This window comes from Somniosus microcephalus, chromosome 16, assembly GCF_052327205.1.
Source record: "Somniosus microcephalus isolate GS21.2 chromosome 16, FLI_Smic_1.0, whole genome shotgun sequence".
Lineage (NCBI taxonomy): Eukaryota > Metazoa > Chordata > Chondrichthyes > Squaliformes > Somniosidae > Somniosus > Somniosus microcephalus.
In genome coordinates, this window is record NC_141002.1 from 12,291,871 (window position 1) to 12,363,959 (window position 72,089).

The following is a 72,089-nucleotide window of genomic DNA, read 5'->3' on the forward strand; positions in this document are numbered from 1 at the left end:
CCTGCCCGCCCTGCAGCTCCTCCTCAATGGGAGCCCAGTGGCTGCAGCAAGGCTGGGGGAAGGCTGCTGAGGGGCAGATGGCGAGACGGCAGATGCCCTTGGGGGTCGGCCTGCACCAGCTCTGGCCTTGGAGTGGCCGGCTGCTGACTGCTCCAACTCTGGCTGGGCGGCAGCAGTCTGTCCAGCGGCTCGTGGCAGCTGCAATGGCAGAGTGGCAGTGTCGGCTGCAGGAATGGTGGCAACCTGGCAGATCGCAGGTGCTCGCTGGTCGCCTGAGACATTGGCACTCGCACGGGCCAGCACTGAAGAACAGACTGCTGGGCTGCTGCTGCGCGGCGAGTGCCCTGGCGATGCCTGGCTGATCCAACGAGGGTGGCAGCAGTTAGTGCCCGTGTGGCCCTGGTCTGTGTCCGTATGACACCAGCAAGTGAATGGACGGCACGACTGAGCACTTGGCTAGAAGCCGACTGTGCTGCTGCGAAGTCCTGCAGACTCCTGGCCTGTGCTGCACTGAATTGTTCCAAACTCCTGGCCTGTGCTGCACTGAATTGTTGCAGACTCCTGGCCTGTGTTGCTCCGAATTGCTGCACACTCCTTGACAGAGACTCTATGGAGTCAGGCATCCTTGCCACTGCAGCCATGAGCTCAGTGTGCCTGCGCTCAGCCTGGACGGCCATTTCCTCTAGGAGGCGCACCTCCTCTGCGCTCACCGTCGCAGGACTGGAGGCCGCACTCACCCTCTGGGGAGAAGTCCGCCGAGCTTCCCCACCCCTCCCGCGTTGCTGCAGGCCGCTGGGCCCCGGAGCTTCACTCTCCTCCGACCCTTCCCCCCTGGCTCCCCTCCAGGGAAGACGTGTCCCCTACATCGCCATGGGCTGGCGCGGCTGAGGGTGGCACTGATGGGCCGGCTTCCTCTTCCTCCTCCTCGTATTCCGAAGCGCTGACAGTTGCAGCTTGAGGGCCCGCCTCCTCACCTGGCGATTCACCATCTGAAAGCAGGAAGGCACAAGAGTAGCTTTAGAGTGAGGACAGGGCGGCAGCGAGGGAGGCATGAGTGCTGCCATTCACCGCATTGGTTGGACCGTGGCAAAGGATGCTGATCTCATGCACAAGTGGAACAAGAGAGGTCCAAAAGGTGATGCCCTTACCATTGGTGCCCAGAACAGGGTCGGCATCTCCACTGGCGACGGGGCCAATCAGCCGGCCTGCCATAATGCGCTCCACACGCTGGTCGAGGTCGGAGAGCTCTTTGAGGTCAGGACGGCCTCCCCCGGTCTCAGTTCGGTTGCGCCGGTTGTGCACCACCTTGGCCTGCAAGAGAAAGGACGGCCTCTAAGTACAGTGTGAAGCCCTGATCTTGTCTGCACTGCCTCCCATGGTCGAATAGCTTGTACAGTGTGTAGCCCTGATCTTGTCTGCACTGCCTCCCATGGTCGAATAGCTTGCACAGTGTGTAGCCCTGATCTTGTCTGCACTGCCTCCCATGGTCGAATAGCTTGTACAGTGTGTAAAGTGCTGAATGTGCAAGTGATTTTCATGCCAGTCCCATAGCTGCTGGATGAGGGCTGGCCATTAGGGCTTTCAGGTCCCTTTGCCCATGAAGTGAGGTGCACATGCAAGGATGAGGAGGACACTGGAAAGGGTACTCACCCTGACAACCCGAGTGAGGTCGTTGAACTTCTTCCGGCATTGCACAGGAGTCCTGGCAACCACGCTGTTGGAACAGACCCTGTTGGACACCTCCATCCAGGCTTTCCGGTAGGCGTTGGGCAGCGGCCTCTTGCCACCTTCTGGGAACAAAACATGGCGCCTGCGCTCCACTCCGCCAACCAGCAGCCTCAGGTCACCGTCACTGAAGCGCTGTGCTCTCTCCCTGGCCTTCTCCATAGCCCTGGGCGTTGTGCAGGTGAAGCTGAAGTGGTCAGGCCTAGGTTGAGGGCTGCAGTGTGCAGGGCGTGGCAGGCAAACAAATCGACCCTCCCCCTTTAAAAGCTGACCGGTGCCAGAGTGTCTGCCGTCAATCAAGAACTCGCCGCACCGGCGCTGCGCCCAGCCTCGGGGGTATCGCTCAGCACCGCCGGCTTAGCGCCTAAAGATAGTCGTGCATCGCCTGTTTTAGCGCAGCAGCAACCTCTTGGGGCGATGCGACTGAATATCGGCGAAGGGGGCGCGACTTTGCGCCGGGCGCAAACTTTAGCGGCCGCCCGACTTTAGCGCCCCAAAAGTGGCTATACTGAATTTCTAGGCCCCTGTGTTCTCTCTTAGTCTAACCCCACCTAATACCTTACTATTTCTTACTTTAGTGCTTTCTGTCTCTCCCTTTGTTTCTCCTTTCTAATGCTACATTGTGGTGTGCATCCCCCTGCCAACTTAGTTTAAACCCTCCCCAACAGCAGTAGCAACCCCCCCCACCCCCCGTGAGGATATTGGTCCCGGCTCTGTTGAGGTGCAACCCGTTCGGCCTGTACAGATCCCACCTCCACCAGAACCGGCCCCAATGCCTCAGGAATCTGAAGCCCTCCCTCCTGCACCATCTCTCCAGCCACGCAGTCATCTGCTCTATCCTCCTATTCCTGTACTCACTCACGCGTGGCACCGGGAGTAATCCAGAGATAACTATCTTTGAGGTCCTGCTTTTTAATCTCTTTCCTGGCTCCCTAAAATCTGCCTGCAGGACCTCATCCCTCTTTCTACCTATGTCGTTGGTACCAATATGAAACATGACCTCTGGCTGTTCACCCTCCTCCCTCAGAATGTTCTGCAGCCGCTCAGTGACATCCTTAACCCTGGCACCAGGGAGGCAACATACTATCCTGGAGTCATGTCTGCGGCCACAGAAACACCTGTCTGCTCCCCTAACTATCAAATCCCCTACCACTATTGGTTTCCCTATCTTCCTCCTCCCCACCTCTGTACAGCTGAGACACCCGTGGTGCCATGGACTTGGCTCTAGCTGAACTCCCCAGAGGAACCATCACCCTCACCAATACCCAGAACAGAATACAGGTAGGGGAGCGAGATGCATTCGGGGACTCCTGCACTACCTGCCTGGTCCTCCTCTTCTTTCTAGCCGTCACCCATTCTCTCTCTGCTGCGCACTCCTTAGTTGTGGGGTGACCACCTCCTGAAATGTGCTATCCTCGTGCACCACAGTGATGCCAGCTGCTACTCAAGCTCCGAAACCCGGAGCTCTAGCTCCTCCAGCTGATGACACCTCCTTCACACGTTGATGTCCAGGACACTGGAAGCGTCCTGGGGTTCCCACATGGCACAGGATGTGCATTCCACTGGACTGAGCTGCCCTGCATAGCGCTGAAAAGATGGACCAATGTCGGGGGCAGTTTAAACACAAGTAATGATTGCCACAGGTTTTTTTCACTACTTAAAGGGGAGGTTCATTGATGCTGCATCACCTCTTTCTCGGCATTGTTGGGTGTGCAGCTGCCTCAACAATCACATGGCGTGCGGCGCTGGATCTGGCATCAGCTGTCATTACAGCTGTCAATGGCATTTTAGCGCCATCTCGTGGTGTGTGGTACAAACCACACAATTCCCCCCCCCACCCCCCCACCCCGGCAAGGTATTTTGAAACTGTGAAACTTTGGTCACATTGGCCTAGAAATTGGATATGGCTACAAAAATGTCCAGTGTTAAGGCCCAACAATGTTAAGCTGTGACAGGTCAAAATGGTCCAGGTAGCACACAAAATTCATGCTCAGTCCTCAATAACATGATTGTAGTCTTGCTCTCAGCACTAAAACCACTACTCGTTGACTTTCCGCTCAACATGAGAGACTTCATGAGAGCAGCCTGCACTTTCGCTGCAGCACATAGATGTTGGGTCGTTTCCACCTGTGCTGCAATGGCAGCCGCGACATCGCCCATCAGACGCACCATCATGCCTAGGTCGACACGGTCTCTTCGGGAGTCTTCCATCATTTCCATTCTGGAAAATTTGGGCTCCAAGCTCTGTGCAGAGCCCCGTGCGATGTTGGAGGCGGACTCCTCCATGCTCCTTGACATTGCCAAGAGGCTCTCTTGGGGGAGTGGCAGTGGGTCAGTGGAGCAGGAGCCTGCTGTCCTCTCTCAGGATGACAGCATTCCTGTTCCCACCACAGCCACTCCGCCACTGCCCTTGCCACTGCCTGTCAGCCAGCCAGCCCAGACTGCTTGCCGCCTATGCCAAGGAGTGTGTCTACAGCTGGGCCTTTTAGGCCGAGAGCTGCTCGAGGTCATCCTGCAAGGCCATCTGAAGTCTCCCCCATGGAAACTCTGTAGCCTTCCACCAGCCATGCTGCAGCCACTGTGGGAGCACGTTGTAGGAGCACTAGGACTGGAAAGGGCTCTAATGGATTGCACAAGGGTGATTAGTTCATATTGTATGTGTGAAGTGATCTTTGATAAATTGATTCATTTTGTTTGGAATCTTGTGGTCGCCCTCATTTCAGTTTTGCATCCAGGAGGATGCTGTGATATTTTGTAACAGAGGGATGGTATGATGGGGATGTGGTGAGCAACGAGGATCTGGGGTTTCATTCATTGGACTTGGAGTCTGATGAGGCGTTCATGGACAGCCCGTCCGGAAGGAGGATTGGCTGCCTGCCTCCTCCCTTCCTCGTCGTCCTCTTCCTCTCCCTCATCTTCCTCCTGAGGTGGTCCCACAATCCCTGGTGACAAGGGCTGCGCCCTCATGATAGCCAAGTTGTGAAGCATGGAATGGGCCGCCCACTCCGGCGAGTACTGGAGGGCTCCTCCCGAGTGGTCAAGGCAGCAGAAATGTTGCTTCAGTAGCCCGATGGTCTGCTCGATGATGTTCTTGGTAGCAGCATGGCTCTCATTATATGAGTGCCTGGCACGAGTGGTGGGGTTGTGGAGGGGAGTCATCAGCCAGGTGCAGAGCAGATAGCCCTTGTCTCCGAGCAGCCACCCTCAAGTTTCATGTGGTGGCTGGAAGATTGCTGGCTGACACAGGATGATGGCATCATGGCTGCTGCCTGGATAGCAGGCATTGACCATCAGGAAGCGCTGGGCGTGGTCACACACCAACTGCGCATTGAGTGATAATATCCTTTGCGGTTATGGAAGATTTCAGGATTGTTATGCGGCGCCCGTAAAGCCACGTGTGTGCAGTCGATGGTGCCCTGCACCATGGAGAAGCCCGCTATCCTGGCAAAGCTGCATGCACACTCGTCCTGCTTCTCTCTGCTCAGACAGAAGAAAACATAGTCCCCTCTCCCGGTGTAGAGAGAATTTGTGACCTCTCGGATGCAGCGGTGAACGGCGAACTGTGAGATGTTAGCTATGTCTCCTGCTGCAGACTGCAAGGATTCGCTGCCGAAGAAATTGAGGGCCAGCGTGACCTTGACTGCCACTGGGAGAGCTGTGTTCACCCTGCTCACAGGCTGCAGGTCTGGTTGCAGGAGGTGGCAAAGTTCTGTGAACACTTCCTTGGTGAAGCAGAGCCTCCTCATACACTGCTCCTCGCTTAAGTGGATATAAGAGAAGTGCTCTTGGAAGACCCTAGGTGGGTAAGGCCTCCTGTTGAGTGCCCTCCTCCTTCTCCCTCTGCATGCATCTTCTCACCTTCTTCGCTGCCTCCGCACCCTCTCCCTAAGATACTCAAACGCGAGGTGGACTGCCAGTAGAGCCCCCATGACTATGAGCAAATGTTGTGAATAGAAGCCTTTAAATAAGAATGAAGGTGTTCTCCACTTGCAACAATGCTCCCTGTTACCTTAGATCCTTGAAAGAAGTTTATAAAGCTGTTGGAGTTGCAGAAAGATGCACAGAGCCAGTCAAACTGCAGAAACATGTCAGGTGCAAGTTGTTGCTGATGAGCCCTTTAAATGCCGCTGCTGGAGCCTCCTTCCTGCTTCTCAATGCTTGCTCAGCTCGCCGCACTTAAGGCATGTAGGGCTCGCAAAATTACACAGATTCCCCCAAAGTAAGAAAAGAAGAGATATTGGACTGTTTGAAATAATATTGGGTCAAAGGGGACCTAAAGTCAAAACCCCAGGTAGATTTGGCTGGTTTAAAAGGCATGTTCAGGCCTGTGGAAAAAGCTGCGACAAAAGGAGGTGGGATGGGCCCTCGAAACACAGACAGTTTGAGTATTGGAAAGGCCAGATTGTCTGGGAATGTTCTGGGCCATCCCAATCATTCTACATAAAGACAATAAGCCCACGGAAAGACTGTTCCTGCTGAAAATCCACAGGGCCATTAAGAACATGAATACTACAATACATGCCAACAGTCAACTAAAGAGAACCTGGCCCCAGCAGGAAAAGGACAATCAAACAACAGTTTAAAACCAATCAGAAAGATTTCCAAAACACTTTACACATTTTAAACTGATTTCAAGGCAATCCCATAACCAGTTAAAAGCCAATTAAAAATAGATGGGACCATCCCCGAAACTCGATGAGAATTTAAACATATTAAAAATAACGAGCCCGCCAAAATTAACAAAGGACCAGAGATTTGGTGGTCAGATAAGCCAGGCCTCAAAACAATATAATTGAGGCCTGCATGTTCAGTGAAACAGACAGTGAGACAGACGTTGGATCAGAGCACACAGTTGAGGACACAGCTCTAGAAGGTTCAAGTTCAGTACAGGAGAGAGAAAATACGGTTCAGAAAAGATATCATCATTACCGTATTGAGTCGAAGGATCAGAGACTTGAAGAAAGAAGAACGAAACAGAAGAAAAATAAATCGCGACAACCAAAAGCCTCAAGAAACCAACAACTAACAATATTACCACCAACCAGGTAATATTGGGCCACCGCGACCAACAAGAAACTAACCACTGAGAAATTGAAAAATCACAAACTTGTTTCCACTCTACAGGCTCGTCTGACTTACCCCTGGGTAAGATTTGACAGAAAAGACTCTAAAAACTATACCTAACCAAAGGAAATTGGGTACTCACCCGATAAATCCAACTACGCATCTAACCGCATCAGCGGACAGGCGAAGACTGAAAACCCAACGCAGGTGCAGTCTTCCACCACGTCCGGGGTATGGCAGGCCCCAACCGCCACAACTAAAGAGAACCCCGAAATTGGGAACCTCTACAATCTGTCAAGAAAGTCATTTGGTGAGCATTTCTTGGTCCTCTGGAATTCAACCTAGTTAGGATAGTGGGATTGGGAGGGTAAGGTATTTTGTCTGATAGCAAAATACTGCAGATGCTGGAAATCCAAAATAACAACAGAGAATGCTGGAAAAACTCAACAGGTCAGGCAACATCCGTGGAGAGAAATTTGAGTTGACGTTTCGGGTTGAAACCCTTCTTCAAAAGAAGGGTTTCAACCTGAAACATCAACTCAAATTTCTCTCTAAGGTATTTTGTCTATTGTAATTCTCCCTCGCGTATTCCAAAGTCTTCCCCCCTTTTAGAGTATAAGATTTTATTGTATTGTATATTTTCCTGTCTCAAAATAAAATCTCAATTCTTTTGACCAACTCAGGTGTCTGTTGCAATTTCATTACAACCACCAAATAAGTCCAAAGTCTAGAACCGAGGGAGTGGGAGCGATTCGAACTGCTCAGGGAGTCAGAGGTGAAGCTGACCACACACACCACCCCTTACAGGCATGCCGGTAAGTGGAGCAGCGAAATCCAAACTCGCAGATTGGACGTCAAGTGAGCATTGCACACTCACTGACATCATGAACTGCATCAGCTACCTAATTTTGCCGAGCTCCGGCCATCCGAAAATGGCAGCCGCCGCAGGACCCGCCGACAGCGGACGGGAGAGCGGTAGCCGCCATTTCTTTCCCTGAATCTGGCGGTAACAGGTGGTGCTAAAGCCCTGAATTTCTAGGCCTATACCTTCAAAGAATGTAGATGCATGATAGGGGTATAAAAGAGGAGCAAGGTTGAATCAAAAAGTTGAGTTATTTGAAGAGAGATTGACAAAACTGAAATTCACATTGAGAAAAGATTAGTTGTCAAATGTTCTGTTCTGTGTCTGAGGCTCTTAAAGAAGATAAAGATGCATGAAAATCGCAGTTGGTGACTGCATTGCGTTTTGTGGAACTGAACGGTACCAGGCAGGAGGATCCCAGATTTGATTCCTAATCTATGCTGCATTTGCTGATTTCGGCAGCGGTAATTTCCACTTGTGGGGGAGTTCAAAACTAGGAGCCATAAATCTAAGTCACTAATAAATCCAATATGGAATTCAAGAGAAACTTCCTTACCAGCGGTGCAAATGTGAAGCTTACTACCACAGGAAGTGCTGGAGGTGAATAGTATCGAGGCATTTAAGGGGAAGCTAGATAAACACATGAGGGAGAAAATAATAGAAGCATATGTTGATAGAATGAGATGAAGTAAGTTGGGAGGAGGCTCGCTTTGAGCATAAACATTGACACAGACCAGTTGGGCCAAATGGCCTGTTTCTGTGCCCTAATTTCTATGTAATTCTACGTGTAAGGGGCACTTCAGTTAACCTCAGTATTCCTGTGCAAAGGAAAGTTTTAAAAAATCAGCCAGGATTCCCACCTATGAACACTATAAAGCAACTCCAGTTGGAAAATGCATGTATAGTCGAGAGGGGACAAGAGGACTCCTCACCCCATCGTGAACACTCACTGTGAAGAACATCACACATGAAGAATGATCACTCAGACGAAGTACTGAGGGCAGCTGGTGTTAAAGGATCTGCACTCGGGTTGCAACAGTGGCCTGGATATTAACAGGGCGGGTTACATAGGCAGCGGCAGAGTTTCGGACTGGAAACCCGGACGTCTGGGTCTCCCTGCATACTGTGGGGTTTACGTGCGTCTTTTGGCCCAGAACACAGTCTGATTGACAGGCTTGGTTTCCAATTGTGTGGGGAGCACTCCGGAGGCCGCAGGACCAGGTAGGTCAGATCCACTATCCCGGGGGTGGGGAGTCCAATCTCGGGGCATGTTTTTTATGGGGGGTGGGGATGTGGCTGATGTGGAGTTCAAGCTTGGTGGGATGGGTGGGGAGGGTTAAGCAATCTCCTCCTGGGCCACCATTTCTCCCCAAATCTGTCCAAGCCTCAAATCAGCTGCCGGGTTTCCTGAGGCTTGGGAAACCCAACTGCCCACTATAAAACCTGGAAAGCAGATTAACTCAGAGGCTGCCAGCCTCATTAAAGTATTTAAATTGAAAACTCGCCTCCTGGGAGTGGGTTGGCTGCCCGCCCCCGTTAAACCCGGAAGTGGGCGGGTTGGAGGCATATTCCCGAATTTTGCCAGATTTAACTCCCCACCCACTCCCAATCCCACGCGCTCGCTCATGTTGACATTCCGCCAGTGTATTCAGGAGAGGAAGGAAGGAAATTGGAGGGGGAAATGTAGTGGTTGATATTAATGAATTGAAAATTGGCTGAGCAACAGAATTGAGAAGGTAATGTTCAATGGGTAAGACTCTGTTGTGGGTAATGGAGTTCTGCAGCAGAGCACATTAGGTCAGGGTTGAGTACTATTTAATTGATGTCCTGGAGACTTGTTTGCTTCATTGTTTAGTCATCTGGCAAGAATTTAAGTTTTCGCTTGGAAATTATACATGTAGTAATTCACTCCTGCCATGAGATCAAATAAATTGCAGGTGCCTGCGATCATAATACAGATTATCAATGTTTTTTGTTGGGAGGAGTTGGCTCAATCAGGTAAATGGCCTTTACCTAGTTTTTCTTGTGACCTTATGAAAGTATCTTTCTCAGCTGTTATCCTGAAGATTATGGAAGGAGGTGGTGAATCCATCGGGTTTCAGGCTTAGATGGGTCAGAGTGGCGAATCGTGCGATGTGCTGACTTCAGCAGGGTAGCAATGCAGCGAAGAGGATGTCGGATGCTTATTTTCAGCTAAGGGAGAAAAGTGAGGAAAGCTGAGTGGAGCACTGGCTATAGTAGTGCTGATAAAATGGAGTGAAGAAAGTTTGTGATGGAGTGAGAATTATAAATTATGCGTGAGTTATTCAAAAAATATTTTCAATGAATAATTGTCCTTGGACTCGTTTTATTGTTTAGTTTTTCTGTTTTGACATTAACATACATTTCCCCCCCACCTGGAAGAGTGTGATAATCTGGACCATAGATTGAATTAAACACACAAGGAATATATAAATATTCCATTGCATATAGTTTCAGTGTTGCTGCAGAGAGAGAGATTTGATGATGTATGAGTCTGGTACATGTACAAAAGATTGCAGTGTCAGCAATACCAGAAAATACAGCGCGTGTTATCACTGCAATCAATTCAAATCAGCTTTTATTAAATTAGGTCAGTGGGAAATCTGTTCAAATTGGATCACATCCTGCAGAGTGCAAACCCCAAAGGTCTCTTTATAGTTCAAGTTAATTTTTCTTGACGATTTAAATTCCTACAAATTAACTACCAGTAATTAAAGTGAGCTCAGGATAGAGCATGTTAGTAAAATTAAATGTCTTCAACATTATGGTCATGTTTGAGTAACATATTTAAGTGCAGTTTGGGGATGATGCTGCCTGGAAGGGGTTGTGGGGGCGTGGGGTGGGGCGGTGTTTCTACCGAACTGTACAGATATAGGGAATCGTCTGGTAAACTCAACTGACAACATCTACATCAAAACTGGAGCTCTATTAGTGCTAATGCTGAATGTGCTGAAGCATAATGTTTTCAGCTCTCTTTAGCAAATCGTTGGCTACTACTTGAATCTGCCACCAGCAATTAGGATGATTTTTGTCATTGGTGACTGTCACTTGACTCCAGCAATCATACTTAACATGAGTCCCATCATCTTCTGGATGGCCTGTTACTCAAGTTTTCCAACTTCACTCAGGGCAGGTTGCATGGCCTGCTGTAGCATTGCCCCATACCCCCGAGTAGTAAACTACCAAGGGAAGAAGATATGAGAACATCAAAGGCTACTGGCACTGATGACAACAACAGCAACAACTTGTATTTATATAGCACTTTTAACGTAGTAAAATGTCCCAAGACGCTGCACAGGAGTATTTTAAGACAAAAAATTTGACACTGAGCCACATTAGGATAAATTAGGGCAGGTGACCAAAAGCTTGGTCAAAGAGGTAGGTTTTAAGGAGCGTCTTAAAGGAGGAAAGAGAGGTGGCGAGGCGGAGAGGTTTAGGGAGGGAATTCCAGAGCTTAGACCCTAGGCAACAGAAGGCACGGCCACCAATGGTTGAGCGATTATAATCAGGATGCAGAATTAGAGGAGCGCAGATATCTCGGGGGGGTTGTGTGGCTGAAGGAGATTACAGAGATAGGAAGGAGCGAGGCCATGGAGGGATTTAAAAATAAGGATGAGAATGTTGAAATCGAGGCGCTGCTTAACCGGGAGCCAGTGTAGGTCTGCGAGCACAGGGGTGATGGGCAAACGGGACTTGGTGCGAGTTACGACATGGGCAGCCGAGTTTTGGATGACCTCAAGTTTATGTAGGGTGGAATGTGGGAAGCCAGCCAGGGGTGCATTGGAATAGTCAAGTCTAGAGATAACAAAGGCATGGATGAGGGTTTCAGCAGCGGATGAGGCGAGGCAAGGGCGGAGACGGGCGATGTTACGAAGGTGGAAGTAGGCGGTCTTAGTTATGCTGCGGATACGTGGTCAGAAGCTCATTTCAGGGTCAAATAGGACACCAAGGTTGCAATCAGTACGGTTCAGCCTCAGACAGATGTTAGGGAGAGGGATGGAGTCAGTGGCTAGGGAACGGAGTTTGTGGCAGGGACCGAAAACAATGGCTTCGGTCTTCCCAATATTTAATTGGAGAAGATTTTTGCTCACAAGCAGTCTGAAAATTTAGACACCGTGGAGGGGTCGAGAGAAGAGGTAGTGAGGTAGAGCTGGGTGTCGTCAGCATGCATGTGGAAACTGACGCTGTGTTTTTGGATGATGTCACCAAGGGGCAACATGTAGATGAGAAAAAGGAGGGGGCCAAGGATAGATCCTTGGGGGACACCAGAGGTAACGATGTGGGAGCGGGAAGAGAAGCCATTGCAGGTGATTCTCTGGTTATGATTATATAGATAAGAATGGAACCAGGCGAGTGCAGTCCCACCCAGCTGGACAACAGTGGAGAGGTGTTGGAGAAGGATGGAGTGATCAACCGTGTCAAAGAATCAAGAAGGACGAGGAGGTATAGTTTACCTTTGTCACAGTCACAAAGGATATAATTGTGACTTTGATGAGAGCCGTTTCGGTACCGTGGCAAGGGCGGAAACCTGATTGGAGGGATTCAAACATGGAATTGCGGGAAAAATGGGCACAGATTTGGGAGGCGACAACACATTCAAGGACTTTGGAGAGGAAAGGGAAGTTGGAGATGGGGTGGAATTTGCAAGGACGGAGGGATCAAGGGTTGGTTTTTTTGAGGAGAGGGCTGATGCCGGCAGATTTGAGGGAGAGGGGGACAGTACCTGAGGAGAGAGAACCGTTAACAATATCAGCTAACATGGGAGCCAGAAAAGGAAGTTGGGTGGTCAGTAGTTTAGTGGGAATAGGGTCGAGGGAGCAGGAGGTGGGTCTCATGGACAAGATGAGCATGGAGAGTTCATGAGGGGAGATCAGAGAGAAACTGGAGAAAGATGTGAGTTCAGGGCTAGGGCAGTGGGGCCCTTAGAGGAAGTTTGGCCCGGTGGGCTAGGGGAAGGAAGTAAGTGGCAGAGGCAGCTGAACGGATGGTCTCAATCTTAGAGAAAAAGAAGTCCATGAGCTCCTCACACTTGTTATCGGAGGTGAGGGTGGAGGAGACAGAGGAGAGGGGTTTAAGGAGACGGTTAGCAGTAGAGAATAGGAGCCGGGGTTTATCTTTGCATTCCAGAATGATACTGGAATAGTGAGCAATTTTGGCAGACGAGAGCAGGGCCCGATAATGCTTTATGTGACCCAGCCAGATCTGGCAGTGAATGGCTAAACCAGTGATCCGCCATATCCGTTCGAGTCTGTGTCCCTTGGACTTAAGGGAGCAAAGATGAGGGCTGTACCAGGGGGAACGGCCAGGGTGAGAGTGGGTAATTGTTTTAGTAGAGACTCGGGCATCAAAGGTGGTGGTTGAGCAGATCGGTTGCTGCAGAAATGTAATGGTGAATGGAGGGCCGAAGGCTGGAGAGTTGGGATTTCATAATGTTGGCACAACATCCTGGCTGTAGTGCTGAAGACCTGTGCACCAGAACTAGCCAAACTGTTGTAGTACAGGTATATCATTGCCATCTATCTGACAATTACCCAGGTATGTCCTATCACAAAAACATAGGACAATCTACCCAAGCGGTTATCACCCTATAAGCCTTCTCTCAGTCATTGATAAAGTGATGGAAGGAGCCATCAATCGTGCCATCAAGTGACTTCTACTTACTTACAATCTGCTCACCGATACTCAGTTTGGAACTTGCCAGAACCATTTGGCTCCAGAAGTCACATGGCTTTGATCCAAACATGGAAGCTAATGGAGAAGTGAGCACAGCTGACCTCGACATCACAGCAGCTTTTGATCATGTATGGCACAAAGATCCCGAACAAAACTGAAGTCAGTGGGGCCCAAAGGGAAAACTCTTCAAGTTGAAGACAACGGAAGCTGGCTGTGGTTGCCAAAAACTAACATCCCCCGGATATCAATGTAGGAATTGCTCAGGAAAGCAACCTTGGCATCTGCAACTGCTTCATCAATGACTTTCCGTCTCTCAGTAGGTCAGGAGTGGGGCTATATACTAACGATTCCACAGTGTACAGTGAGAGAATCTTCCAGAATTCTAAAAGTAAGAGAATTATGATGAAAAAATTAAGATCCCTTAAGTGTGCAAATGGAGTTGAATTTAAAGTTGAACCAAAACGAATTAATAGACTAAATTCCCTGAAAGTATTCACTAGAGAAGATATGAGTCGCATGTCACCCATCATATGATATTCTATGACTAACCTTAATAACTTGAAATCAGTTGTATGGACATCTTAGATAGGTTTGAAGAACTCAAAACCATGAGGATAGATGCTATACACCCGAGGGTGCGCATTGAGACTATGGACAAAGTCTACTAACTGCTGACAGTCATCATAAGAGAATCAATGAATGAAGAGGAGGTCCCACAGGATCAGAAGCAGTGCAATGTGGTATCTGTTTACAAGAAAGGCGGTGAAACAAACTTGGGTAATTATAGACACATTAATGTTCTATCAGGAGCTGGCAAAATAACAGAATTAATCATGAGGGACAAGACCGATGAGTACCTTTTTTCAATAATTTTTCAAGGATGTAGGCATTGCTGGTAAGGCCAGCATTTACTGCCCATCCCTGGTTGCTCTTGAGAAGGTGGTGGTGGAGCCCCCTTCTTGAACCGCTGCAGTCCGTGTGGTGAAGGTGCTCCCACAGTGCTGTTAGGGAGGGAGTTCCAGGATTTTGACCCAGCGACGATGAAGAAACAGTGATATCGGCTCAAATCAGGATGGTGTGTGATTTGGAGGACTGCTTGGAAGGGATGGTGTTCCCATGCATGCCCTAGTAAATGATGGCTAACCCAATTCCAGAAGGGGCTGATCCTGTCTGACAAACCCACTAAGTTTTTTGTAGAAGTGACATCCCAAGAGAATGTTGAAAAAACCTATGATGATACAGTTTGTAAAATGAGGCTCTTCCATATGGGTGCTCTGCATTGACTTCAGCGACTCATTATTGTTCTGTATGTATGTGTGTGTAAAAATATGATCAAAATTTGGAAAGCAGAATTGGTTGGAGCATAGGAGTTTCTCTGCAATACAGGCTGAGGAGCTGGGAGATGTCGAACGGGGATTCCGCAGTGCCACTACTGGCAGGAGGGTATAATTACAGCGTGATATGTTTACATAGGCAGTTTCTATTACAAATAGAAAGAAAGAACTTGCATTTATACAGCGCCTTTCACGACCTCAGGATGGTGCCAAAGCACTTTACAGCCAATGAAGTACTTTTTGACGTGTAGTCACTGTTGTAATGTTAAACGTGGCAGCAAATTTGCGCACAGCAAGGTCCCACAAACAGCAATGTGATAATAACCAAAGAATCTGTTTTTATAGGTATTGGTTAAAGGATAAATGTGGACATAGGAATTTATAATGGACAAAGTTGACAGGAAGTGTGCACAGATGTAAGATTGTTTTATATATAATACACAGATGCACAAGCATGGACAGGGTATAGTTAAAACAGGTGCTTTATTCAGCCACACAGATGATTTCATTGAGATCTACCAGGTGAAATATCAGATGGCAGACTGTCACATAAAAGATAACATTTTCAAAGATCTCAAATGTAAAAATCTGCATTTATCTGAGTGGTATTACACATGAATCATGTTGCACCACAGCTTTAACAAAACGTTTTTTCCAATTTCAAATACAGCTTTAGTTATCACCTTGCAGTTATTTCAACATTTGCTTGATAAGAACATAAGCAATAGGAGCAGGAGTAGGCCATTTGGCCCCTCGAGCCTGCTCTGCCATTCAATAAGATCATGGCTGATCTTCTACCTCATCTCCACTCTCCTGCACTATCCCCATATCCCTTGATTCCCTTAATATCCAAAAAGCTATCGATCTCTGTCTTAAATATACTCAATGACTGAGCCTCCACAGCCGTCTGGGGTAGAGAATTCCAAAGATTCACCACCTTCTGAGTGAAGAAATTTCTCCTCATCTCAGTTCTAAATGGCCAACCCCTTATTCTGAGACTGTGACCCCTGGTTCTAGACTCCCCAGCCAGGGGAAACATCCTCCCTGCATCTACCCTGTCAAGCCGTATAAGAATTTTGTATGTTTCAATGAGATCATCTCTCATTCTTCTAAACTCTAGAGAATATAGGCCTAGTCTACTCAATCTCTCCTCATAGGACAATCCCCCCATCCCAGGAATCAGTCTGGTGAACCTTTGTTGCACTCCCTCTATGGCAAGTATATCCTTCCTTAGGTAAGGAGACCAAAACTGTACACAATACTCCAGGTGTGGTCTCACCAGGGCCCTATCTAATTGTAATAAGATGTCTTTACTCTTAAAGTCAAATCCTCTTGTAATAAAGGCCAACATACCATTTGCTTTCCTAATTGCTTGCTGTACCTGCATGTTAACTTTCAGTGATTCGTGTACAAGGTCCCTCTGAACACCAACATTTCCCAATCTCTCACCATTTAAAAAATACTCTGCTTTTCTATTTTTCCTATCAAAGTGGATAACTTCACATTTCTCCGCATTATATTCCATTTGCCATGTTCTTGCCCACTCACATAGCTTGTCTATATCCCCTTGAAGCCTCTTTGCATCCTTCTCACAACTTACATTCCCACCCAGCTTTGAATCATCAGCAAACTTGGATATATTACATTTGGTCCCCTCATCCAAATCATTGATATAGATTGTGAATAGCTGAGGCCCAAGCACTGATCCTTGCGGTACTCCACTAGTTACAGCCTGCCAATCCGAAAATGACCTGTTTATTTCTACTCTCTGTTTTATCTCTGTTAACCAATCCTCAACCCATGCTAGTATATTACCCCTAATCCCATGAGCCCTAATTTTGTTTAATAACCACTTGTGTGGCACCGTATCGAATGCCTTCTGAATATCTAAATACATCACATCCACTGGTTCACCCTTATCTATTCTGCTAGTTACAATCTCAAAAAACTCTAACAGATTTGTCAAAAATGACTTCCCTTTCATAAATCCATAATAATAATTCTAAAAGGACTAAGAGTGTTAAAAAATCAAGCCTGAAGGCTTCATGTCTTAATGCAAGGAGCATTCGTAATAAGGTGGATGAAATAGCTGCGCAAATAGATGTAAACGGATTTGATATAATTGGGATTACGGAGACATGGCTCCAGGGTGACCAAGACTGGGAATTCAACATCCAGGGGTGTTCAATACTCAGGAGGACAGGAAAAAAGGAAAAGGTGGTGGGGTAGCATTGCTAGTTAAAGAGGAGATTAACACAATAGTAAGGAAGGATATTAGCTCTGATGATGTGGAATCTGTATGGGCAGAGCTGAGAAATACCAAGGGGCAGAAAACATTAGTGGGAGTTGTATACAGACCCCCAAACATTAATGCTGAGGTGGCAGATGGCATTAAACGGGAAATTAGAGATGCGTGCAATAAGGGCACAGCAGTTATCATGGGTGACTTTAATCTAGATATAGATTAGGCTAACCAAATTAGTAACAATACTGTGGAGGAGGAATTCCTAGAGTGTATACGGGATGGTTTCCTGGACCAATATGTCGAGGAACCAACTAGAGATCAGGGCATCTTAGATTGGGTATTATGTAATGAGAAAGGATTAATTAGCAATCTTGTTGTGCAAGGCCCCTTGGGGAGGAGCGATCATAATATGATAGAATTCTTCATTAAAATGGAGAGTCAAATAGTTGAATTTAAATAAAGGAAACTATGATGGTATGAGGCATGAGTTGGCTAGGATGGATTGGGGAATGTTACTTAAAAGGTTGACGGTGGATAGGCAATGGCAAACATTTAAAGATCGCATGGATGAACTACAGAATTTGTTCATCCCTGTTTGGCATAAAAATAAAACAAAAAAGGTGACTCAACCATGGCTAACAAGGGAAACTAAGGATAGCATAAAATCTAAGGAGAGGGCATATAATTTGGCCAGAAAAAGCAGCAAACCTGAGGATTGGGAATAGTTTAGAATTCAGCAAAGGAGGACAAAGGGATTAATTAAGAGGGCAAAAATAGAGTATGAGAGTAAGCTTGCAGGGAACATAAAAACTGACTGTAAAAGTTTCTATAGCTATGTGAAGAGAAAAAAATTGGTGAAATCAAGTGTAGGTACCTTGCAGTCAGAATCAGGGGAATTTATAATGGGGAACAAAGAAATGGCTGACCAGTTAAATACATACTGTGGTTCTGTCTTCACAAAGGAGGACACAAATAACCACTGAGAGATGTTGGGGAACATAGGTTCTGATGAGAGGGAGGAATTGCCTGAAATCAGTAGTTGTAGGGAAATGGTGTTAGGGAAATTGATGGGATTGAAGGCCAATAAATCCCCAGGGCCTGATAATCTACATCCTAGGGTACTTAAGGAAGTGGCCCTAGAAATAATAGATGCATTGCTGGTCATCTTCCAAAATTCTATAGACTCTGGAACAGTTCCCATGGATTGGAGGGTAGCTAATGTTACCCCACTATTTAAAAAAGGTGGTAGAGAGAAAACGGGGAATTATAGACCGGTAAGTCCGACATCAGTAGCAGGAAAAATGCTACAGTCCATTATAAAAGATGTAATAGCAGAGCACTTGGAAAACAGTGACAGGATCAGATAAAGTCAACATGGATTTACAAAAGGTAAATCATGCTTGACTAATCTACAGCAATTTTTTGAGGATGTAACTGGTAGAATAGATAAGGGAGAACCAGTGGATGCGGTGTATTTGGACTTTCAGAATGCTTTCGATAAGGTCCCGCATAAGAGATTAGTGTGCAAAGTTAAAGCACACGGGATTGGGGGTAAGGTACTGTCATGGATAGAGAACTGGTTGGCAGACAGGAAGCAAAGAGTTGGAAGAAATGGGTCTTTTTCCGAGTGGCAGGCAGTGACTAGTGGGGTACTGCAGGGATCGGTGCTAGGACCCCAGCTATTCACAATATATATAAATGTTCTAGACGGGGGAAGTAGATGTAATATCTCCAAGTTTGCAGACGACACAAAGCTGGGTGGGAGTGTGTGCTGTGAGGAGGATGCAGAGAAACTCCAGTATGATTTGGACAGGTTGGGTGATTGGGCAGATGCATGGCAAATGCAGTATAATGTGGATAAATGCGAGGTTATCCACTTCGGTGGCAAAAACAGGAAGACAGATTATTATCTGAACGGCAATAGATTGGGAGAAGGGGAAGTGCAACGAGACCTGGGTGTCCTTGTGCACCAGTCGCTGAAGGTAAGCATGCAAGTGCAGCAGGGGGTTAAGAAGACAAATGGTATGTTGGCTTTCATAGCAAGAGGATTCGAGTACAGGAGCAAAGATGTCTTGCTGCAGTTGTACAGGGCCTTGTTGAGACCACACCTTGAGTATTGTGTGCAGTTTTGGTCATCTTATCTGTGGAAGGATGTTCTTGCCATGGAGAGAGTGCAGTGAAGATTCACCAGACTGATACCTGGGATGGCAGGAATGACGTATGAGGAGAGATTGGGTAGATTAGCCTTATATTCGCTAGAGTTTAGAAGAATGAGAAGGGATCTCATTGAAACTTATAAAATTCTAACAGGACTAGACAGACTAGATGCAGGAAGGATGTTCCCGATGGCGGGGGAGTCCAGAACCAGGGGTCATAGTCTAAGGATAAGGGGTAAGCCATTTAGGACTGAGATGAGGAGGAATTTCTTCACCCAGAGGTTGGTGAACCTGTGGAATTCTCTACCACACAAGGCAGTTGAGGCCAATTCATTAAATATATTCAAGAAGGATTTAGATATATTTCTTAAGGCTAAAGGGATCAAGGGATATGGGAAGAAAGCAGGGACAGTGTACTGAATTTGGATGATCAGCCATGATCTCATTAAATGGCGGAACAGTCTAGAGGGGCCGAATGGCCTACTCCTGCTCCTATCTTCTATGTTTCTATGTTGTCTCTGCCCAATCCTATTTACATTTTCTAAGTGCCCTGTTACCACATCTGTAATAATAGATTCTAGCATTTTCTCTACTACTGATGTCAGACTAACTCGTTCGTAATTCCCTGTTTTCTCTCTTCCTCCTTTCCTACATAGTGGGGTTACATTTGCTATCTTCTAATCCACAGGGATCATTCTAGAATCTATGGAATTTTGGAAAATGACAACCAATGCATCCACTATCTCTATAGGCACTTCTTTCAAAACCCTAGGATGTAGGCCATCAGGTCATGGGGATTTATCGGCTTTCAGTCCCATTAATTTCTCCAGTACTATTTTTTTACCAATTTCTTTCAGTCCCTCATTCTTGCTAGACCCTTGGTTCTCCACTATTTCCGGGAAGTTTTTTGCATCTTCTTCCGTGAAGACAGACACAAAGACCGCAAATTTAATGGAGGAGGCGGGATGGTGGTGGGAGTGCTGGTGTCCGGGTTCCGGTCCCGCTCCCAGCTGCATCTGCTCTGCAGACATGATGTTCCCTTGATTGACTTTGTTAAGCCCGCCCTACATGCTTCCAGGCCAATTAACAGGAAGCAGGTCTGATGATGTCATTTGATGATGCATAGAGTTATACAACACAGAAAGAGGCCCTGCGACACATCGTGTCCATGCCGGCCATCAAGCCCTGTCTATTCTAATCCCATTTTCCATCACTTGGTCCGTAGCCTTGTATGTTATGGCGTTTCAGGTGCTCATCTAAAAACTTCTTGAATGTTGTGAGGGTTCCTGCCTCTACCCCCCTTTCAGGCAGTGAGTTCCAGATTCCAACCACCCTCTGGGTGAAAAAGTTTTTCCTCAAATCCCCTCTAAACCTCCTGCCCCTTATTTTGAAGCTATGCTCCTTAGTTATTGACCCCTCTACTAAGGGGAAAAGTTCCTTTCTATCTACCCCATCTATGCCCCTCATAATTTTGTACACCTCAATCAGGTCCCCCCTCAGCCTTCTCTGCTCTAAGGAAAACAACCCCAGCCTGTCCAGTCTCTCTTCATAGCTGAAGCGCTCCAGCCCAGGTAACATCCTGGTGAATCTCCTCTGCAACCTCTCCAATGAAATTACATCCTTCCTATAGTGTGGCGACCAGAATTGCAAACAGTATTCCAGCTGTGGCCTAACTAGCGTTTTATACAGCTCCATCATAACCTCCCTGCTCTTATATTCTATGCCTCGGCTAATGAAGGCAAGTATCGCATATGCCTTTTTAACCACCTTACCTACCTGCTCTGCTGCCTTCAGGGATCTATATACATGCACACCAAGGTCCCTCTGATCCTCTGTCCTTCCTAAGGTCCTACCATTCATTGTGTATTCCCTTGCCTTGTTAGTCCTCCCAAAATGCATCACCTCACACTTTTCAGGGTTAATTTCCATTTGCCACTCTTCTGCCCATCTAACCAACCCATCTATATCATCCTGTAGCCTGAGGCTTCCCTCCTCGCTATTTACCACTCCACCAATTTTCATGTCATCTGCGAACTTACTGATCATACCTCCTACATTCATATCTAAATCATTAATGTACACTACAAACAGCAAAGGGCCCAGCACCGATCCCTGCGGTACACCACTGGACACAGGCTACCAGTCACAAAAACTGGAAATAGTGGAGAACCAAGGGTCTAATGAGAATGAGGGACTGAAATAAATTAGTATTAGTAAAAAAATAGTACTGGAGAAATTAATGAGACTGAAAGCCGCTAAATCCCCATGACCTGATGGCCTACATCCTAGGGTTTTGAAAGAAGTGCCTATAGAGGGACCACGTCCACATGGAGTGAGACAGTTGTGCTGTCAGTGTTTGACAGCATTGAGGTGCTGCAAACACTGACAATCACTGCACAATGGTGAACGCTTGCAGTCAGGCTCCCCAATTACTCCCTCCTTATGCTTAAGGGGGGAGTCACAGCACGCAGAGAGGTTCTCTTCCCTCTCAAGGGCGGAAGAGACCTCCCCAGGACACCAACTTACCTTGCACCTCCACCCAACCCTCTCTATCTACATTATCACTTCCCCATCCCACTAGCCACCCCTCACACTCACCCTCATCCTACTGCAAGCATACCAACTAACAACACACAAGGGTAGGCAATGTCCATGGGAAGTTTCTGGTAATGTGTTGTCATACAGTGGAATCTCTTTTTCCAAAAGTGCCCCTTTTTGGTCAGATCTGAGCGCACCTTGGGAAGTATCTTATATGAGATCCCCCCCCCCCCACCCCCCGCTATAGCGATGAGTGTGCATGGAATGGAATGGCTTGAACATTAAAGGGATGCTTCATGGTGTTGGTGTGGGATGGTGTCAACCTGGCACATCATGTGGCAGCCAGGATTTACAGCATCAAGTGAAGAAAATCTGGCCATGATGATGCCATAGCTGGCCTCCCAGGCAGCAATTTTGCCAGGGGCTGATGCCCTGTGTCTAGTGCAGCATCAAGTGATGGCGTCGAAGGTTGGTGATGAGGTTGGTGATGTTGGTGTTGGAGCTGATCGTGGAAGGATTCGGAGGACCAAGGTTTGATTGTTTCATTGGCTCTGATGTTTCTGCAATAGATGGCAGCTGCAGGTGAGATGACAAGCGATCTGTCAATGGTGAGAGAGGTTCTCCCAATGAGGTGGCACTGGACATACAGTTGGATCTAAAAACTTGTAAGCTAAAGAAATCTCTATATGTAGTAACCAACATTTTCTGTGCTTTGAAATTCACCTTCTGCAACATGGCATCCTTGACACCACTTCTGCAGCTGTCAGCTTTTCACAAACATCAGAGCAGACTCAAAACACCTGAACAGCAGGTAACCCGTGGGGGAGAGCATTAAATTAGAAGTAAGCCTCAAAATAGTCTTAATTTGGCTCTTAACAAGCCATTTAACTAGCTGAATTGTATGCCCCGATGCATGGCGTTGAGTCAGTTCTGCGCTGACAGACCTGACACCTGGGGGACTCGCGTGGAGGCGGGTTGACAGCGGGTTTCCTACCCGGTGTCAATCTTTGCTATTTTGACAGCAGACCCGCCTCCAAACTTGCCACCTCAGTGCCATTAAATTAGTGTCCAAAGTATTTGTTTAATTTCTCTGCCATTTCCTTATTCCACATTATAATTTCTCCTGTCTCAGCCTGTAAGGGACCCACATTTACTTTCGCTAATCTTTTCCTTTTTACATACCTGTAGAAGCTTTGCTTAGAAGTCTGTTTTTATGTCTCTCGCTAGTTTAGTCATATTGTATTTTCCCTTTCTTTATCAATTTCTTGGACCTCCTTTGCTGAATTCTAAAATCCTCCCAATCCTCAGGCTCACTACTCCTTTTGGTAACATAATAATCATCTTCCTTTGATCTAATACTATCTTTAACTTCTCTTGTTAACCACGGTTGGACCACGTCTCCTGTGGGGTTTTTGTGCCTCAAAGGAATGTATATTTGTTGTAAATTATGTATTAATTCTTTAAATGCTAGCCATTGCTTGTCTACCATCATACCTTTTAATGCAGTTTCCCAATCTACCTTAGCCAACTTGCCCCTCATATCTATGTAGTTTGCTTTGTTTAGATTTAAGACCCTAGTTTCTGATTTAACGAAATCACTTTCAAACTCAGTAAAAAATTCTATCATATTATGGTCCCCACTGTCACAGAAGCCAGTCTACAGCCAATTCGATTCACTCCATGTGATAGCAAGAAACGGCTGAGCGCACTGGATACAGCAAAGTCTATAGGCCCCGACAACATCCCGGCTATCGTGCTGAAGACTTGTGCTCCAGAACTAGCCATGCCTCTAGCCAAGCTGTTCCAGTACAGCTACAACACTGGCATCTATCCGACAATGTGGAAAACTGCCCTGGGGTATGTCCTGTCCACAAAAAGGAAGACAAATCCAATCTGGCCAATTACCGCCCCATCAGTCTACTCTCAATCATCAGCAAAGTGATGGATGGTGTCATCGACAGTGCTATCAAGCGGCACTTACTCACCAATAACCTGCTCACTGATGCCCAGTTTAGGTTCCACCAAGACCACTCGGCTCCTGACCTCATTACAACCTTGGTCCAAACATGGACAAAGGAGCTGAATTCCAGAGGTGAGGTGAGAGTGACTGCCCTTGACAACAAGGCAGCATTTGACCGAGTGTGGCATCAAGGAGCCCTAATAAAACTGATGTCAATGGGAATCAGGGGGAAAACGCTCCACTGGCTGAAGTCATACCTAGCACAAAGGAAGATGGTTGTGGTGATTGAAGGTCAATCATCACAGCCCCAGGACATTGCTGCAGGAGTTCCTTAGGGCAGTGTCCTCAGCCCAACCATCTTCAGCTGCTTTATCAATGATCTTTCCTCCAACATAAGGTCAAAAATGGGGATGTTCGCTGATGACTGCACAGTGTTCAGCGCCATTCACAACTCCACAGATAATGAAGCAGTCCATGCCCGCAAGACCTGGATGACATTCAGGCTTGGGCTGATTAGTGGCAGGTAACATTCGCGCCACAGAAGTGCCAGGCAATGACTATCTCCAACAAGCGAGAGTCTAACCACCGCCCCTTGACATTCAATGACATTACCATCGCCGAATCCCCCACCATCAACATCCTGGGGGGGGCGTCACCATTGACCAGAAACTTAACTGGACCAGCCACATAAATACTGTGGCAACAAGAGCAGGTCAGAGGCTAGGTATTCTGCAGCAAGTGTCTCACCTCCTGACTCCCCAAAGCCTTTTCACCAGCTACAAGGCACAAGTAAGGAGTGTGATGGAATACTCTCCACTTGCCTGGATGAGTGCAGCTCCAACAACACTCAAGAAGTTCGAGACCATCCATGGCAAAGCGGCCCGATTGATTGGCACCCCATCCACCACCTTAAACATTCCCTCTCTCCACTACTGGCGTACCGTGGCTGCAGTGTGTACCATCTACAAGATGCACTGCAGCAACTTGCCAAGGCTTCTTCGGCAGCACCTTCCAAACCCGCAACCTCTTCCACCTAGAAGGACCTGGGCAGCAGGCGCATGGGAACACCACCACCTCCAAGTTACCTTCCAAGTCACACACCATACTGAATTAGAAGTATATCGCCGATCCTTCATCGTCGCTGGGTCAAAATCCTGGAACTCCCTACCTAACAGCACTGTGGGAGCACCTTCACCACATGGACTGCAGTGGTTCAAGAAGGTGGCTCACCACCACCTTCTCGAGGGCAACTAGGGATGGGCAATAAATGCTGGCCTTGCCAGCGACGCCCACATCCCATGAGCGAATACCTAAAACCACATCTCTGTAATGGCTATGAGATCAAACCTATTAATTCATCTATTTTGTTGCGAATGCTTCGCACATTCAGATATAGTGCCTTTAGCTTTGACTTCTTTCTATTTTTCCCTGATGTCACCTTAGTCACTGATGCCCTATTACCTTTGTTACTCTCTGTCCCTTCCTGACCCACTCTGCTTATTTTTACCCAAAACTCCGCTCTGCTCCAGAGCCTTAACATTTCTCTCGCTGCTTTTAAATTTACTCTTTCCTGAATCCTCCTCCCGCTTCATTAGTTTAAAGCTCTGTCTACTGCCCTAGTTATTTGGTTTGCCAGGACACTGGTTAAGTGGAGCCCATCCCAACAGAACAGCTCCCTCTTTCTCCAGTACTGGTGCCAGTGCCCCATTAATTGAAATTCCTTCCTCCCACACCACTCTTTGAGCCATGCATTTAAACCTCTAATCTGTTTGTCCCTATGCCAATTTGCGCATGGCTCAGGTAACAATCCAGAGATTATTACCTTTGAGGTTCTGCTTTTTAATTTGGACCCGAACTCCTCAAACTCCCTCAGCAGAACCTCATTCCTAGTTCTACCTATGCCGTTGGTTCCTACATGGACCACGACAACTGGATCCTTCTCATCCCACTCCAAGTTCTCCTCCAGCTGCGAGGAGATGTCTTTAACCCTGGCACTGGGCAGGCAACACAACCTTTGGACCTCTCGGTCACTGCTGCAGAGAACAGTATCTATCCCCCTGACTATATTGTCCCCTACCACAACTACATTCCCCTTCAGTCCCCCCACTTGAATGGCCTCCTGCATCATGGTGCCATGGTCAGCTTGCTCATCCATCCTGCAGGCTTTTCCCTCATCCATACAGGCAGCAAGAACTTCATACCTGTTGGACAAGGGCAAAGGCTGAGGCTCCTCCAGCACTGCACCTAGGGTCCCCTTACCTGCCTGAGTTGCAGTCACACCCTCCTGTCCATGACCACTAACCAGACCTGTACCACTACCTAACCTAAGGGGTGTGACTGCCTCCTGGATCAAAGTGTCCAGGTAACTCTCCCCATCCCTGATGCCCCACAATGTCTGCACCTCAAACTCCAGCTCAAAAACTCTGAGCTGAAGTTCCTCACGATGCAGGGACTTACTGCAAATGTGGTTGTCCAGGATCACAATGCTCTCCACAAACTCCCACATGCTGCAGTTGTGGCACACCGCCTGCCCTACATTCCCTATATGACCTTTTAAAAAAAATTAAATTTGTAATTAGGTAACTTAGTTTACAATGTAGTTTCTTGACTACTTACTTGATCTAGATTAAGTTATGGGTACTGCAATTAAACATCTGTAACGCAAAACACTACAAGTAGTGTAGGAAAAAAGCAACAACACCGTCCCCCTCTTCTCCGAATTCCCAGTCTTTCCAAATCCCCAAATAAAACACTCGGTTTAAGTCCACTCTGTTTTAGTCCCGCTCTGCAGACCTGTTTACTTTTATACTCTAGGAGCCTCACCCAATTTACGAGTGTTGACTCAGCTCCCTTGCTCCTGGTGATTAGCGCCTATTCAAGACAAATACTTACAGCCGACTGACAGTTAACTGCCACTAACAGACATCTTCTGTTAATTGCAGTTTTTAAAATTCCAAGTTAAAATCAAAATGTTAAACTAAATTTCACATTTTACATCTACTACTTACCCAATACTTACCAGAAATTCCTACTCTTTCCAAATTCCCAAATGAAACACTGTTGAAGTACACTCCGTTTTAATCCCGCTCTGTGCAGACCGCTCATAAGACAGGGTAAGCCTCCGGTGGTGGGCCGGGGGGACTTATTGGACAGATTGTCACGAAGATATGGACAATTTTAGGGGTAAGTTTAAAGTTTTTTTGTGTATATTTAAGACTTCATGTCCCGAATTGTGCAGCCAACAGTGAAGGGATGGCGCTCACTGCTGACCTCAATGCAGCTCACAAGGATTTCGCGGGCTCGAGAGCATCATTTTCCATCATTACGACGTGACTTTGAATCTGGCGCCATCTATAGGGGATCTGTGGCGTCCAGCAGGCTGAGCAGCCAATCAGATTGAAGAATTCTCACAGACAGCAAACCAGGAAGTACAAAAAGCACGGATTATAATTCCAATTTTTAATAATTTTATAGAAAGCGAAATAAAGATTGTGACATACACATGGGATTATGAAATATCATAAACAAACATTAAAAAAATATTTAAAAAATCATGGAATTTTTACCATGGAATTGAGGGAATGATAATCCACACTTATAAAATAAGTTTTTCAAGGCCAGCAAGGTTGGTCAGCAGTAATTATGACTTAGTACGGCATTTAAAAACTCAGTTGCAGCCCATTCATCAAGGCTTGACGTTTTTACTGCTTTTTACACTGAGAATAGTGAAACAAAAAGAAAGATCTTGCATTTATATAGCGCCTTTCATGACCACCGGACATCTCCAAGTGCTTTACAGCCAATTAAGTACTTTTTGAAGTGTAGTCACTGTTGTAATGTGGGAAACGCGGCAGCCAATTTGCGCACAGCAAGCTCCCACAAACAACAATGTGATAATGACAAGATAATCTGTTTTTGTTATGTTGGTTGAGGGATAAATATTGGCCAGGACACCGGGGATAACTCCCCTACTCTTCTTCGAAATAGTGCCTTGGGATCGTTTACGTCCACCTGAGAGAGCAGATGGGGCCTCGGTTTAATATCTCATCCGAAAGACGGCACCTCCAACAGTGCAGCACTCCTTCAACACTGCACTGGAGTATAAGCCTAGTGCTCAAGTATCTGGAGTGGGACTTGAACCCACCACCTTCTGAGTAGTGGGTAAAAAGTTCAAGTTTACATCAAATCACTGATTCTATTGATTGCATCTGGAAGACTACAACAGTGGATGCTGTGGAGGAGCAGGCTATCACTGACAGCAACTTACGGATTTCCGCGTTTAACTGCTGATGTGCGGACACCAAGTTGCTGTCAGTTTTACAGAGTAAGGGCAGAGAGCACTGACAGTTTCACCTTCATTACAACCGCAAATTCTGAACCCATGTGTTCATTTTATTATAAACCCTTCAGTCAGATTTTCCACTCGAGGTTGTGCTGGTTCCTCTGCATAACTCCAGTCGACAGAGAAGGAAGATTGTGCAAGGAGCCATTCTGCTGGCTCTCTGGTACTGCGTTTGGCATTTTCTGCTGTAAGTGTGGTCAGGCAAACAGTATGTCCATCCAAATATGGACAAGCATATTGAAATCAATTGAAAATGGCGGGGACATGTCGTACGATTTATTTACCGTTGGATTCCTGGAATCCGTGGCATGCAGAGTGGGGGAATAACATTTTCAATCTCCGAAGTCAATTTCATTGATCACAGGACAATTGACGAAACTCCACAAGCTTGTGATTTAACCCCCTCCCCCACCAACAGGCAGTCAGCTGTGCTGTGGCAGGCACTCGAGATCTGTTGCTATCTTCTTACTTCTTCCCCCACCCCAACCCCAACCCGAGGCATGCTCCTTGACCGAGATGGGAATCCTACCAGGAGCCTCTCAAAAATCTTCTAATCAGTCTGACCCTTGAAAAATCGGCCAGGGTCAGGAGCATAAGCACGAGAACAGGTGCACAGCTCATCCTGCCAAAGTTTGGCCGCTGTAGAGACCAGGGAGGCAATCAGCCCCTTATTTCTAGCACTATGTCCTTTGATGATTGACAAAATAAGATGGCGGCTGAAAACCTTTTCAAAAATATTTTTCGGCAATTTTGCTGGTTTCCCTAGATGTACTTGGCAGCTGTTTCTTCGTAGTCCTCTTACATGGGTGCTGCAACTGCAACAGTTTCCTGCCTGTTGAGGAGCATTTCAGACAATCAGCATTGTTCAGATAAGCAATTTGTTCCTATTTTGTACATGATATTTGAACTAAAGATACTAGTGTGACATATACTTTCCTTTGTGTGATACTTTCAAATGGGACATTTTCAAGTGTAACGTATGACCCACATTTCCCACATTCTACAGACACCGCTAGATACAAGACTCTTAATTATAGAAATAAGGTGGAATGTAGTATTTGTGTCAAAATCGCAACACATCTGAATGGCAGTCAAATCACATGCCAATTGAGGTAAATGCACCTCTTATTTTTGATGAGGGCTTCTAAAACTTGCAGGTGAAGGGGCAAAGTGAAACGTACAGTGAGGTTTGACATTGCCTTTCAACTTCTCCGACCTGGGGTTGCATCCAGCTCGTACTGATAGGATAAATGTCTCTTTCCCTCTGCCAGCTGCAGCGGATTTAAACGCAATTATTTTGGGCAACCTTGATTTTGCCCTCATTGAATATTGGTTCACAACAAAGAACTACCCAGTTTCAGCAATAATTGGCATTACTTGGTCAATATTAGTGCAGGAAGCTCTAAAACAAACAGGTGTTTATAGTCTTACCCTGATACCTATGCAGTGCAACTGTCCTTCGGCATTAATCAGTTAGCAGCGACTTATCTTTGACCCACCAGAATGTTAGCACTACCACACTCGGTGCCTCTGTGTATATTAATGTGTGTACGTCATTTTCTAATTATATACAATTTTATTCCTAAGTTTTACACTTCAAAGATCTCACTCGGACTTTCCCCTCGAAGTTCTGGAGTCTCTGACTTCTGAAGGTGACTGCATCAGTTTGAAATGATGTGATATTATCCTTTCTTTACCAGCCAGTGAATCAATGACATTTTGACACACCAGTGAAGCCTCTATTTTTCAGAAATGTATCAGCGCTTCTGGCTGACGTCAGGCTGACAGGAATAGCACATTAAAATCAATCTTCCCGCACTGCCGTTATCTCTCACTGCTGTGTTCATTGTGACAGTGCCGATAATACTAATCCTAATGGACCACGTAGTATTCCAAGCCTGACACTGTACGGCCTGGTTATTAAGCATTCAGGAGAAAGCTAATGTTGAGAATATTAGTAAAAGTTGTCCGTCTGATTGTTAGGGGCAAAGATTTTCTTCAGTATTACTTTTGTGTTGGCATGTTCTTTGTTTTCACCCATGCAGACTTTGACCCACCAAACACCCATTTCCATCTGAGATCCTATGGGGTAATTTTCCCTTCTATAGGATTGTTGTGAAGGGCATCGTTTACTCTGAAGCTGCTAGAGATAATGCATTAAGCTTTTCATGTGATGAGATGAAATGCTTCACTTTGCTGAAGCTGCTTGCTCTGAAGTCATTCTACAGAGCAAGCAAAGAGCCACTGAATGTCATCAGGGTAGATGGAGCTAAAAGCCACCTCAGTTGGGAGTTGGCTATTGATTTACTGTAGACTGTAATGTGGCTTGAAATGAGCTTTGTGTATTTTGGGACCAAGAGAAAGCAGCATTAGAAAGTCACTAGGTCAAAAAGGATTAATATGAGGGATTTTGTTAGTTTATAATGGACTTGATGTTAGCACTGAGCTGTGACTTGTCTTAAGCTGCTTGGGAACCAGAGCAATATTGGATAATTGTTAAGAGCTACTCTTCAGTGCTACTCTTGAAGACTGGCTTTGAAGCGATCTTGCACAAGATGTGTAAATCATCTCATTAAGCACAACCACAGATGAACAGGCACACACAGAGCCACTTGAACCTGACAAAACAACTGCACAGAATGCCTTCTTAACAGATTGAATGAAATGATCAGCAAAATCATAGCAGCATAGGAACAGGAAGCCATTCAGCCCCTCAAGCCTGTTCCGCCATTCAATTAGATCATAGCTGATCTGTACCGCAACTCCATTTTCCCGCCTTTGGTCTACATCCCTTGATCTATCTCATAGTTTAAATTTACACAGCATCTACAGCCTCTTGGAGAGAGCATTGTGAGAAAGACCTGGACCAGATATGAAATCTTCAGTCTAGAAAGATGGGAAGTTCTCGATGAAAAAAGACCAAGGTCTGTCTAGTTTGCCTTCTACCATCCTGCATTTAGGGTTAGGTAGTCTTATGATACAACAATAATGGAGTTGTTGACTAATCATAATGACTAATCTCCATCAATTCGTTTGTGTCAGCTGTGGCTCAGTTGGCAGCACTCTTAAATTAAACGTCAGGTTTTGATGTTAAAATGTGGTGGCAGAATGGCTGTGCAGAGCGACGGAATTGATTTGTATCATACAATGAAACGATCACGATGTTGTAAATGTTCTTAATGTTCAATAAAGTATATTAATAATTTAAAAAAGTTGGTAGCACTCTTGCCTCTGAGTCAGATGGTTGTGGGTTCAAGTCCCACTCCAGAGACTTGAGCACAGAAATCTAGGCTGACACTCCAGTGCAGTGCTGAGGGAGTGCTGCATTGTCGGCAGTGCCAGTCTTTTGGATGAGACATTGGGGTAGATTTTCCTGAACCTGTTGGGAAGAAGGCGGGACTTCCCCTTTCGGGTTTTTGACCCGCCTACTTCGACGTTCGGCCAATCTGCGTGATTTTCCTTTGATTGACCTTGTTGAGCCCGCCCAGCGGGCTCAGCAGGCCAATTAAGGGCCACCCGGCAACAGGTGACGTCACAGACTGCAATTTCATCTGTCAAGAGTTCTTGACAGATGAAATATCAGCGTTTCACAGCTGTTTGAAGCTGTCAAACACTGACAGTCTGAGTTTTAACATGAGTCATTCTGCACAGACTCAGTTAGAACTCTTACCGGCACTCAAAGCTGACACTTTTCACAGATCGCAGCCGTTCAGCTTTAAGTATCGGCTGAGTGATGGGCTCCCGACGGCTACAGGAAGAAAGGTTGTGAAGGTAAGTACAGGTAAGTAAAAGTTCTTTACACACTTTAGACACACCAAACACACTTACCTTTACACTCATGCACCCATCACTCACCTGAGCGCCAACATCGCAACCCCTCCAACTCCTGCAACCCGACGGCCCGCCTGCTCTAACCTGGCGTGGTTTGGAGCCGTCGGGAAACCCACACGAAACCCCTCAAAATAGGGATTAGGCTAAAAACTGCCTGTTAACTACCTGTTAACAGGCAGTTAATTGGCACTAATCCCTTCCCGCCTGGTTTCGGCGGGTCCCAGTGCAGAGCGGGTACCCGCCGCCCCTGAAACTTACGTGGGGCGGGGTTTTGGGTGGGATGGTGTCCGGACCCCCAAATTCAGGATTTCCCCCCCCCCCACACGCCTGAAACCCCGCCTGACGGCTCCCTGAAAATCTAGCCCATTAAAACTGAGGCCCCATCTGCTCTCTCAGGTGGATGTAAAATATCCCATGACACTATTTCGAAGAAGAGCAGGGGAGTTATCCCCGGTGTCCTGGCCAATATTTATCCCTCAATTAACATCACTAAAACAGATTATCTGGTCATTATCACATTGCTGTTTGTGGGAGCTTGCTGTGCACAAATTGGCTGCTGTGTTTCCCACATTACAACAGTCACTAAACTCCAAAAAGTGCTTCAATGGCTGTAAACTGTTTTGAGATGTCCGGTGGTCGTGAAAGGCGCTATATAAATGCAAGTCTTTCTCTTTTTTCTTTTTACAACAGACCCAGACACGAGGAAAACCCTCAGTGGGAACCATAGGTCCAAAGTCACTTCTTCCTCCCAAGCACGCTCCAGTTACCACCAATGTTCCCTATAAGGTGTGTGGCCTCGCAGCTCAAAGTAAAGTTTTGTGCATGCGCGAAATTGTGAATGGGCCGTGCACCCCAAAAAAAAATAATTACCACATGTCATGTCTCAAATTACTTCTATACTGTACCCTAAACTGGTATTTTCTGACAGAAATCTACCTAATTAGCAGGTGAACTGCCAGAGCACACATAGCCTTCTGAGAATTGTGGCTTTTAGCGTCATTCCACCCAGTCACTGGAATGCCGATTAGTAAATTGTGACAGAGTGTGGAGGAATACTACATCCCTTAATCATGTTTTAAACATTTATTCTTGGGATGTGGACGTTGCTGGCAAGGCTTCCATTTATTGCCTATCCCTAGCTGCCCTGAGAAGGTGGTGGTGGGCCTTCCCCTTGAACGACTGCAATCCGTGTGGTGAAGGTGAGCTGTTTGATACAACTGAGTGGCTTGCTAGGCCATATTTGGTGAGGGACTGGAGTCACATATTGGCAGTTTTCCATCCCTAAAGGACATTAGTGAACCAGTTGGGTTTTCATGACAATCCAACGGCTTCACAATCACTTTGACTGATACCAGCTTTTATTTTCTGATTTTAAAAAGATTACATTCACAAACTGCCTATTAAAATACATATCTATGCAGTTATGTTTCACAGGTATGCTCATTTTAATTCCGTCTTTGCCCCTCTGTCACACTTTTGACATGCTTCTGGAGTCTCTTGTAATCCTCCCACTGCCCCCTCCCCCCCCGCCGCCTCCTCGGTCATGTGAGACTCATTACCCTTTCATTGCTGATTGATTCTTGCATCATTTAGGGTCACGCATTTTGAGCCTACATTTGCTAATCTTTGGTCTGTATTTGCCATGCTTTTTTCAGAATGCCTTTGAAGGTATTCTGCTTGTTCTCAACTGACATGATGATAAATAATTTCTTACAGTCAACCTGTTTTAGCTGTCAGGAGAGGAGGGGAGAAAGTTGTGGAATGGGAACTTTAAAAAATACATTTTACCTTGAATTGACATTTCACTAAATTTTATTCATGAACGTGAGCTATTGCAGTTGTACAAGTCTCAGACACTAGGCGACGGGCAGAGACCATGGTCATGAGACTTTGGGCCTCATTAAGATAAGAGGACACATTAGCTGATTGGTTCGGAATACTTCTATTCACAAGGAGCCCTGCAGTGATGGTGACTGAATTTGAATGAAGTCTTGAATAATTTTCTGCTGCCGTAATGTAATTACTTCAAAAAATCCAGCATTCCCATTTAGAAACGAACCCTTTTTCTGGAAATCAGTTTAAAAATAAGTCTTTGAAAGTTAAAGTCTGCTTACACCGCCAGATTCTGGAGACGCATGTAATAATATGCACCATGTGCAAGAATATAGGCTCAGGCCAACATCCCCAGCATCGAAGCTCTGACCACGCTCAATCAGCTCTGATGGACGGGTCACATTGTCCGCATGCCCGACACGAGACTCCCAAAACAAGCGCTCTACTCGGAGCTCTGACACGGCAAGAGAGCCCCAGGTGGGCAGAGGAAATGCTTCAAGGATACCCTCAAAGCCTCCTTGAAAAAGTGCAACATCCCCACTGACACCTGGGAATCCCTGGTCCAAGACCGCACGAAGTGGAGGAGAAGCATCCGGGAAGGCGCCGAACACCTCGAGTCTCTTCGCCAGGAGCAAGCGGAAGCCAAGCGCAGGCAGCGCAAGGAGCACACTTCAACCCAAGCACCCGACCCACCCGCCCCTTCAACCACCGTCTGCCCCACCTGTGACAGAGACTGTAGGTCCCGCATTGGACTCATCGCTCACCTGAGAACCCATTTTTATTGTGGAAGCAAGTCATCCTCGGTTCCGAGGGACGGCCTAAGAAGAAGAAAAAGAAGAAGAGAAGAAGTATTGGAGATGTTAACCCAGAGTTACTAATGACATGCTTGTATTGCTGCACTGTTTCCACTCTATTAAGTGTCAGCTCAGTGGTATTGTTCTCGCCTCTGAGTCAGAAGGTTGTGGATTCTAGTCCTACACTAGAGATTTGAGCGCAGAACCTAGGCTGATACTTCAGTGCAGTACTGCAGAAGATACTGCATTGTCGGAGGTGCAGTCTTTCAGATGAGATGTTAAACCAAGGCCCCATCTGCCCTCTCGGGGACATAAAAGATCCCACGGCACTATTTGAAGAAGAGCAGGGGAGTTTTCCTGGCCAATGTTCGTCCCTCAACCAGCATCACTAAAACAGATTATCTGGGCATTATCACATTGCTACTTGTGGGAGCTTGTTGTATGCAAATTGGCTGCCACGTTTCCTACATTAAAACAGTGCTATTACACTTCAAAAGTACTTAATTGGCTGTAAAGCACTTTGGGACGTCCTGAGGTTGTGAAAGGCACTATAGAGATGTGAATCCTTCTTTATTGACTCTGCTGGTGTTCTGAAATAGCCTCATTTACAGTGTGGGGCAGGCTTCAGAGCTCCAGCAGCAGCATTGAAGCTGCTGTTAAGATTTGAAATTCCACATGCAAAGCTTGTACATAGTGTTGCACCTGGCACTGCTTAGGTGCCTGTTCAGTTGCTACCAGATGTCACTCCTGGAAACTGACCAAAGAGAGGAGAGTCTTGTTACCCGTACAAATGCAACATAAGTACGCAACAACACGACCAGGGGCTTCCCAGCTATTGACCACGAAACAAACATTATTCTTAAACTGCAATAAAAGTTGCAGCCCCAGCAGAACATGCTTATACAGAGGGAGATTTTAAATGGCCAGCCATTTTGGAAGCTATGTGGCATAATGGGTAAGCACGCGCTCCTTTCACCAGTGAGAACCAGGTTCGAATCTAGCCAAACTGATGGGATGAATATTGCTTCAGTTGTACAAGGTATTGGTGAGACCGCACCTGGAATACTGCATACAGTTTTGGTGTCCATACTTAAGAAAAGACATACTTGCTCTCGAGTCAGTACAAAGAAGGTTCACTCGGTTAATCCCGGGGATGAGGGGATGGACATATGAGGAGAGGTTGAGTAGATTGGGACTCTACTCATTGGAGTTCAGAAGAATGAGAGGCGATCTTATTGAAACATATAAGATTGTGAAGGGGTTGGATCGGGTGGATGCGGGGAGGATGTTCCCGATGATGGGTGAAACTAGAACTAGGGGGCATAGTCTTAGAATAAGGGGCTGCTCTTTCAAAACTGAGATGAGGAGGAACTACTTCACTCAGAGGGTGGTAGGTCCATGGAATATGCTGCCCCAAAAAGCTGTAGAAGCTACATCATTACATAAATTTAAAACAGAAATAAACAGTTTCCTAGAAGTAAAGGGAATTAAGGGCTACGGGGAGCGGGCAGGAATTTGGACATGAGTCTAGGTTCGGATCGGACATGGCCCTGTGGGTAACAGAGCGAGCCCAGGGGCCGTGTAGCCTGATCCTGCTCCTATTTCGTGTGTCTAATTCTGTTGGATTCAGGAGATAGTTCTGTGATAGTGGATTGGCGGTTAGGATCAGATCAGCCATGATCTTATTGAATGGCGGAGCAGGCTCGAGGGGCCGATTGGCCTACTCCTGCTCTTATTTCTTATGTTCTTATGTTCTTATGAATGGACATCCTCTCTACTGCCTGAAGGTCCAAAGTGACTGAGCTGCTCATAAGTCACAACAAACCAATGCTAAATTGCTCAGAGAGGTTTAGAAGAATGGATGGTGTCAGTGATGGGCAAACCTTGGTCCCAGAGGTTCCCCTTTAGCAGTGAGACGGGTCTTCCACCAGCCCGACTAACCCTAGTAAATTTCCTGGGGTCCATCTCATTTGAATTTTTCAGACGGGGTCCCAATAACATTCCATCTTTGTGCCGGGGAGCCCAACTCGGGGGTGGAAAAGTGCTGCTGGCCGTCACGGGGTCAGCTGCAGTATCAGGAACATTTTTAAATTATAGACCTTTTGCGGCTATAATTTTAAAAATTCAGACAGAAAGAGTGAATCGATCACCCCGATAAAAGAAAAACCTGGCTACTGTTGAGGTGTCTTCACTAAACAGATGTTACAATGCTGAACTTTGTGACAAAATCACACAGGAATGGTTAGGCATTGTCTGGCATTGCCAAACTCTGCCACCTTTTGGAGGGGGAGTTATGCTGAGCGGAGTCTGGGTACCTCCCACAGGGAGGGCAAGACGGTTAGGAGTGCAAGTGGTCCTAGGCTGCTCTCATTTATCTTAAAGTGACCAGTTAAAGCATTATTGATAGAACCTGGAAGCAGTTGACCGGTCCCTCATCTTACTCAGGCAATCATAGAAACATAGAAACATAGAAGATAGGAGCAGGAGTAGGCCATTCGGCCCCTCGAGCCTGCTCCGCCATTGAATGAGATCATGGCTGATCATCCAAATTCAGTACCCTGTCCCTGCCTTCTCCCCATATCCCTTGATCCCTTTAGCCTCAAGAAATATATCCAACCAACTCTTTCTTGAATATATTTACTGAACTGGCCTCCACTGCCCTCTGTGGCAGAGAATTCCACAGGTTCACCACTCTCTGGGTAAAGAAATTCCTCCTCATTTCAGTCCTAAATGTCCTACCCCTTATCCTTAGACTATGACCCCTGGTTCTGGACTCCTCGGCCATCAGGAACATCCTTCCTGCATCTAGTCTGTCCAGACCTGACAGAATTTTATAGGTTTCGATGAGATCCCCTCTCAATCTTCTAAACTCCAGTGAGTATAAGCCCAATCGACACAATCTCTCCTCATACGTCATTCCTGCCATCCCAGGTATCAGCCTGGTGAATCTTCGCTGCACTCCCTCCATGGCAAGAACGTCCTTCCTCAGGTAAGGTGACCAAAACTGCACACAATACTCAAGGTGCGGTCTCACCAAGGCCCTGTACAACTGTAGCAAGACATCCTTGTTCCTGTACTCGAACCCTCTCGCTACGAAGGCCAACATACCATTTGCCTTCTTAACCGCCTGCTGCACCTGCATGCTTACCTTCAGCGACTGGTGCACAAGGACACCCAGGTCTCTTTGCACTTCCCCTTCTCCCAATCTATTGCCATTCAAATAATAATCTGCCTTCCTGTTTTTGCCACCAAAGTGGATAACCTCACATTTATCCACATTATAGTGCATTTGCCATGTTTCTGCCCAATCACCCAACCTGTCCAAATCATACTGGAGTTTCACGACATCCTCCTCACAGCTTACCCTCCCACCCAGCTTTGTGTCGTCTGCAAAATTTTTCACCCTGCACATAAATCCTTATGTGCAGGGTGGAAAAAGCCTAAACAGCCCGGCCTGATTGCTTAGTTACTCAAGGCAGCGAGTAGCTGACCAATGGAGATCAGAAAAGCCAGAGGTTTGATTCCCAGTTTCTACCGAGTTAGGGTGACAGTAGGGAGGCATTTTTATCAGTCTCAGCACCACCAGGCTAAGGAGGGGAAAAATCACTCTATTCCTGTTCCTGATTTTTGTCAAATTACCCCTGTTAGAAAGTGTGTGGACGACAGGTGAGGAAAGGACATATCTTGACTGACACCGCCTCCTAGAGTTGGCCAGCCAGATAAAACTCAGTGTTTGGGCTCACACGTGAAAAATAAGCAAGTGGACAAGGTAGTGGAAGATGGTCAGTCCCATACTGGAGCAAGAATTGGAGTTTTCAGGGCAGGAGGAAAGCAGAGAGAGCCTATAATGTAATAGTCACCACCAATGTTCCCTGTCATTTGTTTTTTGGTCCGCGCAGCCCCTTTAACTGGCTGTGCAGCCTAATAGGATGGAAATGTCATCTGTGGCTGGCTGTGCAGCCAATTCAAAATACTGTGCATGCGAGGTTGTTTATTTAAAAGCTGACTAGCCGGCTGCGCGGGATCCCTGGAGCTCTGCACGGCCGTGCAGCTTGAAAGGAATATTGGTCACCACCTGAGTCAACCAATATTTTTAAATTCAAAAGCAAAATACTACGGATGCTGAAAATCTGAAATAAAAACAGAAAATGCTGGAAATAATCAGCAGGTCAGGCAGCATCTGTGGAGAGAGAAACAGAGTTAATGTTTCAGGTCGATGACTTTTCGTCAGAACTCCTGATGATAGGTCACCTGAAACGTTAGCTCTGTTTCTCTCTCCACAGATGCTGCCTGACCTGCTGAGTATTTCCAGTATATTGTTTTTATTTTAATATATTTTAATTGCAGTGTTGCCCAACACTGACAGCTACCTTTCCCACCATGCCCCAGACCAAATACATTTAATTTTAATATGCCCTACAGATTGTACATATGCCTTTGGGCATGCAAGAAACAAGAATTTCAAACCTTAGCCAGCTAGTGCTTTTCGCTGACACATTGCTGCCAGCAGATTCTAGATATTAATCCAATACAGGGGCTATCAATGGCTTGGATTTTACTAAAATGTTACATTTGAGACAAATTTCTTTTATGACCTTTTTTGTGAATATGTGTGGTCAAGGTGAAGGATATTGGTCTTGGGGTATTGAACACGTTCTATTTCAGGTACTCAGTGCTAACGTCGAGCGCTCTTGGGTCGGGCAAAATGTGGGGTAAAGCTCCTTTACGCTCTGCCCCAAACTCTGAAGAGCAGCCCCCACTGCACGATGGTGACATTTTCCCATCTCCCACACCAGCCGCCCTTTGGTCTCCCTGAAATTAGTGCCATATGCCTCGGCCTGTAGCAGCTGGATTGAGACTGTTCAAACTCATTGGCCCAGAAATTCGGGTCGGGAGCTTCCTGCGGGTGCAAGCCTCCGACCTGCACTTACCTTGCGCGCCGGCCGTTGAGCTGTGGGCCCGCGTGGGATTCCGATCCTGGGTCTGCTCCAGCTGCCGGCGCACAGTGCTTGTGTATCCCAGGGGCGCAGTTAGTTCGAAGCATCCCCTGGGATCACGTGGGCCATGGAGAGCCAATCGGAGCAGGGAATGCTCATTCATAAGTTTGACAGGAAGAGCTGTCAAAACTTATAAATACTACGAGCCCCAAAATATCACTAAATCTTCAAATAAATTTTTAAAAAACATCATTTTTTTAAATAAACTATAAATTACATGAAATAACTATTTTAAACAATAATTTAAATTTTGGAAAAAATTTTTTATGTTCTAACTGGGCTAAAAATAAACTTACCTTTTTTAAAAGTATTTAACAATAATAAACCTGTGAAAAAATGTTTTAATTTTAATTAATTCACCACTTACCTTGTAAAAAGCAGGCCTTACGACTGCTTTTTAAATGTGTAACTCCTGCAGACTTACCCTCCCGGGAAAACCTGGAGAAAAAACGTAAGTTCGATGCACACGCGCTGCCTCTCCTGCGCACGCGTTCGAACTCTGAACCCCTTCTTTCAGGGGAACAGAAGTGCCAGTTTCCTGCGCATGCGCAGTGCATGCAGGAAACCGGCACTTCCATTGGGCCTACGGGTGGGTACCCCATGCGTACTCACCCGTGGAGACCCGAATTTCTGGGTCATTATATATAGGGCCCCTACAAACCAGCAGTCAGATGACATTTCCATCCTATTAGTCTGTACAATCACCATTCAAATAAAATGCAATCAAAGGTCACCTCCACACCAAGAACAAATTCTCCCTCAATGCGTCGTCTGCAACATCCAAATATAGAGCTGTCAAAATGGAATTCTTACCCTTGATGGGAGATGTGTTTTTTCATTATTACAATGGTGTTTCTAAAGGTTTTTTGTGGTTTGTATATTTTTGTGGGTTAGCTATATAACGTCAGTACATTTATTTTGTGTACAATTTATTGATACCCCATAGGCTTTCGAAACAATCAGAACATGGAGTTGCCATGGTTACGGTTGTTCTCCAGTGGCGAGAGGACTGCACAGCTGTTAGTTTAAAGTAAAGCAGTCACTAGCTCACAGAAAAGTAGAACTAGTTGAGTTGTTACCAACTGCAGCTAAGCAACATCCTTATTTTCCATATATATGAGATAACAAACCCATATTGCATGATTCACAATCTCTGGTTGTTTCATACCTGTCAATGCTCCATACACCTACTTAACTTGAGGAAATAGCTCCCTCTCTGCCGATCACCTCTCATTCTCCAGTTCCTAGCCTGATGTTACGTCCACCTTCTCTCTCAACTGCCCATGTAGCAGCATCTCTCCAATCAGCCTCTTCCCACCCCTCCTCCAATCCAATATCTATTGCCTCCCATCTCCCTTGTAAGATTCGCGAAATTTTCATTAATAATCACACAGGAAATTAGGGTTAATAAGACCGCTTTATTGACCAAAAAGAAGCTTGTACAGAGAAACCTTTGATAAAAGGGCACACAAAATGGCCGCCAGACCCCGTGACCAGCTTCTGGGACCATTTGAATTTCTGTTACTGCAAGCCAGACAGGCTTGTGGATTAAGGACATTAAGCCCGCGAAAACCAGTTTCGGGAAGCCGAAACTCATGGAACTGAGTATACATATTTATTAGATTATAAGTACAGGACAGATTTGGGTAGCAGGATGAGACCCATCAAGAAATGGGCAGACAATTGAACGAACACTTAAACCCATTTACTGTACAAAGAGAAGCCGTTTAACAGCCATCAAGGGCAATCTCCAGACCGATCAATATACAAGCCAAGTTATGGTGACAAAGCAAAGACATTATCGGGCCAGGAAGGCCAGTTAAGCTATCACCGACTCCCGTTATGAAGACAAAACACCCCTGCAGAGAGTTCTGCCCGCCAAAATTATTACAAAGACAGGACTATGATTTGGCGGGAGATAAGAATGTTCCAAAAAGGTATAACTGTGGATTGAAAAAGGCCATCAGTACACTTCGGAGTAGCTTCGGAACTTCTACGGTACTTCTTCGAGTTCTCCATCGGTACGCTTCGGGACAGACTCCATCGGAACCAAGCAGCACTTCGGTTCGAACCGTGTTCGGTGCTCGGGCAGGCAAGGCCCGGCCACGACGAGAAGACGATGAGGGTGGCCCGGGTACTTTTGTCGGGAGATCATCGACGACCCAGGCCGAAGAAGAAGACACCCTGTGCTCCAGCTCTGCTTCAAATCAGAAGGACAATTATGACTGTATAAAGAAAGTTTTTTTGGGACCAGCGTCCCGCCCTGAGGAAGACCATCGGGAGATCGACGACCCAGGCCGGAGAAGAAGACACTCAGGGCCCGGCACTCCAGTGTCTCAACATCACATCGGTAACGGATTCACCCATGTGCATCCAGTTCTTAAAATCACGTCGGTAACGGATTCATCCGTGGCGAGTGCTCACCAAGGCTGTACCGGCTGCCTACATCGCAGGAGAACCAAGAGGAAAACAAGCTGCGCCAGAACTTTCCAAACCCACGTGACGACGGAAAGCTGTGTCGAAAGGCTGCAAACCCTTTTTCGCAATTCTTAAAGTGGTGAGCATGATCCCGAGTTCCTCAAATCGAAACTTAGTTAGGAGGGGGTTAAGGGTAGTTGTAATGTGTTACCCCTTTCACGATGTGCCGTGTGTTCCCCATTTCTATAGAGTTAAGTTTATAGATGTGTGCATGCTTGTAGTTGCTTTAATCTGTGCATATGACATGTGTTTTATAATGCTGCAAACTGTTCAGTAAAGGCATCCATTTTGTGCTATTCGACCTGGTCTATTGAGTTTTTCTGCACTACAGCTCCCTGCACCTAAGTCCAAGGTCGAGAACCGTAGGGGCGAGTGGGTCGAACCACTCACGGGTAATTATTGCAAGAAGCCTGGCAGGAGACCAGAGCAAGCAAGAGAAACCCCCTACGCCCTGCACCCCTAATCTGACAAGAGATGGATATTGAGCGCCTCAGTAAAGGAACATGTGACCTCCACATGATGAAGCGTGAGGAGACAGAGGGGAGGAGAGACTTCTGAAATGGGTAAGACAGAAACCTATAGTATAATTCTCCTATAGAAAAATATATAGGGCTGGATCTTAACTCCCAAAAACAGCGGGGTTGGGGTCGAGTCAGAGGTTAAAATTTTAAAAATCTGAAACCGGAACCCAACCCGCCCATTAAGAGAGCCTGGAAGAGGGGCAGGCGACTAATACGCTCACGGGAGGCGGGTTGGTCATTTAACTATTATAATGAGGCTGCCGGTCTTCATTTTAACAGTCATTCTATTTATTTTTAACTCATGTTGGCTGGGTTTCCCAGGCTTCCGGAATCCCGGCAGGTGAAAGGAGGCGAGAAGCGTTGAATCCAATGAGGTAAGTGCCTTTACAGCACTGCTTCTGGGCCAGGAGGAGCAAGAGTGTTTCCTCCCGGCTACCCAGTAAACTCTCCCACCCTCCCCCTACAATCTGTCTGCTCCCCCACCCAACATCAGATCCCCACACCACAATCGACCACCATCGGAACCCTCCCGACAACCATCGGGCCTCCCCCCCCCCCCCCCCCCCCCCACCGACCACCATTGGACCCCACCGATCACCATCTCCTCCTTGACCACCATCTGACCTCCCACCCCTGACCACCACCTGCTCCCCTGAACACCATCCGACCTCCCCCCGCCACCTGCCCCTCCCAACCAGCGATTGGGACCCCTCCCCCACTAGACCGACCTGCTCTCCTCGGCTGCGGCCTTGTGTTGCAGGCTTCCCACCCGACAGGCCTCTTGCCTGTATATCAGGCTGCCTGTGGGCAGGAAACCAACAGAGAAAATTTAAAGGAGCCCTGTAGTTAAAAACTGCAGGACATACGGGGAAACTCGTACATCCAGGCTTCCTGACCTCACTACAGCCCCACCGCATGGAACCCACCTCCAGGCTAAAATCCAGGCCACAGCCTCTGATTCACCTTGAGCATTGACTTGGGCTATCCACTGGTAAAAATGATTTATATTCTAATTCACTGTTGTTTTCCTATTTATGAGATAAATCTCCACTGTCCATTAACAACTGAAGTGTTTAATTTTTTTCTGGACTGCATTTATGCAGCAGGACCTACACTTGGATGCTCGGTGTCCAGTGCAGATTCTGTGCGCTAGCAGATAATTAATTGTTATTTCCAGGTGCATTTTCCAGAGACTGCTGGACTCCAGGCCTCTGACAGCTTTCATAACCTGCTATGTACCCCTGCTGAGGCAGTGCATGTTTGTGGAAACTCTGGTATATAATAGGAAAGCACTTGGTCTCGTTCTACATTTCAGCCATGCAGTGCTTCAGCTGATAAAGTGTTTGTTAGCAAGGACATTGCTGTCTCCATTTTAACTCTCTCTTCTCCAGTGATTTTTATTTCCTAATGTGGTTTCTAGGCAATAAGCTCTTTGCTGCCCCAGATCGCTGCCAATGTTAAGTCAATAAATAATTGTAAAAGGGACTGAATGCCAGCCTTCCACTTCTGGGACTTGGGTTCCAATTCAGCTCAGACTGATGGACGATTGTCGCTTGTGTCTGCTGGCTGTAGTGATCCTATGAGAAGTGGGTTTTAAGCAGACTTTAACCATTTCTCGGAGGAATTGGCTCACAGCACTAAACTGGAATGCTGCCACACTGGTGTAGTGGGGGGTGGAATGGGGGCACACTCCTGGATTGGGCAGAGCAGAGGGGGCTTTATTCTGGGTTTGATGTGGCCTGGGCTTGCTTGCTGCTGACACTGATCACTTGAAATGGGAAATGTTACAGCCCCTTGCACAAAATTCACAAGAAGAAACCCATCGAGAAATCTCTCATTTTAAAATATACTATTAAAATTAAAATTCAGTATTATTTAAGGTGATTGGCAAAAGAACCAGGGGCGACATGAGGAAAAACATTTTTATACAACGAGTGGTTGGGATTTAAAATGCACTGCCTGATGGGGTGGTGTAAATGGATTTATTGGTAGCTTTCAAAAGGAAATTGGAAAAATACTTGAAGGAGAAAATATTACAGGGATGTGGAGAAAGAGCAGGGGAGTGGGACTGACTGGATTGCTCTTCGAAAGAGCCGGCGCAGACTCGATGGGCCGAATGGCCTCCTTCTGTTCTGTACTATTCTATGATTTCTCCCAATGTGACTTCTCGGTTTCTCAACGCAAGCAGTAACACCAGAACAGCGAGTAAAGACACGAGCAGCAGAGTTTTGGAAGGCCTCCAGTTTACGTCGGGTGGAATATGGGAGGCCGGCCAGGAGTGTGTTGGAATAGTCCAGTCTAGAGGTAACAAAGGCATGGCTGAGGGTTTCAGCAGCAGATGAGCTGAGGTGGGGCGGAGTCGGGCAATGTTACGGAGGTGGAAGTATCGATATTTTACAAATACATTACATCTAAGCTAACCACATGTGTCACTTCTATTTAGTTGTGACTGCAGGATCTTATTTTAGTTGCTGGAATACACTACTTTCCTGATGATGAATTAAATAAAAAATTATTGTTGTTAATATTGGTTAAAAATGGCTCCCAACAGCTTAATTATTCCAGAATGCTGGCCTGGGAGCAACAGGTTCATCATGTTCTTGATCTTCCCAGTGTTCCTGATGAGTATACGCACCGTCCTATGTCGGTGCACCCGGGCTAGGGATGGGAACGATCAGCCGGAGTTCCTGATTCGGATCCAGTGACACTGCACAGAGGGTATGTGTGTGGAGATTCAGTGAGGACAGGAGCTGAGTGGGCGTATTTTGCAAACACCCACGATCTAGGCTCACATTAAGAACTGGCAGCGATATAACCACAGCAGTGTGTAACTTGGCCCCTCCAGTAGAAAAGGGCATCAGTTGGCTGAAAAAGAATTATTTTCCTTTCCCATTTTGCTCCTGAGGGGCTGCTTGTCTTGGTGGGAATGAAGTTGTTTGGTGTCAAAAACCCATTTAGCATCTTCCTTATGGTTTGCTGTGGAAATGGAAATCAATAAAGTGAAATGAGACGGTAGATATCCTTCTGGACACAAGAAGCACCTAATAAAACCCAGCAGCAGAAGGGAAGACACACTGCTGCATTCTGCAAAGGGCTCCAGGTATAATTATTGTTTTTAAAGTTCCCGACGGTTTTATGGGTAAATATACATTCTAATCATAGAGGACTAATGCTTGTGCTTTACTGGCAGATTAGGGAGAACGAGCGATGGAATGGAAAGAATGAATACACAGGGAATGAATGGAAGGAAAATGTGTTACACTGCGTATTAGATCCGTGGTTCAGTGGATAAATAATCACACAGATGCTGTACATAAACAAACAACAGGTCTTTACTGGAGGAGGGTCATCTCTAGACTGCCGGTACTACAGTATACAGGAGCTGTAAAAAGTAGTTCTGACTTAAAGCACATACACTACAATTTCTCCCTTTTTAGATTAATAATACCCCCTTAATATTCAAATAACAATTACATTTTTACATGTACATTTAATAACAAAAGTCCATTTATAGATTCAGTCTTTGGGGCGGCTTCCTGACCCTTTCGGGATAGCGCCTTTCCGGAGGTTCTTGTTCTTGGTGCAGAGGCGATTCTGACCCGTTTTCATCGGGTAGTTCATCGGTTTCCACTGCTACTGGGTCTGAAGTAGATGCTACCGGTATGTCGGGTTCATCCCCAGGTACTCGAGACATGGGGTTGACGCCTTCCTGTGACGCTAAGATCTGATCGATGTGGCGTCTCACAATGTTCTCCCCGACATCCACGGTGTACATTAATGGCCCCTGCCTTGTACATATCGTTCCGGGTTGCCACTTCTCTGTTCGATAGTCACGGGCCAAGACTGGTTGCCCTACATTGAAGCTCCTTGTCGGCTTCTCGTTGATGTGCTGGAATTGTTTGTCCTCAACATTTCTTCGCAGACTTGGTCTGAGCAAGTCCAGACGAGATCTCAACCTTCAGTTAAAGAACATCATGGCCGGGGTCTGGTTGGTAACTGCATGTGTCGCGTTTCGGTAGGCTAATAAGAAATTGTCCATCTTATGCTGTAGTGGAATTTCCTCATCGCACATGGCCTTTATCGCCTTCTTAAAGGTTTGTACGAACCTCTCAGCCAATCCGTTGGTGGCTGGATGATACGGGGCGGATGTGTAATGCCTTACCCCATTCCTTTTCATGAATTTTTGGAACTCGTCGGACACAAACTGTGGTCCATTATCAGAGCAGATCTGCTCTGGCAAACCGTTTCTGGCAAATATGGTCCGTAGGACTGCAATCGTTTTCTCTGTAGTGGTTGAAGACATCTTTATCACGTCAGGCCACTTTGAATGAGCATCCACTGCTATTAAGAACATTGAGTCCATGAATGGACCAGCGAAATCAATGTGCACTCATTGCCATGGAGAGGAGGGCCACTCCCATGGGTGTAGAGGGGCATGTGGTGGTGCATTTTGGACCTTCTGGCATCCTAAGCAGCTCTTAGTTAAGTCTTCGATTTGTTGATCGATTCCCGGCCACCACACATAAGCCCTAGCAAGGCTTTTCATTTTCACTCCCCCCAGATGACCTTCATGTAGCTCCTTTAGCACTCTCTCCCTTAACTTGGGTGGAATCACCACTCTGGATCCACACATCACTGTCCCATGGCATACTGACAGCTGTTCTCTTCTGGATGAGAATGCTGGCAACAGTGAGTCGCCATGTGTTGGCCATCCCCTCACCGTCAATTCATATACCCGTGACAGCGTCGGATCATTGCGGGTCTCCTTCTCTATATCCGCGTTTGTTACTGGCAATCGTTCAATTATCGACGAATAAAATATCTCGATAGAGTCCACTGCTGGTGCTTCCTCCACCATAGGCAGTGGCAGGCGCGATAGCCCATCAGCGTTCCCATGCTGTTTCGTGCCTTTATATTCCATTTCATATTGATTCGCCCCTAGAAACAGGGACCATCTTTGTAACCGCTGTGCAGTCATTACTGGCACGCCCTTCTTAGGATTAAAGATGGAGACAAGTGGTTGGTGGTTGTATTGATTTCTTTGTGGGTTCAATGATGAGACATTTATGAAAGAAAATGAGTTTTAATCTAAAGTCTGTTCAACTCTTTTATACAGCTTTTACAGGAGACACGATGCTGTGATGCATCTAGAACGAAACCGAAACTAAACTCTCCTGCCTTGCTTGTCTCGGTCACATGACCTCTGCTGGTCAGGCATAAGTAATCAATACCTGCAAACATGCTATTAAGACATCATAATCGAACAGGCAAATACCATCTCTATTTGCTGATATCATTACATCTCCTTTCCTTAAAACAAAAGTATTTTACTTTTAACTAACAACATGTTTTCTTTGTATTAATCTGCATTTTAACTGTAACACTTAATGAACTTACATTATCATTATCATGATCAAGGTTTTTTAACCTTGCTTTGTGTGTTCACATGAAATATGTCAATACACTAGAGCTTGAAGAAAGAATAAGACAACATTACTTCCTTCTATAACAATAGTCCTTAAATTTGCTCAATGAGTCTCTCAGGAGGCTTCACCTGTCTTGAGGATTTTCTGATTGATTGTCCTTGACTCTGAGTTGTTGCCTCAAATGATTGGTTCTCTGCTGTGTAATCAGGTTGTTCAACAGTATCAGTCTCTTGACCTGCTGTGGCTGGTCCCATGAGAAGATCTCGATGATTTCTTCTCAGAACAGCACCCTCATCTGTCTGAATGGTGTATGATCTTGGTTGAACTTCACTCAGGACAGTTCCCTTCTGAGTCCATGTGTTTGTTTTGTCTTTGAACCTTACTTGGTCACCAGTGTGGAGTTCAGGTAGGTTTTGTGTTCCTCTGTCATAGTAGTACTTTTGCTTTTCTTTCTGTTGTTCTTTGAACTTCCTCACTTTCTCCCCCTCTTTTGTTTTCAGGAGGTTCTCCGGGATGGGTAGGTTTGACCTTAGCCGACGTCCCATCAGGAGTTGGGCTGGTGACATACCACACTCGAGCGGCGTTGTGCGGTATACAAGCATGCTTTGGTAGAAGTCAGTTCCACTGTCTTTTGCCTTGTACATCAGTCTTTTCACTGTGTTTGCGGGCTCTCCTGGGTCAACAGCTCTGGACAACGTGTCTGCTGTATACATCAGCTTACCCGGTGTGTACGCAACATTCAGCTCATCATAGACTGTCTCTCTTTCGCTTTCCACAACGAGGACTCTCTTTACCAGGTTCAGTCTCTCACAGGCTTTTAAACCTAGTATGGCTTGCACATCCTTTGGCAGCACGATTAATGCTAACGTGTGCTCTCTGTCCTTGTGTGTTACTTTGACAATGCATCTTCCTTTCACTGGTATTTCAGTACCTGAGTATCCTATCACTTTCACTTTGATTCCATGTATCTTTGGTCTGGGTCTAATTTTCTTAAAATCAGTCTCTGATATCACATTAACTTGTGCTCCAGTATCCAATTTAAATGGAATGTGTATGTCATTCACTTTTAGTGTCAACATCCAGTCTCTTTCTTCTTTTTTGTTTTCAGACACAACATCTACATAGAACTCCTCTATGTCGCTTTCATCTACTGCATGGACCTTGCTTTGTTGCACTTGGTTCTTGCAGCAACGGGCATAATGGTTGTTTTTGTTGCAACTATTGCATTTTTTACCATATGCTGGACACTTTTTTGGTGGATGCTGTGTACCGCATCAACTACATGACTTTCGATTGTCCCTTTCATTTTCGTTCGCTGGCCACGCCTCTTTTTTCACATTGGCGCTCGTTTTGTTAAACGGTTTGTATCCGTTCTTTCTCACTGCATCCACGTTGCAGCTATTGTCACTGAACAGCTCCTTTGCCTGCAACTTCACAGTCTCTGTAGCCCTACACAGTGCTATGGATTTTCCCAAGTCTAGATCTTGCTCTCTTAGCAGTCTTTCCCTTAGACCATTATCTGGAATACCACACACCAGTCTGTCTTTTATCAGCGAGTCTGTCAGTCCCCCAAATTCACATGATTTGCTTCTGTTTCTCCGTTCAGTCACATACTGATCAATAGTCTCACCCATTTTCTGTACGCATGTGAAAAATCTGTGCCTCTCAAACGTCACGTTACGTTTAGGTATGCAGTAGGCCTCAAACTGTTCCATTATTTTATCTAGCTTCATTTTGTCTCCATCAACAGCGAATGTGAAGTTATTATACACCTCCAGCGCTTCATCACCCACGACATGTAAGAACAGTGACGAGTTCTTTTTATTACTTTGCTCGTCAGCTCCGATTGCTGATAAATACAACCCCACACGTTGTTTGAATCTTCTCCAATTTTCAGCCACATTACCTGTCAACTGAAGCGTCGCCGGTGGGTGTAAACCTTCCATTTTTTCACTTCGTTAGCTATTCTCTAATGGTAAGCAACGATGTTCTCTTTTGGCTTGCTAATCTGTGGAGAGCTGATTTAACTTCAGAATTTTTCTCTTCATCTCTTTCAATCCCACTTCTGACGCCATGTATTGATTTCTTTGTGGGTTCAATGATGAGACATTTATGAAAGAAAATGAGTTTTAATCTAAAGTCTATTCAACTCTTTTATACAGCTTTTACAGGAGACACGATGCTGTGATGCATCTAGAACGAAACCGAAACTAAACTCTCCTGCCTTGCTTGTCTCGGTCACATGACCTCTGCTGGTCAGGCATAAGTAATCAATACCTGCAAACATGCTATTAAGGCATCATAATCGAACAGGCAAATACCATCTCTATTTGCTGATATCATTACAGTGGTCAGTCAGCAAGGTGAACTTTTGCCCATGCAGATAATGGTTGAATTTTTTTACTCCCCATACTAGGCTGAGGGCCTCCCTGTCAATCTGGGTGTAGTTGCGCTCGGCTGAGGTTAGTGACCAAGACGCAAAGGCCACTGGCCTCTCCAACCCATCTGGGAATTTGTGCGACAGCACCGCTCCAATGCCGTAGGGTGATGCATCACATGCCAAATGAATTGGTAGTGCTGGGTTGAAATGGGCCAACACCTCTTTTGATGTGATCAAGTCTTTACACTTCTGGAAAGCTTGTCTACGTTCATCATCCCACTTCCATGGTACCCCTGTTTGCAGTAGGGTGTTCAGCGGGCGTAGTACTGTCGACAAATTTGGTAAGAACTTGTGGTAATAGTTTACCAGCCCGAGGAACGACCTCAGTTGTGACACATTTTCTGGTGCTGGAGCCTTGACTACTGCCTCAATCTTGTCAGGGGACTTATGTAACGCCTCTTCATCAATGACGTGGCCGCAATACGAGATCTGTTTCTGGAAAAACTCGCACTTGTGGCGATTAGCTCGTAGCCCACATTCCTTTAATCTTGCGAGCACCTTCTCCAAGTTAGCGAGGTGATCACCGTCATTTTCGCCCGTGACCAAGATGTCGTCCAAATAACACTGGGTCCCTGGAATCCCTTGAAGGACCTGATCCATCGCCCTTTGCCAGATAGCCGGAGCCGAGGCTACTCCAAACACCAGCCGGTTGTATTGATAGAGACCTTTATGGGTGTTGATCGTAAGGTAATGTTTCGAAGCTTCTTCTACCTCCATTTGCAAGTACGCCTGGGCTAGATCAATTTTGGTGAAGCGTTGACCACCAGATAGCGAGGCGAAAATATCCTCAATTCGTGGAAGCGGATATTGCACCGTGTGAAGGACTGGGTTCACTGTCACCTTAAAATCCCCACAGATGCGGACCTTCTTTGGTTCCCCAAGCGTATTACTCAACGACCTCTTCATTACAGTGACGATGGGTGTAGCCCACTCGCTCCAGTCCACTTTGGACAGTACTCCTGAACGTTCCAACCCTTCCACCTCTGCTTCAACCACTGGTCTGATCGCATAAGGCACTGGTCTGGCCTTCAGAAACTTTGGGCTTGCATTATCCTCTATTTTAATTGTTGCTGTTATTCCTTTTAGTGTTCCTAGTCCCTCCTGGAACACTTCTTTTGCGTCAGTTAGCATTTTTGACAGTCGTCTAGGTGTGACATCGTCATCCTTTTTGGCCTCCACCTTCAGTGCCTGTATGGAATGCCAATCTAAATGTATCTTCTGGATCCACTCATGTCCTAGCAGTGGTGGTCCTCCATTTGGCAATACATATATATCCATTTTAGGTATTTCCTGACCTTTATATGTCACTTTCACCCTTATTTTTCCTTTGGGGTAGACTTTTTGCCCCGTATACGTCTTCAAGACAATCTCTGTAGCTTTCAAAGGTATGTGTGAAAATAGCCGCTTGTAGTCTCTTTGATTTATGACTGTTACAGCTGACCCTGTGTCCAATTCCATTTCCACTTGGACTCCGTCTATCTTGAGTGCAACCCAGATAGTCTGGTGATCCTCCATTTCGGTTACATTATGTAGTTTCTGACAACCCAGCTCCTTGCTTCCGGAGTCTGTGTCACTTTTCTGTTCGTCTGAACCACTGTCCATCACCTGGTGTACCTTTTTGTACTTCTCCTGTGGAGATTTCTTACTGTTGGTTTTCTTCCCAGACCTGCAGACTCTTGCTATGTGTCCTGCTTTCCCACACTGTCTGCACACTTGGTCCTTGAACCAACAATCTTTCTGGTCATGTGTTGTTCTGCCGCAGCGATAGCACTTTCCTGTTCCATAGGTCATTTCGTTGGTGCCGTATTCTTGCGGTCTCCGTTGTATCTCTGCAGCGCCCCTTGCGGCTGCTTCGTGTGATACTGCCACATTGAAAGCTTTGTCCAGCGTAAGGTCCTTTTCTGATAGAAGCCGTTTCTGGGTTCCTTCACTTTGTAGCCCACACACAAACTTGTCCCTTAACGTGTCTGCTGGTCCCGCTCCAAACTGGCAGTATTTCGATAGCTTGCACAGTTCCGTTAGGTACTCAGCATTGCTTTCGTCTTTGTGTTGGTTCCTTTTATGGAACTTAAATCATTCTGCTATCAGCAGCGGTGTGGGGCTTAAGTGGTCCTGTAGGATTTCTACTATGCTTCCAAAATCCTTGTTTACCGGCTTCTCTGGGGTTATTAGATTTTGCAATAACCCATAAGTTTTTGCACCCATGGAATTTAACAGAACCAGTGCTTTATTAGCATCTGGCACTTCATTCACCCTGCAGTACACCTCAATACGTTCCACATATGTCGCCCAATCTTCGACTTCATTGTCGAACGTAGAGATACTGCCACTCTTCGGCATCCTTGGTTGTGCGTTAACTATCCCCAATGGCACCTCCCGCGCTTCCCCTTCATCTCTGCTGGCACAAAGTGGTGTCTCCCGCGCTTTCCTTCCTTCCCGTGCTCGTCCGTCTTCTCCGCTGCGGCTTCACAAAATGGCATCTCCCGTGCTCTTCCTTCTTCTCCGCGGCTCAATGGCACCTCCCGCGCTCTCCCTGCTTCTCCGCAGCCCAATGGCGTCTCCCCTTGCTTCGACCCGTGGACCCTGATCAGCCCGTGATCCCTGGCTGTGCTCTGCGTGTTCTTCTCTTGATATTTGTCAACGCCGCTCAGTCTAGAACCCGGCTGTTTCTTACCCTCTCTCCGGTTTGCAGTATTTTTCCTCGACGTCGCTCGGTGATCAATCCCCGGCTGCGCCCTGCTCTCTTCACCCTCTTTCTTACCCCATCGACGCTGCCCGGCTCGCTCTCTGTGCCATCGGTCGGCTCCAGCCGCCGCTGCTCGGGAAGGGTCTGCTCTGGACCTGTCATCGGTCTCTTACTGCTCGTTGTGGCTGGGGAACCAAGCCCGACACTCCACAGCCTCCCCAGCGAAGTTGGATCTCTGCCTGACTGCTGGGCGGTTGCTCGCGGTCGACGCCCGTGTTCCTGGACTCGACTATTTAAAAAAAATTTTTTTTATGTTGCAGGTAAATTCGCATCAACACTCATCGCCACTATTAGATCCATGGTTCAGTGGATAAATAATTACACGGATGCTGTACATAAACAAAGAACAGGTCTTTACTGGAGGAGGGTCATCTCTAGACTGGGGTACAGAGGCATGCGCACAGCTTATATACCGGTGTGGTTACTGCCGGTACTACAGTATACAGGAGCTGTAAAAAGTAGTTCTGACTTAAAGCACATACACTACACTGCGGGCCAGAGAAAATTAATTGTAAACCACTTGATGATAATGCTGTCCACAAGGTATCTCTGAGCTCCATTTGGCTTGTTAATTATCTTAAATTATAGGCCAGTGGGTTCTAAAATGCATCTTTTTTTGCTTGTTGAGATGATCTGATGTTTTGGCCCAAATGCCCAATTTTAAATAAAGCCATGACCTATACAAGGCCATATGGAGCAGCAAGGTCCCAAGTTCTATCCCTGGTTTGTGCTGTTAGTTAATCTCAGCTGGGCAGCAGTAGGGGTGTAACTATTTGGGGGGGAATTTTAACTCCCTAAGAGGGGCAAGAGAGGGGTGGGGGCATAAAATCTTAAAAATGGGAACCTGACCTCAACCCGCCGCGAACACGCCTACTTCCGGCTTAACCGGGGCAGGTTGGGGGTCAGGCGAGTAACCTGCTCTCGAGAGGTGGGTCAGTAATTATAATATTTAAATGAGGCTACCTGCCTCTGATTTTAGCAGCCATGTGGATTTAACAGCTGCAGGCCGGGTTTCCCAGGGCTTGGGAAACCCAGCAGCTAAAGGGAGGCGAGAACGGCCGGATCCAGCAGGAGTGCTTCCCCCGCCCACCCCCCCTGCCCCAAACTAACCTGCCGTGATCTGCCTTCCTCCCTGTGATCTCCGCAATCTCTCCCTCCCTCCTCTCCGCTCCCCGGCTGTGGCCTTGTACAGCAGGCTTTCTCGCCCACCAGCCGCTGCTCCTGGCCTAATTGCAGGTAGGAGAAGTGCTCTTGGAAGACCCTAGATAGGTAAGGCCTCCTGCTGAATGCCCTCCTTGGAGCAGCTTGTCCTCTCTGCTGCCTCTGCTCCATCTCCCTGTCATGTTCCAGCGCGAGGGGGAATGCAAGTAGAGCCCCCATGACTGGGAGCGAGTGGTTTGAGCAGAACCCTTGAATTCAGAAACAAGGCATTCTCCACTTGCAGTAACACTCCCTGTTACCTCACCAACTTTAGATAACTGTCGAAAGCTCCAAACAGTTGTACAAACTTACACAGAACCAGTAGAAATCGAAAAGCAAGTCAGCTGCAAGTTGATGATGATCCCTTTAAATACAGCTGGTGGGGGGTCCCTCTTGCAGCTGAATGTACGTTGTGCGTGATTAAGCGAAGACATGCAGTCTAGCGACGACGTCCAAAATAGTAGGTCGTGCATCAAATCAGCATTGCACGCTGATTGACGTTGTGATCTGACTGATTAGCATTCTTCTGGTGAATGCAGGCAACAGCTGCGCTACTGACCTGACCAAAATGGCAGAATGGGCAGAAGTGAGGCGGCCGCCATTTTTTTTGCTGAAACCGGCCTTAACAGCCGACGCTAAGGTGCCGAATTTCGCGGCTGGGATGTTATGGCAGGATTGCAGTGTCACTCCAAGTGAAAGCACACACACTGGGTATTTTAATATGAACTGTGCATTGCATTCCTTTTTATTGTGAGTAATCTGTTAAAGGTTAAAAATAAATTAACACCCACATTTATTCTTCTCCCTGAAGATCTTGAGTTGATCTGGATGTTGGCCTTATGGCCTGATGCACTTGGTCTGGTGTTTCTGCAGAAAGTTCCATGTTACTTACCCACATGCCTTTTTTGTTTTGCAGCTATTTCGACACTATGTGCAGCGAGTGGATGCATGAACTGCAGGCATTCCAACCATATAATAATGCCATGTTCACCCTTGAAGCTTTAATTGGGAGAAATGTGCAGTGTACATTTGTGGAGGACCAAATGGAAATCAGTAAAGTGAAATGAGGCAGTAGATATCCTTATGGACAAAAGACACACCTAATAAAGCCTAACAGCAGAGGGGAAGATATACTGCTACATTCTGCAAAGGGCTCCAGGCTTAATTGTTCTTAGAGTTTCCAAGGGTTTTATGAGTAAATATACATTCAAATCACAGAGGACTAATGCCAGTGCTTTACTGACAAAATAGCGAGAACGCGCGAGAACATGGAAAGTATGAGGGCACAGGAAATGATGGGAACTAAAATCCAGAGTTGTGGGGGAGGTGGGGGAACTGCTTTCTTAATTGCCACATCAGTTGCATTTTGTGTATATGCACAGTACATTAACAGGACTGAGACACAGTGACAGTACTCTGTACTCCGATCAAGTGGCCATTCATCTTGTCTGAGCCTAGACAATGAGATTTAGCCACAACCAATGAGTAGCATAGTCGAACCCAATCAGGTCCTTCGGTCGATATCCCTACATGCGCACTTACTGCCAGGGGTCAATGGCTAATCATTGGGAGCACAAACCCAAGGTGATCGTCCTTATTCACCTCTCTAGTCTAGGGTCACTGAGACCAATTGTAGCTCCTCAACAACTGCCGCGGCTGCAATGAGCTAATTTACACAGACCTGCAATGGTACTTGGGACTTTCCAATATTCATGGCTCAGTGCTACAACTGGGTCTTAGCTTTCCTCGTAAGGTCATCAGGGGACAAATCTAGGAAAGCGTGGTGAAATTTTGTTTCACAAACTTCAATTTGAAATGGCTTAGTTTCTTACGGATGATAACTGAAGGAATGATGAAACATATATTAATCACAATCAATTACTGGATGTTTCCTTGACCCTCAATTCTACGACAACAATGATCGAGTTGGGCGACTGTTCAACCAACAGCAATCAAGTCACGAACGGGCCAGAACTTCATTCAACTTAACGTTGAGACCTGAAGCATGTTGTTCAACGGCGACCAATAACTCCATCATCTCATCTCCAACTCATCTCTTTTCCTGGTTGCACACTCAAGCTCAACCTAGTGGTGCACATCGTGGTGATTTATTCAACCCTGAGCTGAGCTTTAAACCCATGTAATATCCATCACCAAGACCACTTTCTTCCATCTGCAACTTTACCTTCTTCCTCCTTTATCTCATCCTCGCCACCACAGCCAAGCTTTCATCACCTCCAGGCTTTGCTGTAGTGCTTTCCTAGCTAGCACCCCATCTCTTCCCCTGCATAAATGTTAGTTGTCCAAGACTCTGCTACCTGTATCATATCCTGTACTCAGTGCAGCTCCCTATCCCTTGTCAACCTCCATTGGCCGCCAGTCCGCCAACACATTGAATTCAAAATCTTTGCCCCGTTTACAAATTTGTTCAATAAACCTGAAACCTTCTTCAGCCTATATATGTCAGAGTGTACCACCATCATGGGACAGCATTTAGGCATCTGGGCCCTACAATCTGGAATTTAGTCCCTGAACAGCCATAGCCAGAATCATTAATGACCTCGGCTGTGGTTGTGACTGTGCCAGATTATCCCTCCTTCTCCTCTATGACCTTTCTGCAGTGTTCTGTGTGCTTGACCACGCCATCCTCTTCCAATGTCTTTCCTCCATCATTCAGTTCCATGGGACTGCACTTGCTACTTCTCCGATCACAGCCAGTACTTCTCCAGCAATGGCTTCTGTTCCCTCTCTCTCACCCATCCCCATTCTCATTTCAGGAGTCCCCCAAAGATCTATCTTTTGCCTCCCCCTCCTTATCTTCATATTGCTCCTCGGTGACATCATCCGCAGGCACAGGGACAGCTTTTGCTCGTTCGCTGATGAGACCCAGCTCTAATTCTCTACCACTTCTCTCGATCCCTTGATTGCTTCCGTGCTGTCAGACTGCTTCTCCGTCATCAAGTACTAGATGCTTCATAATTTTGTGCCGCTCCAATATCGGGATGACTGAAGCCTTGGGGGGAATTTTAACCTGGAGGACTGCATGGGTTTGGGTGCGGGTGGAGATTAAAACCGGCAAAAATGCGATCGCGTCAGGAAGCTGGCTCCAACCCGCTGACTCCCACGTTTAACTCGAGCGCGTTAGTCTGGTTGTGTGCAACCCCCCTCGGGAGAGGCAGGTTGCCTATTAACATATGGTAATCGCTCAATTGGAGTCATATTTCAAAACAGTCTTAAATTTAACATTGCATCCATAGGTTTCCTGGGCTGCTTGAAATTTGCCATTGAAACCAAGGCGAGAATACAACAGCAATTGAGGGGACTGATTAAAACTCATGGAAATACTGCAACCAATACTCAGCACTCACAGCTGCTTTCTCACCTACTAGTGGGAAAGAGTTTGTTGCCAGTACGTTTGCTGAGAGTTTGCTTTTTACACTTTCGAGGTTTTCTGAATCACATCAGGAGGAGTGGTGCCTTGGCTACCTCAGATTGGACCTCGGACAAGGAGCAATAGGACCAGCCCTAACAGCAGCAGCAGCCTACTGTGGAGAGGCCTGCAGCTGGACATCAGAGAGGGGAGCAGCAGAGGGCTGCAGCTCGCAGGAGGCACTACCCACGACACGGTATACAAGCAGAAGCTGAGTTTCCTTGACCTGTCAGAACAGCAGTGCTTCCGAAGGCTGAGATTGTCACGTCAGGTGGTGTCAGACATCTGCAGCCTCCTAGAAGAAGACCTGCTCCCTGCTGGACCTGGTGGCCACGCGTCTCCAGTGGCTGTCGAGGTGACCACCGCGTTCAACTTTTTTTGCCTCCGGATCCTTCTAGGGCTCTGCCGGAGTCATATCCAACATCTCCCAGTCGGCGGCCCACAAATGTATAAGAGAGGTGATGGATGGGTTGTTTGCCAGGGCCGGCAACTTGGCCTGCGATGATGCCAGTCAGAATGAGTGGGCACTCGGGTTTGCATTTCTGGCTGGCTTCCCACAGGTACAAGGCATCATCGACTGCACACACGTAGCAATTCGCGCTCCCCCAGATCAACCAGGAGTATTCGTGAACCACAAGGGGTTCCATTCCATCAATGTGCAGCTGGTGTGCAACCACAAAAAGATCATTCTGCAGGTGTGCGCATGATTCCCGGGCAGCTGCCATGATGCTTTCGTCCTGCAGCAGTCCAAGCTCCCTGGCGTCTTTGGACCTGGAAGCAGACTTAACAGGAGGCTGCTAGAAGACAAAGAATACCCACTTCAAACATGGCTGATGACGCCTGTAGGAAATCTGACCAATAAAGCTCAACAGTGCTACAATGAATGCCATATGACCACCAGATGTGTGATCGAAAAAGCCATCGGCATGCTGATGATGTGCTTCAGGTGCCTAGGGAGATCTGGAGGCACCCTTCAGCATGCACCAGTCAGGGCCGTGGTGTGGACCTACAGGAGGAACAAGGCGCAGAGCGCACATTGTCCGTGGATGATTCTGAGGAGGAGGAAAACGAGGAGGAGGAAGGTGAGGAGGCAATGCAGCAGCAGCTGCTCACCTTGCTGCCAGGGGTGCTCTGTTTAATGCAAGGTTCAAATAGGTTGCACCAGTGGACCGATGTTTTTTTAATTCTTTCTGCGATGTGGGCGTCGCTGGTAAGGCCAGCATTTATTGCCCGTCCCTAATTGCCCTTGAGAAGGTGGTGGTGAACTGCTTTCTTGAACCGCTACAGTCGTTGTGGTGAAGGTACTCCCACAATGCTGCTAGGGAGGGAGTTCCAGGATTTTGACCCAGTGACGATGAAGAATCCAAGTCAGGATGGCATGTAACTTGGAGGGGAACTTGCAGGTGGTGGTGTTCCCATGTGCCTGCTGCCCTTGTCCTTCTAGGTGGTAGTGTTCATGGGTTTGAAAGGTGTTGCCGAAGAAGCTTGGCGAGTTGCTGCAGTGCATCTTGTAGATGGTACACACTGCAGCCATGGTGCGCCGGTGGTGGAGGGAGTGAATGCTTAAGGTGGTGGATGGGGTGCCAATCAAGCAGGCTGCTTTTTCCTGGATGGTGTCGAGCTTCTTGAATGTTGTTGGAGCTGCACTCATCCAGGCAAGTGTAGAGTATTCCATCACACTCCTGACTTGTGCCTTGCAGCTGGCAGGAGATGAGACACTCGCCGCAGAATACCCAGCTTCTGGAGCCGAGTGGTCCTGGCGGAACACAAACTGAGCATCGGAGAGCAGGTTATTGGTGAGTAAGTGCCACTTGATAGCACTGTCGACGACACCTTCCATCACTTTGCTGATGATTGAGTGTAGACTGATGGAGCGGTAATTGACTGGATTGGATTTGTCCTGCTTTTTGTGGACAGGACATACCTGGTCAGTTTTCAACATTGTCGGGTAGATGCCAGTGTTGTAGCTGTACTGGAACAGTTGGCTAGAGGCACGGCTAGTTCTGGAGCACAAGCCTTCAGCACGACAGCCAGGATGTTGTCGGGGTCCATAGCCTTTGCTGTATCCAGTGCGCTCAGCTGTTTCTTGATATCATGTGGAGTGAATCGAATTGGCTGAAGACTGGCTTCTGTGATAGTGGGGACCTCAGGAGGAGGCCAATATGGATCATCCACTCGGCACTTCTGGCTGAAGATGGTTGCAAACACTTCAGCTTTGTCTTTTGCACTCACGTTCTGGGCTCCGCCATCATTGAGGATGGGAATGTTCATGGAGCCTTCTCCTCCCGTTAGTTCTTTAATGGTCCACCACCATTCACGACTGAATGTGGCAGGACTGCAGAGCTTTGATCTGATCCATTGATTGTGGGATCGCTTAGCTCTGTCTATAGCATGCTGCTTTCGCTGTTTAACGTGCATGTTTTCCTGTGTTGCAGTTTCCCCAGGTTGGCACCTCATTTTTAGGTACGCCTGGTGCTGCTCTTGGCATGATCTTCTGCACTCCTCATTCAACTAGGCTCCCAAGGACATTTACAGCTTCACCCCCCACCCCAATGCCACTGACACAAAGCAGTCCTGCAATCGACCAACCACCCCTTGCACATCCCCGCCTTGGTCCCTGTCAATTTATGTCTTCCCATTCAACATCAAGCAAGTTAAAAGGCGACTTGCCACCCAGCAATCAACAATGGCCGAGACAGGAAAGTGGTGCAAAATAATAAAATTTATATGACTCTACTAAAGAACAGGAACTTAACAACATAACATTTTCTCATAGACCAATGCGGATACCAATATGCAACTACATAGCTTTACTCTTCCTTTTCCTACTGCTGCTATGTGGTGCAATACCTGTGGCTTCAGCAGAGGTAGAGGCAGGCTGCTCAGATTCCTGCTCTGTCTGTTGTGATGCTCTTGGCCGACGACCTCTGGGTTTTGGAGCCCGTGAGGGTCCCCCAAAGACTGCTCCACCTGCGCCTGTGCAGGGGCAGACGCGACCGTCGGAAGATGAGGTGGCATGTCGGGTTCTGACTGGGGGTGGGGGGATGGGGAAAATGGCTGAGAGGCGGAAGTGCTTTGAGTGGAGTTCCCATTTCCATGTCCCCTTTCACCATCATCCCTCTCATGGGCCAGCTGCACTTCACTGCTGCCACTCTTCTGGAGAACGCTATGGTGCAGATCAGTGCAGCGCTGCAAGGCCATGGCTAAGGTATCTGTCATCCCATTTAAGGAAGCAGACATTTTGGCATCCCGAGTCTGCACGGCCATGATTAAGGACTGCATGGACTCATTTGATTGCCGTGATCGATGTTCCACAGAGCTGGCCACTCCATCCATGGAAGCAGACATCATCGCAATGCCCTGTGATATCACCCCACTCATGCTTGAGGCAGACTCTTCCATTCTCTGCAATTGTGGACAATGTGCATGGAAGGCCTGTCAGTACATCGCACATTCTGTGCTGCTCCTCAGTGATTATCCTTTCCATCGGGGTACAGCATCTATGTGCAGCTGAGCAGAGTTTGGAGAGCTGCACCCTCCAACGCGGACTCTCCACTGCTGTCCCTGCCACCACCATCTGCTCGTGCTCACTTGCGAAGTATGAGTCACCAGGTGAAAACCCAACTATCTGTCTTCCTGGTCGCACCGAAGTGCGAGTATCTGATCTGGTGCATGGTAAGCATCAGTCCTGGGACCTCATACTCAATATTGAAATTAATTTGCCAATTGCATGCCCATTCTGCAAGTTTAATAATGACTCTCTGTATTTTTTTGCATTGCTCCTTTGTATTAACTATACTCCCCAATTCGGTGTCATCTGTAAATTTAGAAATTGTACTTCCGATTTCCAAGTCCAAAACATTAATGTAAATTGTGAACAACAGCAGTCCCAGCCAATGTTCCCTCTAAGCAGCACGCTTGCGCGTGTGTGCAGCAATCCTGAAGGTACTGCGCAGGCCGCTCACAAGCTCTCAAATACCATGCAAAATATGTAAAGGTACCACGCTTTGAAAAAACTGGCCACGTACAACAACAACATTTTAGAGGGAACATTGGTCCGAGCACCGATCCCTGTGGAACATGACTTCCCACCTTTTGCCAGTCTGGTAGCTACCCTTAACTCCGACTCTGTGTTTTCTGTTTTGTAGCCAGCTTGCTATCCGTCTGCTACTTGTCCCCTGACTCCACATGCTCTGACCTCAGTCATGAGTCTACTATGTGGTACCTTATCAAAGCCCTTTTGAATATCCAAATATATCACATCATCCTCTTGTATGGGATTACCTCCAAAGTTGGAGGTTTTTTGTTTGCTAATTTTCTTCTGTCCTCTCCAGAGTCTTGCTGGGACACAGTTCCACAGGCACAGATGGCCCTCTGCTACTTTGCCCAAATGACACGTTCTTCGCAAGTGTCAGCCAGGCTCAGTGTCGTCTCTGAGTCAGAGCTCTTGGGGACAAGCCCCACTCCAGAGACTTGAACACAAAATCTAGGCTGACACTCCCAGTGCAGTACTGAGGGAGCGTTGCTGTGTCGGAGGTGCCGCCTTTTGGAAGAGAAATTAAAACGAGGCCCCGTCTGCTCTCTCAGGTGAATGTAAAACATCCCATGCTACAAGTAGAGCAGTGAAGTTCTCTCGATGTCCTGGTCAACATTTATCCTTCAACCAACATTACTAAAGCAGATTATCTGATAATTTATCTCATTGCTGTTTGTGGGACCATGCTGTGCGCAAATTGATTACCATGTTTGTTACATTACAACAGCAACTACACTTCAAAAAATAATTCATTGGCTGTGAAGCGCTTTGGTTCATCCTGAGGTTATGAAAGGTGTTACATAAATGCAAGATCTTCCTTTCACATGTCTGACTAGACAACAAATGTTGGTTGCTTGTATGCAATGGAGGGTATCATAGGCAATCCTGATCCTGTCCATCCCCAATATCCACCTCCAATCACCTTCCAGCAGGAGTCCACGGAAAGAGACTTGGAGCATGACTGAGCCAAAGCTGGCAACTCGGAATGAGAGAGGGTTTGCATCATAAAAGCCCTCACCTGTTCTTGCAATGGTGCGACTTCATTCCGCACTGTATCTTAACGGAGGCGGAACGAGGGGTGGGCGGCCAACCCGCTCCCAGCAGGTGGGTTGGTCATTTTCATTTCCTAATGAGGCTGCGTGCCTCAGAATTAATCTCCATTATAAGTTTAACCCTGGCCGACTGAGCTTCCCGGGCCTCAGGGAAAGGCAGCTAAATAAGTTACCTGCAGGATCAAGCTTACTTGCTTCCGCCCCTCCCCCCCACCCCATAATTTGGCACGTCCCAGAGCCATGATGTCCGCCTGAGCTGTAAGGCTCGCAAAATTCTACAGACTCCCCCAAACCAAAAAAAGAAGAGGTTTTGAACTGTTTGAAGGAAATATTGGGCCAAAAGGGACTTAAAATCAAACCCCAGGATTTCTGCTAGTTTAAAAGGTATGTTCAGGCCTGTGGAAAAGCTGCAACAAAGGGAATGGGTTGGACACTGTGGGACAGACAGTTTGAGTATTGGAAAGGCCAGATTGTCTGAGAATGTTCTGGGCCATCCCAGCCATTCTACATAAAGACAATAAGCCCATGGAAGGACTGTTCCCGCCAAAACCTACAGGGCTATCAAGAACATGAATAATACAATACATGCCACTAGTCAACAAAAGAGACCCTGGCCCCAGCAGGAGAAGACAATCAAACAACAGTTTAAACCACTCAGAAAGATTTCCAAAATCACTTTGCACACTTAAACTGATTTTTGAAGCAATCCCGAAACTAGTTAAAAGCCAATTAAAAATAGATGGGACCAGCCCCAAAACTCGATGAGAATTTAAACCTATTAAAATTAACGAGCCCGCGAAAATTAACAACGGACCAGAGGAGATTTGGTGGTCAGATAAGCCAGGCCTCAACACAGTATAATTGTGGCCTGCTTGTTCAGTAAGGACAGTACAGTTCGAGCTGAGAGAGTCAGTTGAGGACACAGCTCAAGACACGCAGTTGAGAAGGTTCAAGTTCAGTACAGGAGAGAGAAAGTACGGTTCATAAGAGTACTACTCATTATCATCATCACCGTACATAGCCAGAGGATCGGAGACTTGAGGAAAGAAGAACAAAACGAAAGGAAAAGGGAATTGCGGCAACCAAAGGCCTCAAGAAACCAACAACTAACAATATTACCACCAGCTAGATAATATTGGGCCACCGTGACGAACAAGAAACCAACCAACAAGAAGTCGAAAATTCACAAGTTTGTTTCCACTCTACAAGCTAGCCTGACTTAACCCTAGGTAAGATTTGACACATAAGACTCTAAAAACTATACCTAACCAAAGGAAATTGGGTACTTACCCGATAAATCCAACTACGCATCCAACCGCATCAGCGGACAGGCGAAGACTGAAAACCCAACGCAGGTGCAGTCTTCCACCATGTCTGGGGTATGGCAGGCCCCAACCGCCACAACTAAAGAGAACCCCAAAATCGCGAACCTCTACAATCTGTCAAGAAAGTCGTTTGGTGAGCATTTCCTGGTCCTCTGGAATTCAACCTAGTTAGGAGAGTGGGATTGGGAGGGGTAAGGTATTTTGTCTATTGTCATTCTCCCTCGCATATACCAAAGTGTTCCCCCTTTTAGAGTATAAGTTTTATTGTATTGTATATTTTCCTGTCTCAAAATAAAATCTCAATTCTTTTGACCAACTCAGGTGTCTGTTGCAATTTCATTACAACCCCCAAATAAGTCCAAAGTCTAGAACCAAGGGAGTGGGAGTGATTCGAACCACTCAGGGAGTCAGAGGCGAAGCTGACCACACACACCACCCCTTACAGAGCCATGATCTCCCACCTACCCCCCCACCCCCTCCCCTGGTCGTTCCGATCACTCCCTCCCTCGCTCCATGACTGTGGCCTCCAATCTCCCTTCCCCGACCCTTCTGATCTCCCCCTTCCCCGACCCTTCCGATCTCCCCCCCGCCTCCCCCGCCCCGAGGCCTCTGATCCCTTCCTCCTATCTCTCCACCCCACTCTCCGGCTGCGACCTGGTGCTGAAGGCTGACCCACCCAACAGCCAGCCGGCCTTTCAATCTGGCTGGCTGCGGCTGGGAAATGGAGACAAAAAGTGTTAATCAGGTCTTGCAGGACCTGCGTGAAACACATTCTACCGGGTTTCCTGACCCCGCTCCCTCTCCGTCTCTGAACTAATATCGAGGCCATGGTTTCTTAGTCTGGAAGTGAGGTTTGTTCAATGCACATTGGATGCTGGAATTGTCTGTCTTTCAAAGCGAATGAAGTTAAATTCTTCAAGGAAATAGATAATGTTCTCTGCAGCCGCGACTGGGTGTTCCGAAGGCTGTGTTGCCAGGGTTAAGGATAGCTCCTCGAGGCTGGAAATAATTTGGAGTGAGAGGGGAAAGATCCAGTTCTCATGGTCCACGTAGGAATCAACGACATAGGTAGAGCTAGGAATGACGTTCTGCTGAGAGAGTTTGAGGAGCTAGGTTCCAAATTAAAAAGCAGAACCTCCAAGGTAATAATCTCTGGATTGTTACCCGAGCCACGTGCAAATTGGCATAGGGACAAGCAGATCAGAGATTTAAATGTGTGGCTTAAAGATTGGTGTGAGAGTAAGGGGTTTTGATTCATGGGGCACTGGCACCAATATGGGGAAAAGAGGGAGCTATTCCATTGGGACGGACTCCACTTAAACCGGGCTGGGACCAGTGTCCTGGCGAATTGAATAACTAGGGCTGTAGATAGGGCTTTAAACTTAAAAAAGGGGGGGAGGGGCCAGGTGAGGGGAAATTTAGAAATCTAAAGAAAAATTCAAGGCAATGGAGCAGTGTAGCGATTTGGATAAAGATAAGCAGAGTGGAATACATTCCATTGAGATATAAAAATTCCACAGGAAAAGTGATCCATCTGTGGCTAACTAAAGAAGTTAAGGATAGTATTAGATTAAAAGAAGAGGCTTATAATGTTGCAAAGAATAGTAGTTGCCTAAGGATTGGGAGAGCTTTAGAAACCAGCAAAGGATGACCAAAAAATTGAAAAAAGGGAGAAAATAGAACATGAGAGTAAACTAGCAAGAAATATAAAAACAGATTGTAAGAGCTTCTACAAGTATGTAAAAAGGAAAATAATAGCAAAAGTAAACATTGGTCCCGCAGAGGCTGAGACAGGAGAAATTATATTGGGGATCAAGGAAATAGCAGAGACTTTAAACAAATATTTTGTATCTGTCTTCACATAGTGGTTAGCACTGTTGCCTCACAGCGCCAGGGACCCGGGTTCGAATCCGGCCTCGGGTGACTGTCTGTGTGGAGTTTGCACATTCTCCCCGTGTTTGCGTGGGTTTTCTCCGGGTGCTCCGGTTTCCTCCCACAGTCCAACGATGTGCGGGTTAGGATGATTGGCTATAATAAATTGACCCTTAGTGTTAGGGGGATTAAATACGTGGGGTTACAGGGATCAGGTGGGATATGTGTCGATGCAGTCTCGATGGGCCGAAATGGCCTCTATCTGCACTGTGGGGTTTCTGTGAAAAAGCATACCAAAAATAATGGGGAACCAAGGAGCCAATAAGAGTGAGGAACCTAAAGTAATTAATATAAGTAGAGAAAAATACTTGAGAATCTAATGGGATAAAAGCCGACAAATCCCCTGGACCTGATGGCCTACATCCTAGAGTTCTAAAAGTGGTGGCTGCAGAGATAGTGATGCATTGGCTGTGATCTTCCAAATTTCCCTAGGTTCTAGAATGGTCCCAGCAGATTGGAAGGTAGCAAATGTAACACCACTATTCAAGAAAGGAGGGAGAGAGAAAACAGGGAACTACAGGCCAGTTAGCCTGGCATCAGTCGTCGGGAATATGCTGGAATCCAGTATTAAGGAAGCGGTAACAGGACACTTAGAAAATCATAATATGATTAGGCAGAGTCAACATGGTTTATGAAAGGAAAATCATGTTTAACACATATATTAGAGCTTTTTGAGGATGTAACTAGCAGAGTAGATAAGGGGACCCAGTGGATGTAGTATATTTGGATTTCCAAAAGGCATTCGATAAGGTGCCACAAAAAAGGTTTCTACGCAAGGTAATGGCTCATGGAGTTGGAGATAATATATTAGCATGGATAGAGGATTGGTTAATGGACAGAAAACAGAGAATAGAGGCCATTTTCAGGTTGGCAGACTGTAAATAGTGGGGTGCCTCAAGGATCAGTACTTGGGCCTCAGCTATTTACAATCTATATTAATGACTTAGATGAAGAGACCGAATGCAATGTATCCAAGTTTGCTGATGATAAGCTAGGTAGGAAAGTAAGCTGTGAGGAGGACACAAGAGGATATAGACAGGTTAGATAGCGGGCAATCCATTGAGAGATGGAGTATAATGTGGGGAAATGTGAGGTTATTCATTTTGGTAGGAAGAATAGAGAAACAGAATATTTTTTAAATGGTGAGAAATTATTAAATGTTGGTGTTCAGAGAGAGTTGGGTGTCCTCGTACAGGAAACACAGTAAGTTAGCATGCAGTTACAGCAAGCAATAAGGAAGGCAAATGGCATGTTGGCCTTTATTGCAAGGGGGCTGGAGTACAAGAGTGAGGAAGTATTGCTACAATTGTACAGGACCTTGGTGAGACCACACCTGGAGTACTGTGCACAGTTTTGGTCTCCTTATCTGAGAAAGAACATACATGCCTTAGAGGCGGTGCAACGAAGGTTCACTAGATTGATCCCTAGGATGAGAGGGTTGACCTATGAGGAGAGATTGAGTAGATTGTGTCTATACTCTCTGGAGTTTAGAATAATGAGAGGTGATCTCAATGAAACATATAAGGTTCTGAGGGGGATTGACAGGGTAGAAATGAGAGGTTGTTTCCTCTGACTGGAGAGTCTAGAACAAGGGGGCATACGACTAGGGGGTCTCAGGATAAGTTGTCGGCCATTTAAGACTGAATGAGGAGGAATTTCTTCACTCAGAGGGTTGTGAATTTTGGAATTCTCTGCCCCAGAGGGCTATGGATGGTGAGTCATTGAGTGTCTTCAAAGCTGAAATAGATAGATTTTTGGATAGGGGAATCAATGGATATGGAGATCGGGCGGGAAAGTGGAGTTGAGGTCGATGATCAGCCATGATCTTATTGAATGGCAGAGCAGGCTCGAGGGGCCGTATGGCCGACTCCTGCTCCTAATTCTTATGTTCTTATGTTCTTACAACACTGCAGATACTCCAAAATCTCGTCACTATCCCACACAAGTGACTCTTGCTTAAGTGCTTGATAACTGCTGCAATGTTTGACTGTTGATGATGTGTCAGCATTGCTGGGACCAAATGCTTTAGACCTGTTTGCTGTCAAGTGAAGCGAGATTCACAACTTGACAGTTCCTTAACTGTCTGTTATTAGGAGAACAGGTGAGCTCAAGGCCACAAATGCGCCTGCAATTCTTGTGGATTCAGATGCTTCTCCTCGACCATTTGGTTTCCTCAACAGTCAGATTGACCAATTGGTTTCTTGCAAGATCAGGTGTTACCCAATAATTTTTAGATGAGCAGTCACTGCTAGTATTTGAATGGCTTTTATAGTGATGATTGGTAACAATATGTCAAATTGGAGATGGAAAAAACATCTTATAGAATCATAGAATAATACAGCACAGAAGGAGGCCTTTCAGTTCATTGAGATGTGACGGCTCTTTGAAAGAGCTATCCAATTAGTCCCACTGCCCTTCTCTTTCCCTGCAGTCCTGCACGTTTTTCCTTTTCATGTATTTATCCAATTTCCTCCTGTAAGTTACTATTGAATCTGCTTCCACCACCCTTTCAGGCAGTGCATTCCAGATCACAACAACTCGCCGGGTAAAAAAAACTTCTCCTCATCTCCCCCTGCTTCTTTTCCCAATTATTTTAAATCTGTGTCCTTTGACTACTGACCCTCCTGCCAGTGGAAACAGTTTCTCCTTATTTATTCTATCAAAACTCATAATTTTGAACACCTCTATTATTCTCCTCTTAACCTTCTCTGCTCTAAGGAGAACAATCCCAGCTTCTCTAGTCTCCCCTCATAACTGAATTTCCTCATCCCTGGTACCATTCCGGTAAATACCCTCTGCACCCTCTCCAAGGCCTTGACATCCTTTCTAAAGTGGTGCCGAGAATTGGACACAATACTCTTGCTGAGGTCTAACCAGTGATTTGTAAAGATTGACCACAACTTCCTTGCCTTAATTTAAATTTAAAACAGAAACAGATAGTTTCCTAGAAGTAAAGGGAATTAAGGGTTACGGGGAGCGGGCAGGAAATTGGACATGAGTCTAGGTTCGGAATGGTCACGGCCCTGTGGGTAGTGGAGTGGGCCCAGGGGCCGTGTAGCCTGGTTCTGCTCCTACTGTGTTCTAATTCTGTGTTAGATTTCAGGAGATGGTTTTATTCCTGTTCCTGGCTGGGGTGGAGATCGCCTTTACAGAAGGTAAGTACTGTAGAAAATATAGGGACAGAGTGATCTCCTGGAAGAATTTCGATCGCCTAGATGGGTCGGAGAGGAATTTCCCAGATTTTTTTCTCCCAAATTGGCCATTGGGTCTTTATCTGGTTTTTCACCTCTCCCGGGAGATCACATGGGTTCGGGTGGATGCAGAGTGATAGAAGATTTGAGGTTAGGATCAGATCAGCCATGATCTTATTGAATGGTGTAGCAGGCTCGAGGGGCCGATTGGCCTATCCTGCTCCTATTCCTTATGTTCTTATGTTCTTTGTACTCTATGGGCCCGATTTTCGGCTTGTGTGGGAAATGGTCGGATTTCCCTGAATGTGGGGTTTCTGACACACATAAAAAAGTGTCAGCCAGCCCCACGCAATTTTCCCTCAATTGGCCAATTAATTCCCAGCATGTGGGAAGCCTTGCTAATTGTCTAAATCGAGTCAGGAATCCCCACAGTATGATGTCATCATTCGTGGTGCTTTCAAGGTCCATAGCAAGCACTGCATCATCTGAAGGCTTCCAAATGAACCATACAGGATAGCATAAGGAGCCTTCAGCAGCTGTGGCCAGTGCCAGACCCCGAGCTGCCTTCAAATTCGACGAGGCTTCACTGCAGGCATTATTGGATGGGGTTAGGGCCCACAGGGAGGTCCTCTTCCCTAGGTCAGGGAGGAAGAGGCCTCCCACTGAGACCAGTGCTGCATGGATGCAGGTGTCAGCAGATGCCAACTCGCTGGGAGTCACCAGAGGAACCTTGGCATTATATCTCTAACTCCTTCCTTTACTCCCCCACAGTACCATCCAGAGCCCCCGTCCTCACTGTGGAGGAGGAAGAGGCTGTGCAGCCAGACTCCTCAGAGGAAGCTCCAACCTCTGAGGGTGCAGCGTCAGCAGAAGTAAGCGCACCCAGCACCAGCGCAGACACTCACACCTCGGGGGGACCTTTGGGACATAGAGTAGTGTTGTCACCTGGTGTTTCACAGCTGACAAGTGAGCCTCAGCAGATTCTGGAGACAGGGACAGCAGTGGAGAGTCCTCGTCGGAGGGTGCAGGGCTCTGCCAGCTCAGCTCAGCTGCACTGCATCTCGACCCTCTGCCTCTGGGTCCATCCGCAAGAGAAGAGGTGATGGATCTCCATGCACAGATGCAGGAGTCGCTGGCAGGTTTTGTCTCCAGGGTCGCTGCGAGTGTGGAGCGAATGGAGGAGTCCATAGCGACCATGAGCAGAGCCTTTGTGGAGTCATTGGAGCATGAACGCAGCACCATGGAAAGGATGGCAACCTCCATGGAGGAGATAACTCGCCAGGGTACGGAAAACATGGTGAGTGCTCATAAGAGAATGACATCTCTTGAGGAGCGTTGGCCATCTGTTGAACAGAGAAACCAGATCTTCATGGAAGTCCTTCTGAGTAGGACTGCCATTGCAGAAACGGGTCCCACTGGCCCCCTAAAGCGCAGCAAGGTGCTCTCAAGCCACTTCCAAGCGCTGGCCCCTTCTGGCTTGTGCAGCCTCAGGTGAGTGAGCAGCAGCCTGGTGCTCCTGGTAATCATCCTGCTGTTCCTGGTTCTGCTGCTGCCACCTCTGCTGTTGGAGATCCTCTAATGCCAGGAAGGGAAGGTGCCAAAGGCCTCCCATGCTTCTAGCAGATGCCTCGGTTGAGGAGGTCCTGAGTTAGGGTGGTGAGAGGGGCTTCCCAGGAGCTCACACTGAAGAAGTGTGTGAGGCTCCAACTTTCTGCAGCTGCTACTAAGGCTTCAAATAGTTCCCCCGAGCCTTGATCAACAAGATCCTGCAGCCTGCAAATGCTGCCTCTTTAAATATCTTCAGCCCTCAGCGACCTGCTGCTGCAAGCAAGCAAGCCAGCTGTTTTCACGCCAGCTCTCAGCAGCGGGGTTCCCCGCAGGCGGGTTTCAGGTGGGGAAAGCCCCAAAGTCGCAACGGCACGGGAAAATCCACTTCAACAAGCAGATAATTGCTTGTTAGTGCTCCGACGACCAGTCCCGCCAGCGGTGGGCGGGACTGAAGCGGGGCGTGTGAAAACGGCAGTCCGAAAGTCGGACGGGGCGGGGAATCAGGCGGGGGGGGTCCCGACCCGCTTTTTCCGTGATTTTCGGACCACGGCCGCATGAAAAGCCGCCCGACAGCTGCCCGAAAATCGGGGTCTATGCCTTTTTATTTATAAAGCTAAGGATCCCACGACCAACATGTCCTGCCACCTTCAAAGATTTGTGTATGTGAACCCCCAGGTGTTTCTGCACCCCTTTTAACATTTTACCATTTAGTTTATACTGCCTCTCCTCATTTTTCCTTCCAAAATGCATCTTCCGAAACCTTGAGCAGTGTCAGAGAAAACCCGCTTAAATTACAATTACAGGCTCTTACTGAGAATCATTTTAGGGTGTTAAGCGTTACAGAACCAAGGCGAGTAGATGGAGTTAAGATATAGAACAGCCATGATCTAATTGAATAGCGGAACAGGCTTGAGGCTTGAATGGCCTACTCCTGTTCCTATATGTCCCAAAATAATCTGAACAAAAGGAAACCATCTCCCTGGAGATGGAAGCATAAAATACAGCATTACAGGATATATTCATCCACATGCCACAGGCCCTTTCTCAGAGCACTGAGGTGGAGGGTTCTGCTTGGAAGCAAATTATGGAAATTAATTCTGTAAAAAAGTACACAAGGATGCATAGCCCATCAGTAGAATCGAAGAGTTAAGGTTATAAAACTGAACAAAAAGGTGTCAAATTGCTTTTGACACTGTAAAGGGATTTGAGTAGGTATAGGCCTGTCTTGGAGTAATTTTATGACTCATATAAAAGAACAGATATTCAGTATTTACAACCTCATAAAAATCCAGGATCCTTTCAAGAGGCTTAAACGTTCTGTGGGTTTGGGAATGTAAAATGTTTCTTAATTTATGAAGTTTAAGGCATGAGGTCACAAATCCAGGGTTC